The sequence below is a fragment of the Antennarius striatus genome, chromosome 23 (genome assembly GCF_040054535.1).
Source record: "Antennarius striatus isolate MH-2024 chromosome 23, ASM4005453v1, whole genome shotgun sequence".
NCBI lineage: Eukaryota > Metazoa > Chordata > Actinopteri > Lophiiformes > Antennariidae > Antennarius > Antennarius striatus.
In genome coordinates this window covers 9,987,163-10,054,929 of record NC_090798.1, presented here as the reverse complement: position 1 = coordinate 10,054,929, position 67,767 = coordinate 9,987,163, and the positions used below count along the sequence as shown (strand labels likewise).

Sequence of the window (67,767 nt, the reverse complement as noted above, 5' to 3'; positions counted from 1 at the left end):
CAAATCATCACTTTCATCATCATCATCAACAGCAGCCGGACCCAGAGGGATGGGAGGAAGAGGAGGTCGCCGCTGGATGAGGAGAAGGAGTGGCTGAAAGCATGCGGTGGATGTGTTTGCGACAGCAGGAGTGTCTTAGCAGTTAGCGTACCTGTCCGTTCTTCTGCTCGTCTCCAGGAATGGGAGGTAAAGGTTTCCTAGAAACTAGAAAACAGAAGACCAGTCATTTTCATCTACCTTCATTATCTGGTCACTGTGATCTTTGACCTTTCATTACGTTATATTGTTTAACAATTATGTGATGTCACTGATCAGAGTGCATAAATTAGCTAACAGCTAATGTTAGCATGGTGATTTCCTGTTTTTCCTTTCACAGTGAGGGTCTTAACACACATGTTATTTACAGTGCTGTGAAAAAGTATTTGCCCCGTCCCTGATTTCTGTGTTTTTTGCACATTCATCACTCGTTAAAGTTTCAGATCATCAAACCAATGTTGACATCACACAGAGACAACCCAAGGAAATACAAAATGCAGTTTCTAAATGATGATTCAATTTATTAAGGCACAAAAAAAAATCCAAACCTATTTGGTCTTATGTGAAAAACTAATTGCCCCCTGAACCTAATAGCGTGTTGTGCCAGCTTTTAGCCCCACAAATGTAATAAAAAATTGCAGCTTTAAATGTAATAATCCCACAAATGTAATAACTTTCCCACAAACATAATATGGTCGCCTATACCATGAACGTAATACCTAATTTCCCAAAAACTAATAAATATTACATTTGTGGGAGTTATTACATTTGTGGGGCTAACACCACCTGTGGAAACAATTACTGAAATCAAGCATTTCCGATAATTGGTGATGAGTCTTTCACACCGCTGTGGAGAATTTTTGGCTCACTCTTCGTTGCAGAATTGTTTCAACCCTGACATACTAGAGGGTTTTTGAGCATGAACTGCCCGTTTGAGGTCACACCACAGCATGTTAATTACATTGTAAATCCAGAATGTGACTTGGCCACTCCAAAACCTTAACTTTTTTTTTTTGTGAGCCATTCAGAAGTGGACCATCAATCACAGCAAGTTGTCCTGGTCCTGAAGCAGCCCTAGACCATTACACTGCCACCACCATGCTTTACTGTTGGCACGATGTTCTTTTTATCAAATGCTATGCCATTTTTACGACTTTAAAAATAACTCACTCAATGTTGATAATTAAATGGTGTATAAGCTACACTGCTGGTTCATATGTTTACAAATGTAATTATGATACAATCAGTCCCTCACCAGCCATGAACCCCACCGCACGTCACTGCTCAGTAGCATGTCTGATGCAAATTTACTACCTCCACACAGTAGAACCCCGAGACAAGTTATTTGAGCTGGTGGATGGATAAAACATCAGCTGAGACCGGATTTCATTCTTAAACGCAATGGTGGAAGGATACAACATCAGTTGAGACCGGATCTTGTTCTTTACCAAATGTTGTTGAATTGATACAAGTCTGCATGTCTATCGGTTGCTAAAATGTTGTTTTTTTCCCATAACTTTGGGGGTTTGGTGCTTTTTTACGAGGCTGGAATGAATTAAAATGATTTTAGTTATTTTAAATGGTTAAATGTTGTTTGACTTACAACCTGAGTCTCGACGTTCTACTATATGTCTTTTTTCATGCTAACTGGATCAGCACTAACTTTGGCTCATTTGTGTTGCTAACCTGATTGTGAGTTTCAGCAAAGCCCAATAAATGGGCTTCTGTTGATAAATAATACCAGAAGTTGATTTTAGTTGAATTTTTAACATCAGGAACATTTCTCTTTAGTTACTAGCGCATTTCGACGTTACAACGTCGACTGAAGCCAATTTCCGTTCAGTCAATCGGGTTTCTTACTGTCTCCAAATGGGTTGTACTCCTCGCAGCCTGGAGCCAGTTTTTCTGCCTGGCGACAGCAGAGCCACGCGCCATCCTGCCAGAACTGGGGGTGAAACTTGGCGAGGACAGACGGGTTGTCTTGGATCTCTGCGAACACACGTGTACCATGTTAGAACATGTGACATAACACCGACCGCCAATGGCGTTTTAACAGGTATCTGATAGAAGCTGCTCTCTGATTGGACAGCTTGTAGGCACAATGTCATTGGTGGGTTGGAGGTTCTGGCATTTCTTGTGGTGTTAGCTAACTTTACTAATTTTAAACCAGCTGAGCACAGTTACCGTGGACATGGTGCTGAGCTGCAGGAAGTTCAGTGTATGTGTGAAAACCCCATGCACACACATGGTTCAAAGTGTTAAAACATACATGCAGAGCATGCAGTCGTGTTCACGTTAGTGCCTGCAGGTGCTGGGAGAGAACAGAACTGGACTGACCCAGTTTGAGGCTCTGGACCCAGAGGCTCCTGCTGTCGTTGCTCGGCGCGAACACATAGAGGGTGTTGGTGTCGTACACCACCTGCAACACAAACACAGCCCGGTCCAGAGCAGAACAGAGATCTGGAACCGCCCCCTCCTGCTCACAACCGTACCTGGAACGGGTATTTGTTCTGGCAGGGGATGAGGCCCCCTCCGTTCTTGACTATCTCCACGCATCGGATCCGGCTCAGCTCGATGGAGCCTCGTCTGAACTTTTTCTGTGGGCAGAAATAACACGGCAACAGTCATACAGAAACCACTCAAAACCGGCAGACGGACCGTCTCAATGAAGAATAAAGGAAATTGTTGCAAACAGGAGCTGTCTGCAGCTAGCTTTCAATTTAGAGTGAGCAGAGAGCATCATGGGAAAGTTTACTCAGGGTCCACTGTTGGGAATGAATGGACAGCCTGCAGCCAATTGAATTACAGTATTCACCAAAGACCAGACATGACTGTTTATTTAAATGCTAATAAAATCAACAATAAAGGGAATAAAAAATGACCTCAGCTTTTCCATCGAAATACGTCAGTTTTGTTTTGGTGAGGACGAAAAGCCTCTCCTTGTAGTTCAGCGGAGATGTCCTCCTCTTCTGCTGCGAACGCTTGATGAGTGATTCCACCAATAGCAGCTCATTACTCATCCTGACTTCGCCCACACCCTCAGTCCATCGACAGATGTTCAGCAGGCTGAACCTTAGCTGAAGAGAAGTTTTTACACGTTAGACAATTTATCCATCGAGAAATACATTCATCCTCTTTCAGCATGTTGTTTTGGTTCAGCATCTCTGCTCTCATTGGTCGGTTGTAAATGTTTTATTTAGAAATTGGTAGAAAACAAAAGCAGACGCAATAGAAGCTAAACACATTAGCCTGTTTGCTCTCTACTGCCCACAAGTGGTCAAAGATCTGTTGGCACAGTTAGCGTGTAGGACTAGCGTAAATTTAGCTCCTCCCACAGCCGCTACATTAAAATGAAATAATCTGATTTTAGTAAAATGAAGAATAAAAGTAGTGAACTGCTCCAAAACTCTGAGGTCTGGATATTTTTTAAAGAAACGTTCATAAATGTGGATGTAAATTTTTTGACAAAGTTTTAAACCTAAAGGAAATGTTTGAAATAATTCTCGAACGTCAAGAAAAAATTTAAAACTGAGTTTGTTTGGATGGGAATGAAAATGTTTCAAATACCTTTCGAAAAGGTCCTTAAAACATAAAAATAAAACATAAAAAAGTACTTTACAAAGTCATCAACTTTGTTTTTACGTCACACAATTTGCGACTTTGCTTTTAGTCCGACGCCTGTTGTGTTTCTATTCATGTGAATGCTGCATTCTTTTCCTTCCTGTCTCTCTCTTACGTTCCTGTCCCAACTGAACGGGGTGACGTCATCCCGGTAAACAGCTCCCTTACCTTTCCAGGTGGGTTTCTGGCTCTGGCTGGTCAGCTGCTGTGGGCTCGTTATCAAACACCCTGAGAATGACAGAATGAGAGGAGTCAGGAAATGAAGGGACTAGCTTTCACACATACACACACACACACACACACACACACACACACACACAAACACAACTTCCTCTTTCTCCGCTCTACCGGTGAAGCAAAGAGAGAGAGAAATGGGGGAGGGGTGAGAAGAGGATGACATCGGCGGGAGGTAAAAAAATGTTGAAAATCTGCCTGAACAGAAAACACCTTCTGATCACGTTACCTCGTGTTGGTGCTCAGAATAAAAATGGACAAATTTAAACTAATTTAAACCGGGAATAACTTTAGAATTTTAAGTTTTGATTTTTTTTGACTGTTTCAGTATAAACATGCTTTGACACTCACACTTAGCGAGGTTCACAGTGAGACGCGCCTCGGCCAGGCGGCTGAACTGAGCCTGGATGCGCTCCAAGTGAGAGGCCCAGGTGTCAGAGCAAACCACCACGCTATCTAAATACACATTACAACCATCCAAGTCCCCAAGGACTTACGTCATCAGCCTCTGAAATGTTGCTGGGGCATTATGCAACCCGAAGGGCATGACTCTATAAGAATACAATCCATTTGGCATTACAAATGCCGAAAGCTCACGAGCTTGTTCTGACAGCGGGAACTGCCAATAGCCTTTTAACAAGTCAAACTTGCTGACATACTTAGAATGGTCAATCTGACTGACACAGTCTTCCATTCGTGGGAGTGGAAATGAGTCTGATTTCGTCACCGTGTTCACCTTACGAAAATCTGTACAGAACCTGGGGTGTACCATAACGCAAGGTGAAGCCCAACTAGAAAATGGCAGTTCAGCAATACCATTATCTAATATATACCTCACTTCAGCATCCAGATATTTCCGTTTTTCAAGATTCACACGATAAAATCTTTGCCGAACTGGCTGGGAATCTCCGAAATTGAGATTGTGCTCAATGAGTTGGGTTTGGGTGGGGTATCCCCAGACAGACAAGGAAAATGGATGAGCTCAGACAAGTCTGACTGCCTTGACTACAGCAGGGCCTGTAGTCTGCCCAGTGATTCAGCGGAACGCCAGCCCACACACACCTTCCTGCCACACCTCTCCCCAAAATAAGCTTGATGCCCTCAATTGACCAGAGTCACGCTAGCCACTCCCCAGCTCAGGTTAGCCGTCCTCCAGCAGCCCCCGAGCAGGAGCAGTGGGTGACTGTTCGTAGGAAACATAGTGGCAGGTGAAAGCCTCGGGTTCACCACCAATCCCCGCAACTCGAACAGCTTTTTCCCGCTCAGCGACACACCCACTGAGGAACCTACTCTGGTGATTGGCAGCTCTGTGGTGCGGCACGTTAAACCAAAGACACCAGTGACCATAGTCAAGTGTATCCCGGGTGCCAGAGCGGGCAACATCGAGTCATTTTTGAAACTGCTGGCTAAAGATAAACGTACATATAGTAAGATAGTAATTAATGTCGGCGGTAATGACGGTTACGCCAATCGGAGGTCACAAAAATTAATATCCAGTCGGTGTGCAGCTACGCAAAAACAATGTCGGACTCCATAGTGTTCTCTGGTCCCCTTCCAAACTGACCAGTGATGACATGTTTAGCCGCATGTCTTCACTCAACCGCTGGCTGTCTAGGTGGTGTCCTGCTACTGACATACAGTTTGTTGATAATTGGCGGACTTTTTGGGGAAAACCCGGTCTCATTAGGAGAGACGGCATACATCCCACTGGAATGGCGCTGCTCTCCTGTCAAAAAATCCTACCACTTTTATTTCTGCCCTAAAACCATGACCCAGAGTTGAGACCGGGATGCAGAGTCTTAAACAGGTCTCTGCACTCCTAGAATAGTCACCCACTGTACCTTCACCCACTGTAATGTTACCCACTCTAATGTTACCCACTACACTTTCACCTACTGTATTGTCACCCACTGTACACACCATTGAGACTGTGTCTGTCCCTCGACCGTTTAAAGTTAATTCATGCAAATTTAAGTCATTTCAAGTCCAGAGGAAAGCAACTGGACACCCAAATTTACTAAAAATCAAAACCAGGACTTCAACAGCTCCGGTGTACAAAACAAAATGTGGTCTCCTAAATATTAGATGTCTGTCTTCAAAAGCTATTTTAATCAATGACATTATATCAGATTATCATATAGATTTATTCTGTTTAACGGAAACCTGGCTAAGTGAGGATGAGTATTTTTCCCTAAATGAAGCTACTCCTCCTAGTCACCTAAATTATCAGATCCCCTCGAGTCTCAGGCAGAGGTGGAGGAGTTGCATCTATTTTTAATTCCTCGCTAGAATTGAGCCCTAAACCAAAAATTATCTTCAATTCATTTGAAAGTCTTAGTCTGAGCCTATCAAACCCAATCCAGAAACTACTTCAGCCCCTATTATTTGTCATCATTTATCCTCCTCCTGGTCCATACAATGACTTTCTATCTGAATTTGCCAATTTCTTAACTAGTTTAATTCTTAAAATTGATAAGGTCATTATTGTTGGTGATTTCAATATTCACGTGGACAACAGCAATGATAGCCTCAGTAGGTCATTTATGTCATTACTAGACTCCATAGGCTTTAGTCAGTGTGTACAGGAATCTACCCACCAGTTCAAGCATACTCTGGATTTAGTCCTGATTTATGGGATTGAAATTGAAGAGTTAATCATCTTTCCTCATAATCCTATCCTTTCTGACCACTGCCTGATAACTTTTGACATTCAGCTATTGTGTAATTCTCTTCCTGCAAAAAATGTTTGTACTCGAAATTTATCAGATCATACTATTTCTAAATTCAGGGAAGAAATCCCAAGTATGCTTAATCTAACCCCACTACTGAACTACACAGCGGGTCCTTTTCCGAACTCAGTTAATGTTTGTCCATCTCAAATTGATGAGTTTGTTGATGTTACTTCAGACTTTCTGCGAAAAACCTTAGATTTAATTGCTCCACCAAAAAATAAGACTATAAAACAGGGGATGCGATCTCCCTGGTTTAATTCTCATACCCACCAATTAAAGCAAGAATCTCGAAAACTTGAGAGGAAATGGCGGTCTACTAAACTAGGAGAACACCTCACTGCGTGGCAAGATGGTTTACATAAATACAGGAAGGCACTTCGTTCCACTAGAGCAGCCTATTATTCATCATTAATCGAGGACAATAGAAACAGTCACAGATTCTTGTTCAGTACTTTATCCAGACTGACAAAGAACCACAGTGCATTTGGGCCTAGTATTCCATCAAGTCTCCACAGCAATGATTTTATGAATTTCTTCTATAATAAGATCCTGCTCGTCAGGGACAAAATTAATGGCGTCCTGTCCTCAAACTCTGGTCCTTCTTTAGGTCCCTTCGATCAGTGAAACACACAGCAGACTCCTGAACCCTTTGGTTCTATGGATGTCTTTTCTCCAATACAGATCAGTCAGCTGATTAAAATAATCTCCTCAGCTAAACCATCCTCCTGTCTGTTAGATCCAAATCCAACTAAACTCATCAAGAGAAGCCCTACCTTTACTTGGCAACCACTTCCTTAATATAATTAACATGTCTTTATTTACTGGATATGTACCACGGTCCTTTAACTCCTCCTCCTCCTGATCTCACTCTCCAAGTCTCAAATCACACCCTATTAACTCAACTTCTTCCCTGGAGTCTCTGTGCTCTATGTCCTCACATGTTTTTCTCAGGTTCACCCCTCATCCACCCATCTGCTATGGACCTGCTCTTCCCATCCCACCAGTACCACCCCTAACCTAATCATCGGCTGGGGTCCGGCTTCCTTTTTCCTCCACGCCCCCATGCTGTTCCACCCCTCATCCGCCTATCCGCTGTGGACCTTCCTCTGTGGACCTGCACCTCCAAGCCCACCAGTATCACCCCCATCTCTCCATGTGCTGTGGACCTTCTCCTCCAAGCCCACCAGTACCACCCTTCATTTATCCATCGGCTGGGGTCCTGCTTCCTTTCTTCCTCCGTGCCGCCATACAGTCATCCACGCAGCTGTAATTGCACCTTGACTTTAGCAACCTTAACCATATTGATACTGTCTCTATCTGGCCTATCTGCCACTCTCTCTCTGTCTCTCTCTCTCTGACCCTGTTGTTATCTTCCTTCGATTTCTTTTCCACCCAACCGGTCGAGGCGGATGGCCGCCCAAAAGAGTCTGGGTCCTGCCGGGAGTTTGTTCCTCATCGAGGGAGTTTTTCCCCGCCACTGTCGCTTATGCTTGCTCTGGAGGGTTCAGTTGGGCTTTTCTGTCTGTTAAAGCGCTTTGAAATGTCTGTTGCCATGACTAAGCGCTATATAAATAAAACTTGATTGATTGATTGATTGATTGATTGATTGATTGATTGATTGATTGATTGATTGATTGATTGAATTGGCGGCGCCTGACGCACGCCAACAGTCACATAGCCTTCAAACAGGTTGGAATACAGCATAACATTATGCAACGGAACCTTCGGGACTTTCATGCTCATTCCCAAAACAGGAACAGAGCACCCTGTGTCACTTTTGTCCGAAAATGGCAGCACTGAATACTGGATGAAAGAGTCAAAAGCAGCAGTATCCCACAGTATCTTAACCGGCACCTTGACACCACTTCCCACCAGGGCAACAAACCCATCCGGCACAAAAGGCAGAAAAGAGTCAAGCTCACCAGCTTTTACCTGCATCTCTACACTTGCCACATCCACAGCAGACAATGTAGGCATCGACACAGCCAGACACACACCCTTCGCCTGTCCAGCACGACCACTTTGTTTAGATTTATTTTTAAAATCATAACAGTCTGCTTTCCAATGCCCTTTTTTATGACAAAAGTTACAGATCTTATCTGAACTACGCATGCCACGATCCTTCAACTCAGATCTACCTGGAGGAACAGAAGAGTATACACCAACTGCATCAGCACTCTCCCCAAATCCAGCACCGCGAGTGCGTAATCCCCCAAACTTACGCCTGTGCGTTAAAACAATATCATCTGCTAGAGCAGCCACTGCAGCAGCGGTTTTCACCTTGTGATCTCCGATATACGTGGTAATATTCTCAGGTACGGAATTCTTAAACTGCTCCAGAACACCAGCGTGTAAAATGCGCGGTCAGATCACGGGCAAATTCAAGGCAAACTCAATATCGTTAGACTGGTAATCAATAAAAAAAAAGAAAGTCAAACCTTCTGTGCTCCTCCGAGAGCTGGTGGGGGAGTTTGAGTGCCCGAATGATCCCAGGAGCTATGTTGCCAGGGGCTTTATGCTCCTGCTAGGGTCTCCCTTGGCAAACAGGTCCTGGGTGATGGGCCAGACAAAGAGCAGTTCAAAAACTCCTATGATGACAGAAAAATCAAGGACCGTGACATCGCCTGGTATGGCACAACAGAGGCCCCAGGGTTGGGGCTCATATGAGAGCGCCTGGTGACCGGGACTCTGCCCATGGGGCCCAGCCGGGATCAGCCCGAAAGGATGACGTGGGCCCACCCTCCGGTGGACTCACCACAAGCCAAGGACACCATAGGAAAACGGTGCAGTGTGGATTGGGTGGCAGTCGTCAGCATGGGGCTTGATGACCCAATCCCCAGACAAAGAGTCTAGCTTTAGAGACATGGAATGTCACCACGCTGGGGGGAAAGGAGCCAGAGCTTGTGAGGGAGGTTGAGAGGTACCAAGTACATATAGTCGGGCTCACCTCCACCCAAAGCTTGGACTCTGGAACCCAAACCTTTGAGAGGATCTGGACTCTCCACTTTTCTGGTGTTGCCCAAGGTGAGAGGCGGCAGGCTGGTGTGGGCTTGCTTGTGGCCCCATAGCTCAGCCGTCATATGTTGGAGTTGACCCCGGTGAACAAGAGGGTCACGTCCCTGCGCCTCCGGATTGGGGACAGGTGTCTCACTGTCATTTTGGCCTACCGGCCTAATGCAGTGTGGAATACCTGGCCTTCTTGGAGGAGTACTGAATAGTGCTCCGACTAGGGACTCCATTGTTCTCCTTGGGGACGTCAACGTTCACGTGGGCAATGACAGTGAGGCCTGGGTGGTGTTCTCTTATTGGACTTCTGTGCTAGTTTGTCCATAACAAACACCTTGTTCAACCACAGGGATGTCCATAAGTGCACATGGCAGCAGGACACCCTAGGCCGGAGGTCGATGATTGACTTTGTTGTCGTATCATCAGACCTCCGACCACGTGTTGGATACTCAGGTGAAGAGAGGGGCAAAGCTGTCAACCAATCACCGCCTGGTGGTGAGTTGGATCCACTGGCAGAGCAGGAGGCCAGACAGACTCGGCAGGCCCTAACATGTTTTGAGAGTCTGCTGGGAACGTCTGGCAGAACCCTCTGTCAGTGAAGTCTTCAACTCCCACCTCCGGGAGAGCTTCTCCCAGATCCTGCAGGAGGCTGGGGACATTGAGTCAGAGTGGACCATGTTCTCCGCCTCCATTGTCGAAGTGGCTGCTCGGAGCTGTGGTCGCAAGGTCTCTGGTGCCTGTCGCAGTGGTAACCCCCTAACCTGGTGGTGGACACCGGAAGTAAGGGATGCCGTCAAGCTCAAGAAGAAGTCCTATCAAATCTTGTTGAATTGTAGGACTCCGGAGGTGGCTGACAGGTACAGGCAGGCCAGGCGTACTTCAGCTCGAACAGTCGCGGAGGCAAAAACTCAGGTCTGGGAAGATTTCGGGGAGGCCATGGAAGAAGACTATCAGTCAGCCTCTAAGAAATTCTGGCAAACCATTCGGTGCCTCAGGAGGGGGAAGCAGTGCACAGCCAATACAGTTTACAGTAGAGGTCCTGCTGACTTTGACTGAGGATATTGTCGGGCGATGGAAAGAATACTTCCAGGATCTTCTCAATCCTGCTGCCATGTCTTACACATAGGAAGCAGAGGCTGAGGTCTCAGAGGTGGACTCGTCCGTCACCCAAGCTGAAGTCACTTGGGTGGTTTCCAAACTCCTTGGTGGCAAAGCACCGGGGGTGGATGAGATTCGCCCTGAGTACCTCAAGTCTCTGGGTGTGCAGGGACTGTCATGGTTGACACGTCTCTGTAACACTGCATGGCAGTCTGGGACAGTACCTCTGGATTGGCAGACCGAGGCACTGGTTCCTCTTTTCATAAAGGGGGGCAGGAATGTGTGTTCCAACTACAGGGGGATCACACTCCTCAGCCTCTCGGGGAAAGTCTATTCCAGGGTACTGGAGAGGACGATTAGACTGATAGTCGAACTGCAGATTCAGGAGGAACAATGCGGTTTTTGTCCCTGTCGTGGAACACTGGACCAGCTCTACACTCTCCATTGAGTGCTTGAGGGTTCCTGGGAGTTCCTGGGAGAAAAAAGTGGTGTGCCCTCTTTGGGTTGGTGGGGAGTTTCTGCTCCAAGTGGAGGAGTTTAAGTATCTTGGGGTCTTGTTCACGAGTGAGGGAAGGATGGAACGTGAGATTGACAGATGGATCAGTGCAGCTTCTGCAGTGATGCAGTCGCTGTGTAGGTCTGTCATGGTGAAGAAGGAGCTGGGTTGCAAGACAAAGCTCTCGATTTACCAGTCAATCTACGTTCCTACTTTCACCTATGGTCATGAGCTTTGGGTCATGACCGAAAGGACAAGATCCCAGATACAAGCAGCTGAAATGAGTTTCCTCCATAGAATGGCTGGGCGCACCCTTAGAGATAGGGTGAGGAGCTCAGTCACCAGTGAGGAGCTCGGAGTAGAGTTGCTCCTCCACTTCGAGCGCAGCCAGCTGAGGTGGCTCGGGCATCTGTTCCGGATGCCTCCTGGACTCCTCCCTGGGGAGGTGTTCCGGGCATGTCCTACCAGGAGGAGACCTCAGGGAAGACCTAGGACACGCTAGAGGGACTATGTCTCTCCACTGGCCTGGGAACGCCTCGGGCTCCCCCCGGAGGAGCTGGAGGAGGTGTCTGGGGAGAGGGAAGTATGGGCATCCCTGCTGAGACTGTTGCCCCCGCGACCCGGCCCCGGATAAGCAATAGATGATGGATGGATGGATGGTTCGATGGATGGATGGATGGATGGATGGATGGATGGATGGATGGATAGATGGCTGGAAACCTTCTGTGTTGCCTGGTAACTAATGTCCAGTGACCAAGTACCGGGTTGCTACCCAGTGGTTGGGGACCACTAACGTGGACGGATGTAACAGAATCAGGTAATTTTTCCAAAATAAAACATCTTTCAAACTCCAAAACAAATAAAACGGAAGTAATGTAAATTATTTTTTCTTTCTTTCTTTCTGCTGGTTTTGTTAGTACAGCGGGTCACATTGGAGCCACACACAAAGACAGACAATCACGCAAACGCACACTCACAATGGGTAATTTGGGGCCGACAAATTAACCTGAAGCACATGTTTTTGGAGATGGGAGGAAGCCGGAGAACCCGGAGAGAACCCGCGCAGACACGGGGAGAACATGTAAACTCTGCACAGAGCAGGACTCGAACCCGGACCCGCCGTGTTGTGTAGTGACAGTCTACCCACTGTGCCACCATACCGCCCACACCGCATTTTAAAAAAATCAATTAAACTGCTTCATTTATCTTGTTTTTTTTAGTTTAGAGGTTAACGAGTCTGTTCTCAATTCAAATTTTTATGGTGCGTGCTTTCTGTGTGTGTTTGTGGGTGCACGCCCACACGTTTGTCTTTCTCTCTGCTAATGCTGCATGCTGAAGGTACTCAAATCCTCCTCTTTCTACTCTACTCTACTTCCTCCACCCATGTCTCTCTCTCTCTCTGGCTCTCTTTCTCTTTCTCTCTCTCGGTCTCTTTCTCTCTCTCTCTCTCTCTTTGCTTCTCTTCCTCTGCCTGTCAATCAGACGTTATATAACATTGACCTGCAGATGTGTCGAACTGCTGGGTCACCCTTGCTGACCTTGAAGTGAAGAAAAACGACAGGAGCTAATAAGAGAAGAAGAGGAAAAGGAGGAAGGACAGAGAGAAAGACATCATGATTCACTCCAGTAAGTACCTGGACCTCCTCTGTGAACAGCAGGAACTCCTCAGCTCACCAAAGTGATTGTTTGTCTTCAAGAAACATGAAAAAATCTGAGTGGCTTTGATGTTTGGACCTTGATCTGATCGATCCAAATTGATTCTGACCGTGTGACGTGACTCAAATGGTGGGCTCATAGGTTGTGCCACTGTTAATGCAAACATAGAACAGACCAGCAGAAAGGAGAGACGACGTGTCACAGGAAGCGACTAACTTTTATTTCATTAATGCTTCAAGAAGAAAGTAAAATATTATGATTCAACTCATTTAGAATTCTCTACAATAAGAAAAAATAACCCCTTAGTTTTAACACACAACAAATTGGAGAAAGGATCCTTATTGGTTGGTTGATGCTCCTCGTGGCGTTGAGTCATGATGACGGGACGCTAACAGCTAAACTAAACTAAACTAAACTAAACTAAACTAAACTAAACTAAACTAAACTAAATTGAACTGAAGTACACTAAACTAAACTACACAAGAACAAAGGTAATCACAGACTGCAACATCCCGCGACCCTCCTGAATTAAAATTTTTACCCTGACCTACTTGCGTAGGTCAAAGATCAAAGCTAGTGCTCTGATCTCAGTCACTTATCAAAGCACTAGGTTTGATCTATGGTCTTACTCACACTGGCCTTCCCCCTCGTCTTTCTATCTTATCCAGTTCCTGAGAGTACAAAAGTTGAGATTTGACTTTGACCTAGTTTTCTCAAGGTCAAGGTCATCATCTCATTGTCATTCATTTTGCCACCCAAGTAATGTGTGTTTTCTTTCATCTTCCTATCAGCAACATTTGTGAAGATATTTGGTGGACTAACTAACGGACAAATGGAACGGACGAACAAACAACGAACAGACGAACACACAAACCCTGACAATTACAATACATCACAGCTTTGAAGCGGGATGCAACTAAACTAAACTGAACTAAACTAAACTAAACTGAACTGAACTGAACTGAACTGAACTAAACTAAACTAAACTAAACTAAACTAAACTAAACTAAACTAAACTAAACTAAACTGAACTGAACTGAACTGAACTGAACTGAACTGAACTAAACTAAACAACCAAACCAAACCAAACCAAACTAAACAAAACAACAAAACAAACTAAATTGAACTGAATTAAACTAAACTAAACCTGATTAAGTCATGACAGGATGTTGGTTGCTGTGCAGACGAGCATGCTTTAAACCCGTGCAGAGAAACAGGAAGTAGAAATTGAGTCCAACGCATTCCTTCGCCCACAGAACGTCTCTGACGGAGAGAAAGATGTAGATGTAGTTTTGTAAAAAGGAAACCCGGCTTCCTGCCAGATGTCCTGAGAACCACAGAACTAAGAGCAGCTTCTGATTAACAATCAATACAGCAGACGTATTTAACTCTTCCTCTACTCCCCCCCAGATCACTCCATCTGCTCCTTTTTCTGCTGCTGCTGTGTGGTCCAGACCAGGTACAGCCCCCTGTCCATGTGCCAGGATGTGTGCGAGGGGATGGAGTACCTGGAGGAGCAAAGTTTCATCCACAGAGACCTGGTTGAACCTGGTTGAATCAACCGGATTCAACCAGGTTCAACCAGTTCAACTGGTTCAACCAGTTCAACCTGACAGGAGCTTCCCAGCAGAATTCCAACTGTTAAAAACCAAACAAAAAAGAAACCATATCAACAGACTGCAAACAAACATTTAATCCAACCCCCTTCCAATTCGTTTCAGGGAGTTCAGCACCAGAATGGAGCTGGAGGGAAGCTCCTCCCTCTGCTTCCGGAGGAGGGGATACCCAGGCCACGCCTCCCAGGTGAGGATGTGTGTTTGTTTGTTTGCTTGTTTGTTTGTTTGTTTGTTCTGTTAATGTTTCTCTTTCTCAGGTCGTCAGGTCAAGAAGGAAGCTGCCCCTCCCCCCTCCAGAGGGTGAGGATGGGGAAGGGGTGGTGTCATCATTTGTCATCGCCATGTATGATTTCACTGCCAAAGAAGATACCGACCTCACACTGAAACAGGTGATCACACAAACACACACACATACGCACACAAACACACACGCACACACACACACACGTACACACACACACACGCGCACACACACGTGATGGTGTGGTGTTTTTTGTTCAGGGGGAGGAGTACACCATCCTCCACAAACAGGACCAGCTTTGGTGGCGGGCCCAGGACAAACACGGGTACGTCCAGCGATTGATCAACTCTATCGATTGATCAACTCTACTGATCGATCACCTCTACTGATCGTACAGGAGGTGACCTGTGTGTGTGTACACTGCTTTCCTTCAGGAACAAGGGGTTCATCCCCAGTAACTACGTGACAGAGAAGAACCGTATCGAGGCCAACCCGTGAGTCCGCTTCAACCTAGGCTAAAAGAACTAAGATCCAGCTAATGCTAAGCCAAGGAGACCTGAGACCTGATTGGTTGCTTTAATTTGCTTCATTTGTTCTTTAATCAAAAATTCTCAATAATTCTGTTTTCTTCCTTCCTGGAGGTGGTTCTGTAAGAACATCAGCAGACCAGAGGCAGAGCAGCTGCTGAGACAGGAGGTACCAACTGTCTGTCTGTTTATGTCTTTCCACCCATCTGTCTATCTGTCTGTCTACCTGTCCGTCTGTCTTTGTGTCCGTCTGTCTGTCTACATGCCTGTCTGCCTGTCTGTCTACCTTTCTGTCTGTCTGTCTACCCATCTGCCTGTCTGTCTGCCTGTCTCTCTGTCTTGTCTACCCGTCTGTCTGTTAGTCTGTTGTTTGTCCGTCTACCCGTCTATCGGTCTGTCTATCTGTCTACCCATCTGTCTGCCTGTCTGCCTTCCTGCCTGTCTGTCTGTCTGTCTGTCTGACCCGATCCAGCCTCCTGGTTCTTTGCGTGACTAGTTCTGGGTGGTGAACCCACGACCATCCCGTGTGCTTGCGGTCCAGGACAGGGAGGGCGGGTTTCTGGTGCGGGAGTCCAGTCAGAAGGGCATATACATCGTGTCGGTCTACAAAAAGACATTAAGGTGCGTCGCTGCCTAGAGACTCATTCACGCCCAAGTTCGTGCACTCACCGGCGTGTGTTTGGTTGCAGCCCCTATGGGGACGTCCGACACTACCAGATCAAGGTCAGCGATGGCGGACAGTTCTTCCTTGCTGAGAAGCACACGTTCGACTCCATCGCTGATGTCATCCGCTACCACGAACACAATGCTGCAGGTACAGTCTGCCACGCCCCTCGCGTGCGCCACAAACTCGCCTCATGTGTTCGCTGCCCACAGGTCTGATAACCAGGTTGCGGTATGCGTTGGGGCCGATGGGCCGCTGCATCCCCGCCACATCTGGATTCAGCTCAGGTGAGTGGCGCTAAAATGCTAATGTGGCGGGGTCAGTGAAGGGTTTCTGACTGGTTTCGACTCTGTCCCCTTACCCCCCAGAAAAGTGGGAGATCGACCCTAGCGAGCTGACCTTCATGAAGGAACTGGGCAGTGGTGAGTTTGGACTGGTGAGGCTGGGCAAGTGGAGGGCCGAGCAGAAGGTAGCCATCAAGGCAATCAGGGAGGGGGCCATGCACGAGGAGGACTTCATCGAGGAGGCCAAGGTCATGATGTAAGGAGGGAGGGGCCCAGAGGGGAAGTGGACAGAGGGGAGCAGAGGAAGTAATGCTGTGCCCACCTCCCCCCACCCCCCCGCCAGGAGGCTGTGCCACCCCAAACTGGTGCAGCTGTACGGGGTTTGCTTGCAGCAGCGCCCCCTGCTGATCGTGGCTGAGTTCATGGAGAATGGCTGCCTGCTCAACTTTCTGCGACAGAGGGGAGGGGCTTTAAAGGAGGAGTGGCTTCTGTCCATGTGCCAGGATGTGTGTGAGGGTATGGAGTACCTGGAGGAGCACAGTTTCATCCATAGAGACCTGGTGAGTAGTATCAGTAGTGACACTGGTACCTGTAGTAACACTAATACAGGTAGTCATACTTGTATCAGTAGTAATATTAGTGCCGGTAGTAACACTAGTACAAGTAGTAATACTAGTACCACTAGTAATACTAGTAATGGTAGTAAAACTAACACAGGTAGTAATACTAGAACCAGTAGTAACATCAGTACCAGTTGTAATACTAATACCGGTAGTAACACTAGTACAGGTAGTAATACTAGAACCAGTAGTAATACAGTGGTAACTCTACTTACAAAATTAATTTGTTCTGAAAGAAATTTTGTAAGTACAAAATTTCATAAGTAGAGATGCGTTTTCCATGCAAATGCCCTAATCCGTTCCAAGCCCCCCAAAATTCAGACATAAATGTTTTATAAAGCATAAAAATGCATCAAAATATGTTACAAATTCATGTTACAATTAGATTATTACAATAAATGTGAGTTGTGCACGATGTAGAAAACAAAGACTAGAGTAAAGAATAAAAATTACGGTCATTTACCTTTTAACTGCGGTCCTCATTGTTTTTTGCCCTCTTTGGTTCATGTGCTCTTGCCTCACGATGAACAACAGAGTGAATTCCAGTCCTCCTTTTGAACTTCTCCAACCACCCACGCAATGCCTTAAACTCTTTAAACTTACTTTTGTTTTAATAATGTGGCGATTGTAGCTGTGTTACGGCCATTTTCTTTGGTGAGATCAACCAAACACGTCACTTTTCATGTTTTACTATTATCTCCTGCTTTGTTTGTATGGACAAAAAAAACAAACTTTTCTTTTTCTTTTCTTTTCTTCTTTTCTCCATCATTTTCTTGGGGTCCATAGTGAATACTCTAAAAGTTAATATATTTACGTAAAACTATCAGAACACGTCATGAGCTGAATGACGAAGACGCTGCATCTAGCTCCACACAGAGGTCCCTCTTAGCCAATGGGATGCCAGGATGCTAGGTAATAGCCAATGGCGGAGCACCTATTTGAATGTTGCGTTCATGAACCTTTGGGAGCTGTGAGTAGCAACCCATACTGTATTTTTACCTTTCGTGACTCGAAATGCCTGGCAGTTCAAAACTCAGCATCCTTCTACCAATATATTCACTATCTCTCCTCTGGACATGTCCAAACCATCTCAGTCTGGCCTCTCTGACTTGATCTCCAAAACCTCTGACATGTGCTGTTCCTCTGATTTACTCATTCCTGATCCTATCCATCCTAGTCACTCTCAAAGATATCCTCAGCATCTTCATTTCTGCTACCTCCAGCTGTCTCCTGTCTTTTCCTCAGTGACACTGTCTCTAGACCAAACAACATCGCTGGTCTCACCATAGTTTTGTACACCTTTCCTTTCATTTTAGCTGAAACTCTTCTATCACACATCACACCTGACACTTTTCTCCACCCGTTCAATATACCTGTTCACACTCCTTAACCTCTTTTCCACACTCACCATTGCTCTGGATTGTTGACCCTAAGTACTTCAAATCCTCCACCTTCTTGATATCTTCTCCCTGTAACCTCAATTGGGTCCCTCTCATTCACAAACATACTCTTGTCTTACTGTGGCTAACCATCATTCCTTTCCTTTCCAGGACAAACCTCCACCTCTCTAGTTTCTCCTTCACCTGTTCCCTGCTCTCACTACCGATCACAATGTCATCTTCAAACATCATAGTCCATGGAGATTCCTGTCTAACTTCGTCTGTCAGCCTGTCCATCACCATAGCGAACAAGAAGGGGCTCAGAGCTGATCCCTGATGCAGTCCCACCTCCACCTTGAACTCCTCTGTCACACCTACAGCACACCTCACCACTGTCTTACAGTCATCATACATGTCCTGCGCCGCTCTGATATACTTTCTCTGCCACTCCAGATTTCCTCATACAATACCACAGTTCCTCTCTGAGCACCCTGTCATCAGCTTTCTCCAGATCTACAAAAACACAATGCAGCTCCCTCTGACCTTCTATGTACTTCTCAACATCTTCAAAGCAAATGCTGCATCTGTAGTGTTCCTTTTTGGCAAGAAGCCATACTGCTGCTCACAAATGCTCACTTCTGCCCTTAGTCTACCGTCAACTACTCTTTCCCATAACTTCATTGTATGGCTCATCAGCTTTATTCCTCTGTACTTGCCACAGTTCTACACATTTCCCTTCTCCTCCATTTCTCAGGCATCTTCTAAGATCCTGTTGAACAACCCAGTCAGAAAGTCTACTGCCACCTCTCCTAGAGACTTCCGTACCTCCACAGGTATATCATCAGGACCGGGTGCCTTTCCAGTCTTCATCCTCTTCAATGCCCACCTCACTTCATCCTGACTAGTCTTTGCTACTTCCTGGTCCACAACAGCCACTTCCTTTAGTCTTTGTTCTCTCTCATTTTCCTTGTTCATCAACTCTTCAAATTACTCTTTCCGTCTTCCCATCACACTACTGGCACCTGTCAATAGACTTCCATCCCTATCCTTAATCACCCTAACCTGCTGCACGTCCTTCCCATCTCGGTCTTTCTGTCTTGCCAACCTGTATAGATCAGTCTCTCCCTCATTACTGTCCAACCTAGCATACAAGTCATCATAAGTCCCTTGCTTGGCCTTTGCTACCTCTACTTTCACCTTACGCTGTATCTCCCTGTACTCCTGTCTACTCTCCTCAGTCCTCTCACTGTCCCACTTCTACTTAACTAACCTCTTTCCCTGTATACACTCCTGTACCTCCTCATTCCACCACCAAGTCTTCTTATCTACTTTCCTTCTAGATCACACACCAAGTATTCTCCTACCCGTCTCCCTGATCACAGTTGTCCAGTCATCTGGAAGCAACTCCTGACCACCCAGACCCCTGTCTTAACTCCTTCCTAAAAGTCATGCAACACTCTTCCCTTTTCAACTTCCACCATTTCATCCTCTGCTCTGTCTTTGTCCTCTTCATCTTCCTCACTAAGTCATCCTACACACCACTATCCTATGCTGTTTGACCACACTCTCACCTACCACTACTTTGCAGTCACTGATCTCCTTCAGATTACACCATCGACACAAGATGTAGTCTACCTGTGTTTTCCTACCTCCACTCTCATAGGTCACCCTATGCTTCTGCCTCTTCTGGAAGAAAGTATTCACTATAGTCATTTCCGTCGTTTTTGCAAAGTCAACCACCATCTGTCCTTCTGCATTCCTCTCCTGGATACCAAACGTGCCCATCACCTCGTCATCACCTGTGTTTCCTGCACCAACATGTCCATTGAAGTCTGCACCAATGACAACTCTCTCACTTTTAGGTATGCTCTGCATCACTTCATCAAAGTCCAACAAGAATTTTTCCTTCTCCTCCAGCTCATATCCTACCTGTGGCGCATACCCACTAACAACATTGAACATCACACCTTCATTTCTAGCTTCAGACTCATCACTCTAGCCTACAATGTTTTTACCTCTAGGACATTCGTAACATACTCCTCCTTCAAGATAACTCCTCCATTTCTCTTTCTATCTACACCATGATAGAACAACTTGAACTCTGCTCGTTAACTTTTAGCCTTGCTACATTTCCACCTGGTAACCTGGACACAGATGTCAACCAACTCTCTACCTTTTCCTGTTGTAGCTCCAACAATGAATGTCCCTAGTCTCAGTCCTTTACTCTTGGCGTTCCTCTTCTCTCTCTTCCTACGAACACACTGTCCTCCTTTCCTTCATCGACCAACAGTAGTCCAATTTTCATTGGCACCCTGTAGGTGAACAGCACCGATAGCGGTCGTTGTTAGCCCGGGCCTCGACCGATCCGGTATGAAAGTCATATATTTGATTTGGCAAAAGTTTTACGTTGGATGCCCTTCCAAACACAATCCTCTGTATTTATCTGGGCTTGGGACTGGCATAATAAGACACTGGCTCTTGCCCTCTTGTGCCATTCTAGTACCAGTGGTAAAGCTAGTACCGGTAGTAACAGTAGTACAAGTAGTAATACTAGTACTGGTAGTCCTTAACCTACAAACACAACTGATTTTTAGAGTTTGATTGTAAGTTGAATTTGTTTGTAAGTCGTTATTTATTAAATTCCGATCAATAATCTTCATGTGAGGTCATTTAATGTCATTACTGCTCTAAATACTGAAGTAGTATTCCCTAAGACTGTTGACAATCTATTGTAGGTACTGTAGCATCTAGCAGGTAGCATGTAACATGTAGCATGTAACATGTAGCTTACTTTTAGAGTCAGCTGTTGATGATCCACTGTACGTATTGTAGCATGTAGCTTAACTTTAGAGTGAAGTCATAGGTGAAGCTGCGAGAACACAGCAGTGCTGCTCCCACGGGGGGTTGTGGCAGAAAGCAGAACTGCAGGACAAACTGTCAGATATAGTGGCGCTCATTTGTTCATATCCCAGAATGTTCCTATGTCGAAGACTATGTTGAACCAGCCCTGCCTGATGTAGAACTTCTTGCATTATGGTCTCTCCTGGTCTTCTTGCCTCCAGGCTGCCAGGAACTGTCTGATTAATGAGCACAACGTCGTGAAGGTTAGCGACTTCGGGATGACCAGGTAAACATGGCGTTACTTCACGTTTCACAGGAGAGGTTCGTTCATTGTTCCTGTTTGGGTTCTGGGTGTGACTCGATCTGCTTCAGCCTCTGTGTTGCTGCTCTCAGGTATGTTTTAGACAACCAGTACAACAGCTCCAGCGGCGCCAAGTTCCCCGTGAAGTGGTCTCCTCCTGAAGTCCTACACTACACCAAGTACAGCAGCAAAGCTGACGTCTGGTCCTTTGGTAGGAAACCACTGGCTTCACCTTCCACTCATCTAGGAACCGTGACGGGTTGATCTTCAGAACTTCTCAGAAACTCCTTGTTCTCAGATGGAAAAGCATTGAGGGAGATATTTGTGTGCAGGTGTGGTGATGTGGGAGATTTATTCTGAGGGCCGGACGCCGTTTGAAAACTACACCAACCAGGATGTGGTAAAGGACATCACCAGGGGTGTCCGGCTGTACCGCCCACACCGCGCCTCGCAGCCGCTCTATGCCGTCATGTACCGCTGCTGGCATGAGGTAGGGCGAGTCACACCTGGTCACAAGGTGAATCACACCGGTCCTCTTCACCTCACCTCTACTCTTCTGTCTCCTGTTCCTTCCTTTTCTTCTGTGGTGGTGCAGAGGCCTCAGGGTCGGCCGTCGTTCTCAGAGGTTCTGAAGGAGATCAAACAGCTGGCAGAAAGTCTGGATTAACACAACTATCATGAATGTACAGAATGTACAGACTATCAATAATACATTTGAATAGTAGAAGTTTATATGCAAACATCAAGGAACATTTAAATCAGTTTTTAAAACCATTCAAAATAATTGCAATCTCAGAAACATGGATCAATACAGTTAAAGGAATGGATTTTGAACTGGATCAGTATGAACTTCACTGTGCAATCCGAAGGAACAAGAGCGGAGGAGGGGTCGCTGTGTATGCGAACAAAAACTTGAATTATAAAGTAGTAGAAGATATGACAACTGTGATTGATAACTTGTTAGAATGTATAACAATTGAAATGTATAATGAAAAAAGTAAAAAGGTAATCATCAGTTGCATTTACAGAGCACCAGGATCTAGTGTTGAAGCATTCAAGGAATGGATGGAAGAATTTTTTTAAAAAACTAACCAAAAGGTTGTTTTCATCTGTGGTGACTTTAACATTGACTTGTTAAATCCAAATAAGCACCAAATAATTGATGACTTCATCAATGCACAGCATGAGTTTATATCCAACAATCACCAGACCTAGCAGAATCACCACCGACTGTGCTACTCTAATTGACAACATATTCACTAATGATATTGAAAATAATACAGCAAGCGGATTATTAATCAATGATATCAGTGACCACCTACCAGTTTTTACAATTTATAATATATTTATAACCAATTTATAACAGCCAGCCGAGAAATCACCCAGAGGAGAGACTAAAATACAGGCGTCTGAGGACAGAGGAAACTATGAATACATTAAAGAATGACTTATTGGCACAAAATTGGGAGAATGTATATAATGAAAAAGACAGTGATAGTGCATATGAAACTTTTATAAAAATATTCACATCATGATATGATAAAAATTGTCCAATAAAACAATGTGACTGAAATCAAAAGTACAAAGATCGACCATTGTTCAGAAAGGGATTACAAAACGCCGGCAAAAAGAAAAATACACTATATAGAGAGTTCATTAAAAAAAACGAACAAAAGAGATAGAAAATAAATACAAAACATATAAAAATAAGTTATGTACAGTAATAACAAAATACAACATTAAAGGAAAGGGTTTTTTTGGTAAATGTTGGACCAAAACTGGCAGATGAAATCCCAGATCCATGTTTAGATAAGAAGTGGGGTGACAACTTTATAGAAAGGAATCCCAGTTTAATGTTCCTCACGGCAGTGGAACGACAGGAAATAATAGATATTGTAAATAAATGTAAAGGTAAAACATCTATGGATTTAAATGAAATTGATATGAAAGTTGTAAAAAAGGTAATTGAGGGGATTTCAGAACCACTAACATACATCTGCAACTTATCATTCCAGGCTGGTAAATTTCCTAACAGCATGAAAATAGCTAAAGTTGTACCGCTGTGTAAAAATTATAGGCCTGTTGCCTTGCTTCCACAATTCTCCAAAATCCTAGAAAAATTGTTCAATAACAGACTAGATAAATTCATAAATAAACATAAATTACTCTCTGATGGTCAGTATGGATTTAGAGCAAACAGTTCAACATCACTGGCATTGGTAGAAACAATTTGGAGATCACCAATGCCATAGATCATAAACTGCAACTCTGTTGGAATATTCATAGAACTCAAAAAAACATTTGACACGTTCAATCATGACATTTTAATCAATAAACTTGAGAGGTATGGGATCAGAGGGTTAGTACTGCACTGGGTCAAAAGCTATCTGAGCAACAGGAAACAATTTGTGAAGGTTGGTGAATATTCAGTCATGCTTGGACATTGCTCGTGGCGTCCCCCAGGGGTCAGTGTTGGGTCCTAAACTGTTTATTCTTTATATAAATGATATATGCAAAGTTTCAAAGGTATTAAAACTAGTATTATTCGCAGATGACACTAGCATTTTTTGTTCTGGGGGGAAATTGCGCAAACTACTGGGAAGGGTCACTGATGAAATACGCAAATTAAAAATGTGGTTTGACAGGAACAAATTATCATAAAATCTAAGTAAGACCAAATTCATGATATTCAGCAACTGCAATAAGAACATTCACGCACATGTACAGATAGATGGGGTGGATATTGAAAGGGTATATGAAAATAAGTTTCTGGGGGTGATAATAGATGACAGGATTAACTGGAAAGCTCATATCAAACACATACAAAGCAAATTATCAAGAAGCATTTCAGTTCTGACAAAGCCAAACACATTCTGGACCACAGATCACTCCACACTCTCTACTGTTCTCTAATTTTACCATATTTACATTACTGTGCAGAGGTCTGGGGCAACACATATTAATGTACAATAAATTCATTATCCATATTACAGAAAAGAGCCATAAGAATAATTCATAATGTTGGTTATAGAGATCACATAAACCCACTATCTTAAAATCCAGAATATTAAAACTCACTGACATTATTCATTTTCAAACAGCACAACTCATGTGCAAAGCAATACATAAGACACTTCCTGGTAATATTCAAAAAATGTTTTTCAATAGAGAAGGGAATTATCATCTGAGGGAGGGGAGCACAACTTAAAACATCAGAGGTCACGTACAACATTGAAAAGTTTTTGTGTTTCTATTTGTGGAGTGAGGGTGTGGAACAGGTTGGGTGTGGAGCTCAAGCAGTGTCCAAACATGATCCAGTTTAAAAGGCACTTAAAGCACATGGTTTTCTCTGGGTACAGGGAAGGGGAAGGGGTCTAACAATCGGGTGTTTTTTATTAATTCTATTTGTAACTTACTTTTCTGTTTATTCTCTTTTCTTGTATATATGTTTAGTACTCCATTTGTTTATTTACTTATTTAGTACTGTGCACTCTATTACTATAAGTAGGGAATTTATGTCAATGGAGAAGTGAAGAAGGGGAAGGATTTGTGTGTTATAAGTATTATTGTTGTCTTGATAATTGTTATTTTGCGCACATGTTTGAAATAAAAAGCATTCATTCATTCAGTCATTCATTTATTCAATGTGTATTGTAATAAAGCAGGCAAAGTGGTCAGTGCAATTATTGTGTAACTTTTATTTCAACTTTTGTGTCATTTCTGTGCTGTGTTAAAGTTTATTGTCATTTCCTGTCTGTTTTGTAGTTCTGCCGTGGTGGTGGTGGCAATTATAGATGCAACACTAAGCTGGCCATGCTAGATATTGAAGCCATCAATAAAGTTTAACACCATCTGTATAAAGAACCGGAGTACTCGCATGGATCAAATGGGAGCAGAGAATTTCTTCTTTGGTCTTTAAATGCCATGAATTTAACTGAGGGTCTCATCCAAATTAAAACAACATGGATGAAATTATAAATAAAAGATGGAATATATTTTAGAAACCCTTTGAAATACACTAACAAAATACAAACTTCATAGTTTAGTTTGATTTAATTTTATAAAATGTATAAACGGAATTCATGGTTTAATTTAATTTAATAATTTAATTCAATTTAATTTAACTTAAACTTAACTTAATTTAACTTACCTTGATTTAATTGTTTAGTTTAGCTTAGTATAGTTTTATTTATTTATTTAATTTTATTTAATTTGTTATTATGCGATCATTTAAATTAATAATTAAACATGGAGTTACAGAACTGATTAATATCTAATGACCTTTAAAGGTCACCTCATGAACTCCAACGGATTGCTGTCCCGTCCACGGGGACGTGACGTCACGTTGTTTACTTTCCAGCAGTCCCTGAAGCGTGGCGGGAGTCCGGTCACTACGGCAACAGTCCTGTTGTCCCCTGTGGCTGTGAGACCGACACGCGCTGAGCCTCGTGAATGTTGCTCCGGTGTTTCCGCTCTTAATGGACGAATCAAAGAGATAACGGTCGGTATGTGTGTCTGTGTGTTGCATTTGAACGGGCTCCGGCGGTACAAGACGCCACATGGGACCGCCCCCTTCACCGCCTCGCCTGCTTACTGTGCCCATGGACTGTAGTGTAGTTTTCCATAAAGCAGCCATTAAGAAACTTTCTGTAGCTGAATTATTGACATGTTTACTGTAAATACCTGTTGACAAATAGAATGACGATTATACTAATACAGCCTGCTAATGTCAGTAGAAGTAGTAGTAACATGTTTTATAAAGCTTAGCCTGAATCTGTTATTGTTAGCATCTGCCTGTTGTCAGCAGGGTAACATTTCTATTTGATAATGCTTAGCTTTTAGCTATCATTAGCTAACACTTCATCGGTAGAGTAACATATAAATTTGATAATGTTTAGCTTAGCTTAGCTTGTTGTTGTGATATAAGCATATATAAGCAATTTGCTTCAGCCCAGTCCTTTTTTGGTTATTAATACAATTGAAATATGTTTTGTTTTTTAAATGTGAAATATGAACAACCAAAATAAATTTCATTCATTCAACGAATGAATGAATGAATGAATGAAATGAATTAGCTAACACTGGTCACTAGCGGGGTAGCATTTCTGTTTGATAATGCTTAGGTCTTAGCTGTCATTAGCTAACACTGGTCACCAGTGGGGTAACATTTTCATTCTAATTCCTTGTTCAGTGTCATGGAACGTTACGAGTCTCTGGGTCTGGTCGGCGAGGGCAGCTACGGTACTGTGCTGAAGTGCCGCCATCGAGACTCTGGCCGACTCGTCGCCATCAAGAAGTTCTTGGACTCGGATGACGACAAGACGGTGAAGAAGATCGCCATGAGGGAGATCAAGCTGCTGAGGGTACCTGCCAATCGATCGAACCACGAGCTATCAAGTTTATTGAAGGAACTGTTAGACAAAGTTTTGATTCAGTTTCAAGAACCTTATTTCTCCCATCATACCTTGCAGCAGCTACGACACGACAACCTGGTGAACCTTCTGGAAGTGTGGAAGCGTCGTCGCCGATGGCATCTGGTGTTTGAGTTTGTGGAACAAACGCTTCTGGATTATTTGGAGCAAAACCCCAATGGTTTGGAGCTGAATACCAGTCGTCGGTACCTGTACCAGATTCTGAGGGCTGCAACCTTTTGCCACCAGCAGCAAGTGAGGACATGATTGCGTGTTTGGCTCTAGTTAAGGACTAAATGATCTAAAGCTCACAGTCCAGGTTCAATCAGTTGGAATCATTTTGATGACATGGAACAAGTGAAATAAAGGCTAACTTCTAAACCCCTCCTTCTGAAGATTATCCACCGTGACATCAAACCGGAGAACATACTCATATCTCATGGGGGCGTGGTCAAGATGTGTGACTTTGGCTTTGCCCGGACAATGGCGTTGTCCGCTGAGGGCAGCGTCTACACGGAGTACGTGGCAACTCGCTGGTACAGAGCTCCAGAACTGCTGGTGGGAGATACCAAGTATGGCAAGTAAGTGTTAGCCCACGTCTGGGAATATGTTAGCATGGGATATCATCTGTTAACGTGTGTGTGTGTGTGTGTGTGTGTGTGTGTGTGTGTGTGTGTGTGTGTGTGTAGACCAGTAGATGTGTGGGCCATTGGTTGTCTGTTGATAGAGATGCTAACAGGTCAGCCTTTGTTTCCCGGAGACTCCGACCTGGACCAGATCTACCATATCATCAGGTGCTTCGGTAAGCTTCTCTACTTCCTGTTTCTGAGCCAGTCCAGGGTCTTGGTAATCTTTTTGTAATAAGAGCGCCAATCGATGACTTTCATGTCTTTTAAATGCCAGCGTGGTGTCAATGAAACCACGCCTTCAGGTGGGGCACCGGGAAACGAGTCTTTGTTGGTGAATGCTTGACATAGGTCATCAACCAGAAATGTTCCAGTATGGCTGACCACGAGAGACGGTTATTACTGCTGGAACTCACAGCAAATTATGATGAACTGACTGATACGCTGAGTCCTGATGAGTTTGTGTGAACTCTGACCTTGTCTGGTTCTGCTGTGCGATTTCCCTGACAGGTGACCTAACCGCTCATCACCAGGACTTGTTCCACAAGAACGCTGTCTTCTCTGGAGTCAGACTTCCTCAGTGTTCTGGTAGAATCCCACTGGAGCGCCGCTTCCCTGCCATCACACCCACTGCCCTGGACGTCGCAGAGGTAACAGAGGGTTTGTGTATTCCCCTCATGTTCCTACCGCAGGCTGCCGTACTGATCAAGACCTGTCGTTGTGTTTGTCCTCTCTTTCAGAGGTGTCTTCAGATGGATCCTGAAAGACGAGCTCACTGCTCAGAACTGTTGCAGCATCCTCTCTTCACCCTGGATTCTTTCCACATCCGGTATTTCCATGTTTAAAGTCTTTCATTTTTACAAAGTAAACCCCAAGTCCTTCCTGAAAACGGATCACCTTGAGCAGTAGTGAGTGCTACTGGTGGTACTGAGTCTCTGAATTAATATCTCTGTGTTAAAACAGGGTTTTGGATGAGCTGAATGCTAAGATCCAGAAAGACCACAGAGAAAACTCAACCCTTCCAAAAATACCCAAAACCCCAAGACCCAAAAAGGAGGAAAAGGATAAGAATGAAAGAGGCAGAGACAAAAAAAACCCCAAAAACATAAATGAGAAGTTCAACAAGGAAAAGGAGAGGAGCGATAAGGAGGGCAAGGAAAAAAAGATGCCAAAAACAGAAGCTAAGACTCTTTCCAAGTCTCTGAGAACCACTTTGGACACCTCAGGACTACTGATGGCCACCAAGCAGTGCAAAACATCAGATGTCAAGATCATTGATGATGCGGTGAAAACAGGGATGAGAAGTAAACCAGGACAAAAACCAGGTACAAAACCAAAACAGGAAGCTGACATTTTGGAACCAACTACATCCCTTACATTTGATTTGTTGGTGGCATCCACCACATGTCCAAAGGACAACAACAAAGGTACGCCTAAATCTAAGACATTTAGTCCAGAGCCAAAAGAGGTGAAAGACTTTACTGGATCAGACAACTCAGAAATCTGGAGATTTTCAAAAACGGAGTCAGTTTCAGACTTTTGGAAAAGCTCAAACACAAAAGTTCCCAAATTATATAAAAGCCCAACCACAGGTTCAATCCAGCATTCATCTCCAAAATCTTTAGCAACTGAGCATTCAGACACCCGATTCATACAGGAAGTGGGCAAATGTTCCAAAACAGAATACCCTACCCATAAAATACCAGGTGACCCAGAAGGGCCAAGGTTGACACAGAAAACTTCTCAACCAACTAGTGATGACCAGACTGAGGTCAGTGCCTTAAGTACCACCTCTGTCTTCAGGTCTAAACCATCTAAGACCCCCTCAGCTTCAAGAACTAATCAACTTTTGTCCACCAGTCCATCAAACAGTCTCAGCTCAGATCCTTCGGTGCAGGCCAATCCTGGGGCCATCAACACCAGCTCCATACCAAACCAACCTGCCAGGGAACTTCCACAAGTATTCACCTCAACCAAAAACCACCAGAACAGCTGTTATTCTTTGAAGCACAACCAGGACAACTCTGGCTGCTTGAAGTTGACCAAACCGGTTGTAAACCACGTGGAGATGTCTAACAGGAAGCTCGACTCTTTTGAGCCCTGCGGCGCCGATCAAAGAAGCAACTCCAAGTCCACAATCCCCACAGAGTTGAGAAAACAATTAATCCCTCTTCCGTACACAATTCCTACAATCGACGTGTCGGTCAGAATCGCTACCCTGAAAACATTTCCCATCCTAACAAAAGAGAGGCGAGGCCATTTAGCACTTCCTGTCCCCATTGGTGCAACAACATCAACCCAAGTTTCGCAGGATTCTAGAAGCAGCAGCGAATCCGAGCCGGAGTCCCTGAAACCCCACTACTGCAAACCTTTAATTTTAGAAGCTAAACCTAAGCTGGAGGCTTTAAGCAATCACAACACCGCAGTGACTCACGAGTCTAGATCTACAGAAGACTTCCCACAACAAAGCAGCATTCCTCATACACCTACCGCCACACCTTCAGCCGCTCTGGACCGCCAAGCTTCAACAGGAAGCTCTGGATTTCCCAACACGGACGCCGCAGACATGATTGAGTTTCAGTCCTGTCCTCCACCTCCCTCCTTTACAGTCGCCAGCACCAACAGCCTAGCTGCCAATGCCCAGCTTCAACGAGGGGGCCGTGTCCATCCCGGGACCCAGGTCCCCTGGTGGCTTCTGACAGACAAAAGTCCGATCAGCGAGCACTCCTTCGTGTCTGACCTTTGTAACTGTGGTAACAGCAATGGCCAAGTGGCCAAGAAGAAGTCTGACCTCCATCTCCCCAATCTGAGAAGCTCCGCTCCACCAGGAGACGACGGTACACACACAATAAACAAATAAATATTTACTCAACCAGAACAATAAACACATATCCTCTCAGGTAAACACAACAGGGATCAGAGGAAAGACAAACAAGTGATGTCGTCCAATTGTTTGTCAGAACCACAGCAGCACTGATGAAGACGTGAAGAAGAGGAAGAAGCTGAAACATTCAATGGTTTTATTCTGTAGGATTTATTGACAAGCAGCTGACCGATCACCAACAACGTAAGGAAGGTCAGTTCAGTCCGCTTAGTAAAATGTGTGTTCATCATGTTAATGTAAAGCTGACCAAACATTTGAAAGCTGACCAAACTGTACCGCCGTTCTCCAGGTGTAATGTTTGCTCCATTGCTAATGGGTAAGCATTTTTTATGCTAATAGATTTTCAGATTAATGTTTGACACAAGTTTGTGTTTCTCTATAAATTAATCTAACATGAGTTTAAAGTTCCTCTGAAGACGAGTCCGGTCTCAGCCCCAGCCTGCTAGCGGTTGAAGCTAATTCATCGCTATCTGACCCGCTGGAACCCCTGATTGGCTGAGAGAGAACCCTGTTGAACCCTGGGAGCTGACCAGCCCCCTGTCTTCTGCTATTTGCCAGGAGGCGGTGGAGGAGGTAGTTCATGGAACGGCTGCCAGTGATTGGTCCTGCTGTAGTTATCCTTGGCCCAATTGGTCCTCTGGTGGTTGTGGTTTCTGATTTCCTGGCTTTTGATTGGCTGGTTGGCTGGAAGTCGTGGACAAGACATGAAATGACTTCCTGTCCAGGACCCGTGGTGAACAATCCGGATGAGGTTACAGTACCTTCCTGGTGATGGGCTGGGCTGTGGCTGTTGTTGTAGGTGTTGGTGAGGGTGTGGGTAGAGGGGAGCGTCTGCAGGTATCCACAGGTGAACCATCAATCTCTGGAAGATCAAAGGGCAGGGAGGCGGAGCCAGCTGTGGAGGAAACATGTTACTTTATCGCTTGTCGCTGTGAAAACTACATCAAAGACGGCTTCATGGAACCCGATTAGGTCCAGGGGTTTTGATAGTTGCTGGGTGACATCATCATTAGTGGTGACATCATCATTAGATAGATGGCATAATCAGGCCAGAGGTAGCCGGTTAGAGGTCTATAAATTTCTTCTTTAAATTCCTCCTCTTCTTAATATTGACATGAAAAACAGTCCAGTCTGTACTATCAATTCTAATCTGGAAGCTAACAGACATGGACTTCCTGTTTAGGTAAGAGCAACAGGACCTCCAGCCAATCAGATTTGAACCTGGAACTGATGGAGGAATGCAGAAAACAGCTGGAATGGTCACATCTTTAATTTCATCCAATCAGGTTCTAGATCTCCATCAGCAGCTTTTGAGGATGCTGACGCTTCTGGACCAGGACTATATAAAGCAGGGGTGTCAAAGTCAGATATGGAAGGACAAAAAAACAAATTTGCTACAAGGGCTGGACTGGTTTAATGTTTATTAAAACATATTGAAACGAACATAGCCTGTTGAACTAAGAGCTAACACGGTGTATATTATTTAATAATTAAATAAATAAGGCACTATTTTGTTATGGCTCTGTCAGTATCTTTAAGGGGAAACCTTTTCAATGGGCAAACAGCAAAAAAGTAAATGTCCTTCAAAAACAAAACATGTTCCTTAATATTAAGATAAATGCATAAATGAAATTGCATGCATTATAAAATGATAGTACATTATTGTGCATGCATTATTGCATGAACAATAATAATATTGTACATACATATTAATTATGCATTATTTTGCAAAAAAATTTAAAAAAAATTGTTGTGCTGCTCTATGATCCTACCAATCAGTGCTTTGAAATAGTAAAATTAAAAAAAATCAGTTGTGTCCTTTCTCGTGGCTCTTATCTGCAATTTTCTGAGTAATTTCAACTGAAATAAATACAGTATGAATAAATAAAATAAAATACAAAAATCTATGGCACACAAACAGAACAATACTTCCTTCAAAGAGACATCATGTCTTGTAGAAACAAATGTAAAACTTTAACTCAATTTAAACTGAAAATACGTCACTGCTGTGTGATGCTTACTTGTCTGATATTTGATGGTGTCTCATCTTTTGTACAAGTTCATGAATGTTCAGGTTCAGAGTGAAGGTGTTTATAAGGTGTTTATAAGTCAGACGGCTCCTGTGTGATGTTTTGTTCACCCACACACTTATTCCTACGGTCAATTTGGGACCAGTCAATTAACCTGAAGCGCATGTTTTTGGAGGTGGGAGGAAGCCGGAGAACCTGGAGAGAACCCACGCAGACACGGGGAAAACATGCAAACTCGGAGCGGGACGCAAACCCCGAACCGCCTTGCTGTGCGGCGACAGCGCTACCCACTGCTTCAATGTGCCACCCTGCTGATACACATTCAAACCCAAAGCCCGCTTACTGCACTGCAGTGACTTCTGCTACAGTTGCATTGTGGGCACTGTAGTTTGGGTGCATGCAAAACACCAGAGGGCCACATTGGCCCACTGGGCCATAACACCAGCGGGCCATAAATAATTCGCCATGGGCCAGATCTCGCCCGTGGGCCTTGACTTTGACATATGCGATCTACAGGTTCTAGATCAAGACCATCTACAGGTTCCGGACCAGGACCACCTACAGGTTCTGGTCCACGATGTGTGGTAGTGTTGGTCATGAACACATTGACTAATGAATAAATAAATGACCCGTGTTCTGTACATCGGTAACTGGATCCGACTGGAACAACAGGCGCTGCTACCTAATCCGTTAGTCTGTGCATTTTTCATGACGTGATCTAAAATGAGAACATGCTGAGGAATATGAACATTCGTGTCTGCATGTCTGAACAGAGCGGTTAAGGAATTAGATGCTCACCGGGATTGATGAGGAGGCTCTGAGGTCTGAGGAAGAGGAGGATGAAGATAGACGCTGCCAGCAAAGACAACATGGCTGAAGATGGAGGCAGGAGTAACACTGAGAAGGTAGGAGGTCAAGATGAAGGTCGACAGAAGAAAAAAGGACTGTAGACTGACTGAAGAAGACTGGAGGTGAAGGAGATTGAGGGAAGAGGAAGAGGAGGAGGGAGAAGGAGGTGGGAGTGGGGAGGAAAGACGATGTCTAGACAGTAGATTTGTCTAAATGGACGTGACATGATTTTGTTGGTCTGGGTTGCAACACAATTTATCCCACAATTCACCCACCCTCTAATGAATAATTACTGAATAACCACTACATAACTACTGAAAAGCTACTATATAACTACTGAATAACTACTACATAACTACTATATAACTACTACATAACAACTGAATAACTATTGAATAATTAGTACATAACGACTGAATACTGCATACTACATAAGTGAATAACTATTACGTAAGTACTATATAACTACTTTATAACTACAGCATAATTAATGAATACTGTGACACCTGTAATGTAGAAGTAAATGTTTGCTGCTAGCAGAAGTGTGACTACTGTGTATTAGTGTGTAATTACTATCTGATTACCAAAGCTAGCCTATAATTAATCACTAACTACTGTGTACTAGTGTGTCATAACGATTACTAGCCTATAACTAATGACAAATGACTGTACATGTGGCTCCATGCATCTCTACACATGCTGTAGCCGTGTTGGCTAGCAGGTAGAGTGTTTAACGGCCTGACAGCAGACTGTCAGTGGAGTGAACGACCTCCTGTCATATTTACTCATCTGGAACATCAGAAAAGACTTTATTATGGGAATGTGTCAAAAAATTTAATCTAATAAATTTAATATCATTAACTATCAGGTTTAGTGCTAAAGCTAGCAGTTAGCTGTTCTCCAGAGATCACACTCCTCCTCTTCATCAGGGAGTCTCCTACAGGTGAGATGATGCACGTCTCCCTGCCCACGTGACCTTTGAACCAAGTGTCACGTGTGAAGGAACGTAAGAGGAGTTTAATATCAACCAATCAGCAGCAGGACGTGGAGTACAGTTGCATAAAACCAGTGGTACACTAAAACTCCAGCCCTGTCCAGGTGGTTCTGGAGCACCTGTGAAAATCCCCTCCATTCCCGGAGCCCGTGGGGTGTTGATGATGAAAGTCTAGGTGAACTTCTTGAGGAGGCGGAGTTTAATGTAAGTGATGGTGAGGAAGAAGAAGATCATGATGCTCAGAGCCACGTGGTTCTGCCAGAAGCCCCAGTAGGAGTAGTCCATGCCCAAGTGCGCAAGGACGTCCTCCCCAGCACACCTGGAACACAACGGATCCCCATTAACTAACCAGTAACAAACCAGTCTCCTGACACCAACGCATGACTCTGCCCGTGACAATCTGACAGACCATCTGGTGTCTGCTGACATCTACACATTAAAATGCTTATGAACCTGCAGACCCTCCTCTTCCTTGCTCGGTGGCAGTCCCTCATGCTAACCTTTGACCTACCACTACAGGTCAATAAAAAAAAGCAGCTCCTGAAATAAACCAAACACGTCACGTGATGGAGTTTCCTGACCAGCAGGTGGTGCCACCTCCATGTCTAGAGATCTGGTTTAAGAGTCTCTTACAGCTGACCCGGTTCGTAGCGGCTCTGGTTGGACACCTGGCAGAAGTCCAGCCCAGACAACTCATTAACTAGCAGCGCCTGCAGAGACAAAGACCATCATCATGCTGGACCTGCAAAGCATTCTGGGTACCACCAAGGTTACAGTCTTTGTGTGTTTGGGTACGTACACTGTAGCCGTATCGGGGTATGCTGGTGTAACGTAACCAGGACAGCCAGTCTGCCAGGGAGCGAAGGTTGACGAGTAAACCGCTGAAGAGCTGCAGGAAGAGAGACAGGAAACCGATCGATCTGGACTTCCTGTCGCCTGGAAGGGTAGAAGTCTGGATTCTAGCATGTATATCTTAATGTGTTTACATGTAATGTGTAGATTCATCCAGGACAGCGCCCGTCATGGGCTGTCCTACCACAACACATTGTGATTTTAGCTTCGTCCCTAATCTAGCAAATTGGAATGTAAATTTAAAAAATCCAAATTAAATTTCGCAGATGTCCAATCATTTGACTTCTCGTTAGAGATTTATTTTCATGACTAAAAGAACAGTTTGTGAGTTAAATAGATAATTAGCTCAGCATCTGCTGTGGTAACGCAGAGCTACTACAGTTTGCTTGCTAAGCTACATGAGCTAGTGACATGCCTTTTGTTTACACAACCTTGTTTACACCATCCTGGTCGCTAAATCTACAGTAACTAAAGGGGCGGGTCTTAGTAAACATGTGTGATCCGATGTGTGTCACCATCATGAAGACGAAGGTGATGGTGATGAAGACGTTGGCGATGGCCACCACCGATTGGTCGGCTGAGATGGCGAGCGTCATGGAGGAGGCGGTGTAGGCCACCAGCGTCAGGGTGAACATGAAGGTGAAGAAGGTTGCGGGGTCGCGCTTCAGACCTGATGGGGGGTAGTTCCATCATGAGCAAACAGTCTGTCATGTTTCTGTACTAATAGATGACATTAGCGCTTCACGTTACCATAGAAACGGGGCTACGTACCGGTCAAGAAGTACAAAACGCAGCTGAAGATGACGACGGGGATCGCCCTCATGAAGACCACCTCGGTCAGGATCTTCGGCAGGAAGTACACCGACAGCCGGTAGTAGCCGCTGGTATACTCGTGGCTGATGACACACAGATAGTGGTCACGCAACATGCTAATGCTAACACAAAGTTGTCCGGATGTTACTCACAGGAAGAGCTTCCTCTCGGTGATGAAGACCTCTGCCGACGAGGTGCTGCTGAAACACTGGTTTACGATGATGAAGAAGAGGAGGCCGTTCCTGAACAACACAACGACAGACAGTCAACATGTGCAAGCTAGCAACGTCAGCAGCGTGCCTACGCCGGGCGCACGGCTAATGCCACGTCACCTGTTCTGGATGCCGCTTTGATCTAGCTGCATGTTGTAGAAGATGGCACCAATGATCAGAGAGAGGACCAGCGTTATTGCCGACTGTGGGCAAGGAAAAAGAAACAATGACGTGCTAACACTACGCCAACACTAGCTGCAGGGCCTGTCGGCTTCTACCTGAGCGAAGTAGACCTGAGGGTTGATGACGAGGTTTCGCAGTGCCCGCCTGAAGACCCATCTGAACTGGGTGGCAAAGCCAGTGTTGTAGGTGATGATCCTGGGGGGTGGGGCTGCCATTGCCTGCTTGCCCTGGACGATCCGATCTGAGGGAGACAAGGGCCACATTCCCATCGATTAATTGACTGACCCCTCCTGAATGATGTCATTTACCTCCGCCACCACCTACCCAACTCTGCTTTTGCCTGTTGGAAGAAGACAGAGTTCCTGTATTCCTCCACGAATTTCTCCTCTAGTTCACACCTGGCAATGGATATCGACTCCGCCCCTAGATCTGTGGGGGGCGGGGCAAAATATTCACACACCTTTATTTTCAAATTCTCAAGCAAACTGATCCTGTTTCTATTTTTGTTGAAGTCACTTCCTGGTTTGAAACACCTTTGATGTCCTTGTGGGTGGAGCTGGCAGCGTCTCCATTAATGAGGTCCAAGAAGAAGTCGGGGGGGTTGTTGTGCGGCTCACAGGTGTATCCTGGGAAATGAAACCATGGTGGCTTGGTTCAGCATCGGGGTGTGGCGTTGAGGTGGGCCCAAACATCACGTTCTTACCAATGCCTGAGAAGTAGTCTAGGGCCGCCTCCGTGGGACCGTGGTACACCTGGTCGGAGGTAACGACAGGGTTAATAGGAGGGTCTGCTCATCGATAAGGCAACAAATGGAGGAGATGGAGGGGGTGGGACCTGGCGGCCGCGATGCAGCAGGGTGAGGCTGTCGAAAAGACGGTAGATGGAGTAGCGGGGCTGGTGAATGGACAGGATGATGGTACGGCCCTGGCATGCCATTCTGAGGACGACAACACAGCGTGACCTGAGGTTACATTACCATGACAACAGAACAACACAGCTGTGACCCGAGGGTCATGTTACCATGGCAAAAGAACAACGACAGCCGTGACCTCAAGGTCATGTTACCATGGCAACAGATGCTGATTACTCAGCAGCAAGAGACAGAATAAAATTAGACGCAAAATTAGGAAGAAATTAAAAAAGTGTGTGTGTGTGTGTGTGTGTGTGTGTGTGTGTGTGTGTGTGTGTGTGTGTGTACTTCTTGAGCAGCAGCAGCACGTAGTTAGCCGTGCTAGCATCGAGGCCTGTTGTTGGCTCGTCCAGGAAAAGGACGGACGGGTCAATGATCATCTCCATGCCGATGCTCGTCCTCTTCCTCTCACCGCCAGAGATCCCACGAAACAGCTGGGTGCCCACCTGTCACACACACACACACACACACACACACACACACACACACACACACACACACACACACACACATTTGCCTCTTCCTCTGCTCCTCTCCCTCTTCATCTCTTCCTCCTCCTTCTCACCCTGCTGTCGGCCACGTGGTTCAGGCCTAGCTCCTGGATCAGTCTGTTCACTTTGTCCTCCTTCTCCTTGTGAGCAATGCATTCTGGGAGACGCAGCGCCGCCGAGAACGTTAGGTTCTCCCTGACTGTCAGTGAACCCATCACCACGTCATCCTGGAGACCAGAGGAACAGCCTCAGCAGCAGACAGGAAACCATAGGTGAGACTTCCTGTCTGCCTGTCGCACCTGAACCACGTATCCAGACAGACACTTGAAGTTCGGAGGCTGACAAGCGCCGTCGATCAGAACCTCACCCGACACGCCTGCCAGGTCCTTCCGGCCTGCCAAAACATCCAGGAACCTGAAGGGAAGCGAACCCATCAACACCTGGATCCACCGGCGCCATCCCGCCTACGGGAAACACTTACGAAGACTTTCCACTTCCTGTTGGTCCCATGATGGCGTTCAGACCGGGCCTCATGATCCCACTGAGAAAGAGAGAGAGAGAGAGAGGGAGAACATCACAGATCGTCCATGATGCAACAGGGCAACAGCTCGAACCCTGTGGAGAACGCGTCTCTGATCAACCTTGTTTTTAGAACCCTAAAGACAAGCAAGCAGATGAAAGGACAAGCTATTGTTAGCAGCATTAGCATCCAGCATTGCTACATGGCCCCGCCTTTGAAACCCATCCAAATCACAGAAGCATAAAAGCAGGAAAGATCTGAGACGACAACAAACACAGAAATGTTTGTTTTCAAGTCGGCACTGCATCCAGGTGGTCCGATCTGGTTCCAGATCCGCATCCTGCTGCCGAGTAAGCTTGTTGTTTCAGGTTCAGGTCATTGTTTCCACTGGTCTGACTCCACGTTTGATCTATGGGCGTTTGATCACGGCCACAAACATACCACCTGTGGCATCTACCAATTGGTCCACTTCCTGCGCTCCGACCTCAGTCCACCTGGACCTAACCGACAGCCGTAGCCCGTTAGCTTCCATCCCGTTAGCTTCCATCCTCTGCTAATGCTCAATATTCCCTCATTAACCACAAAGCTAACCCTGATAACAGCTTTCCAATATTGAGTTTTGCTAAGTATTGTAATTAATATGCCGCTGACATCAGCATGTCAATAAAGTTTTGTTCAACAGCTTCTTGGCAGATGACGGAATCTGACGCAGCAGTAATCTGAGTACTCGTGTTTGTTTGTGGCACTTGAGTAAATATGTTGGAGGCCTTTGGCGAACTGTCACGCCAGCGATTAGAACCTGCAGAACGTGAGGCTTCATAGGCACGGCGAGTTTCGATGACATCAAGCGTGTTGATGACATCAAGCTGAACATGCAACCATCATAGGAGGGAAATACGAGTGACCCACACGCACACGTCACCGTCAGCTCGACAGAAGGATCTCGGCGCCCCTTTTGGAGCGCTTCGTCTGGGAGTGATGAAGAACCACCAAAGGTGGACCAGAGCAGAAGAAGAACCACCAGCACCATCAGCTCCACCACCAGCTCCACCACCATTAGCTCCACCATCATCAGCTCCACCACCATTAGCTCCACCATCATCAGCTCCACCACCATCAGCTCCACCGTCATCAGCTCCAGCGTCATCAGCTCCACCACCAACAGCTCCACCACTATCAGCTCCGTCATCTCCACCACCATCAGCTCCACCACCATTAGCTCCACCACCATCAGCTCCACCGTCATCAGCTCCACCACCATTAGCTCCACCACCATCAGCTCCACCGTCATCAGCTCCAGCGTCATCAGCTCCACCACCAACAGCTCCACCACCATCAGCTCCACCGTCATCAGCTCCACCACCATTATCTCCACCACCATCAGCTCCACTGTCATCAGCTCCACCACCATCAGCTCCACCACTATCAGCTCCATCAGCTCCACCACCTTCAGCTCCATCAGCTTCACCACCATCAGCCAGACCACTATCAGCTACACCACCATCAGCTCCACCACAATCAGTTCCACCACCATCAGCTTGACCATCAGCTCCACCACCATCAGCTCCACCACCACCAGCTCCACCACCACCAGCTTCACCAAGACCAATTCCACCACCATGAGCTCCGCCAGCATGAGCTCCACCACCATCAGTTTGACCACCACCAGCTCCACCAAGATCAATTCCACGACTATCGGCTCCACCACCATCCACTCACTTCAGGTCGATGAGGATGTCTTTCTCTGCAGCTACCGTCCAGCTCGGACACCTCCCTCGCTGTTTCACCTTGAAGCAGATGTTGTGAAAGCTCACTGTGGCGCCTTGTTGGTCTCCCTCAGAACCTGTGGACTGTGGAACCACCGTCACGCCTAACAGTTAGCAAAACGTGTGGCATTAGCATCACGGATGGAAGGCAGAAGGCTACCTGCTGTTTCAGGGCTCCGTTCAGGTCTGGATCCATCATCACGTGGATTTCCGACATCCAGAACCGCCACCCACCTGAAGACAAAACACTAACAAAAATCACCGCGTTACTGTCTTCATTGTGTTTCCACTGCCCCCTTTGGTGTCCAGCGGTACTGCTCCGTATTATCCTGAGCCACAATTACTTCCACAACCCTCACAATTGGCTGGAATTAGCTTAGCGGCTAGCGTTATAAGTCTACAAATAAAAACCCGCCAGAATCCCGATAGTCAAAGTTTTAAAAAAGTAAACATTTGGTACCAAATAAATTATGAAAGTTTGCGTCTTAATTACCACTTTTGAATAACAGAGATACAAAGAAAAAATGTCTACATCTCTTGTAACATGTTGCTAACATTAGCATTAGTATACTATACCATAATATATCATATGTAAAAATATACAACATACATACACTCGTCATTAGTTTTTTTTGATTGGCAGGTTTGCTGAAAAGTCAAGTATCCATGCTGTTAGCTGAGGCTAACGTTAGCAACTCTGCTTTTCATTCTCATGTGTAGTTTATTCAAATTTGAACAAACTTTTATTTGAGAAGAAAAATAAAGTTTCACACATTTCAGCATTAGAGTTATTCTCACTGAATTATGTGAGAAGTTTAGTCAAATGACAAAAATATATAATAAATTAATACTTCACCATGAAATGATTTCAAGCCTGGATGTGACAACCAGCTTCAGGAGGAAGTCAACGGAGGGAAAGTGTGAGATACTGTGGAATCGTCTCGAAAGTCGTCCACACTCGCCAGGTGACCTCTGATGACCCTTCCCTGAATCTGACCTCGTTGGCTTCTCTGCCGACTCTGAATGCTCCGCTTGGATGAAGCCGACGGGGTAGAAGCTGCAGAGTGAAGCCGCGTCGCTACGCTAATGTTCACTATTCACCCAGAGCAGAAGCATTAGCTCCACACAGACAGGAAGTAGAGGCGGCGAATCAGTGACCTGATGAAAGGATGGACGCTAGCACAGCTGTGTGTGTGTGCGTGTGTGTGTGTGTGTGTGTGTGTGTGTGTGTGTGTGTGTGTGTGTGTGTGTGTGTGTGTGTGTGTGTGTGTGTGTGTGTGTGTGTGTGTGACGGCTGATTGTTCAGTGTATAGGTTTTAGTGGCTCGTCCTGTTTTGTAGCTGAAGGCATGATGAGACAAGCAGTAAGGAGGAGCGCCTCCCTCCCTCCTGCAGGGGAGGGGGGGGACGCTCCCTGGAATGGCATCACACCGAGTCAGAGGTCATCGTCTGAGCAACTCTGCTTCCTTCGAGCGCACCTGAGGAAGACGAGGGCCATAAACGGCTAGCTATGCTAATAAGGCTAATCACTGGTGAGGCGTGATTGCTGAGACCTGGTTGGTCGACTCACACAGGCGCAGGAGGGGGAGGGGAGGGGGTCAGAATATGGGCCGGATCACACTGAAACCTGACACCTGAGGGCGGAGTCCTGGACCAGATTCAGGGGTGGGGCCAGAATTTCTTTACGGCTACAAATATGGTATTAATAGATCAAACTTATAGATGCATTAATTAACCCTTTGAAGCCTGAACTATGAATTAATTGCCAGAAAAAACAAATTTTTGGAAAATAAGGTCTAATATTGTTATTTGTTTTTACATAAATTTGTATATTTGAGTTTTAATTTGTATAATTTAAGCCAAACCTGGATTTTTTTTATGCATGCGAAATGTAGATCATCAAGATTATCGGGAAAAGAGGGAAAGACCTGAATCAATGATCCTGTGGAAGTTTGTTTACAACAACACATCTTTAGTTATTTGTTCACTTATTCACTTCTTGTACAAATTAAAAGTAAATATTTACAACGAGGGTGGTGCAGTGGGTGACACCGTCGCCTCACGAGAAAGTTCTGGATTCATGTGTTCTTATTTGTTTGTTCGTCCGCAGTGACGGACGGTTCCACAGTGTTCCGTGTCTGAGGCGGATTCTGTCTCACGAATGTGTGGCACAGGCGTAGTGGGGGCGGAGCAAATCCCAGACGATCGGCTAGGAGGCAGAGCAAATCTTGCATAAAGTGATTTTATTATCCTTTTTCATTTAAATAGATAATGATTTTGAATAATAAAGGTTTTCTGCCGTAGGCTTCGCTAAATTTGTATTGGCTATTGGATTAAATTTTAATATATGCTAAATTCTCAGCGGCGGTTAGAGGTGATTCACGAACAAACGCTGAATAAACTCGTCTGTAACGCCATCGCTGTTGACGTGATATACTTCCAATGAAAAAAAAAGTCTGAGAAATTTAAAGAAATGTTTTTTTTTTAGTGAAAACAAATTTACAATATTCATGTCTTGTGTTGACGTCACCAGACCCGAAGTGCCAGGAGAACCCGGGGAACTGGTCCATCAGAACCACAAACGTTAATCACCATGTGACATCACACGACCTCCTATGACATAACAACACGACATAAATGAATGAGAATGAAGCAACAACTTTATTTTGAGACACGACCAGAGCTCAAGATGGGTTCTTCATTGATTTAGAAAAAAACTCAAAGTTAGTTGTCTGTTTATTTATTTACACAGCAGGCGTGGCCGAGTGGACACAAACAAAACAACAATCAACATTTCTGTTTACAGTGTTTGTTAGTGACGTTTGCTTTTGACGCTTCAGACGGTCTTCCAAAGAGATTCAGGGTTCATTATCAGAGGATGCGGGGAACCCGACGAGGCGTTTCCATGACGACAGACACAAGGAACATAAACCTTGTAACATAAAAAAAACTGTCTAGTAGCTGGTTCCCAAACAAAAACCTGTAATAGCTGGTTCCCTAACAGAACACTCCAATAGGCGGTTCCTTAGCAAAACCCTCTGGTAGATGGTTCCGTCCTGACGGTTCCGTTGCTGTTGCGTGGATGTTTTGTGTGACTCAGCCGTGACACGGCGCCCTGTCAGCCTGAGGGTCTGGACCTCAGACCGCTCCCGGTTCCTCTGGAGCAGTGGTTCTTAACCTGGGTTCGATCGAACCCTTGGGGTTCGGTGAGTCGGTCTCAGGGGTTCGGCAGAGATGGCGTTCAAGACAAAACACCTGACACACCGTGTCAGGTGTTTTTGCCGAACATACACAAATCACTGTGTACGTTTGACACATCGTGTCAATTGGTGATGACACGCCCCCCTTAGCCATCACTTGCTGCAGGTGATCACGTGACGCTACATCGATTAGCCTACCTGTGCTACAGGGGATTTTGTGCCCTCAGTAGTCGATTGATGCCTGTCATGATGGTACGTCATCTGATTGCTTTCTTAATATTTTAATTCATAGTAACTATGACGAGCAAAAAAAGGACGTGGTCGGACGAATATGTGCAAAGTCAATTTACATGTACTGTGTAACGGAACGTGATGGGAATCAGTGTTCTGCATGATTTGCAATATCAAGTTGAGCAACTCTTGTCTCACACTGGCAAAAATAAAGGAACACTTCCTTAAGCTGCATGGAAAACAACAGAAACAGACTTTGCTGTGAAAATGACATAAGAGTAACACTTGCCAAGGTGAAGCCACGCATATCTGAAGTGGTCTCTCAATCACAACAGCAGAAGTTACACTGAATTTCCAGGTAAGTAATTTCATGTGAGTTCATGCACTGTCTTGGTTTTGTTCTTTGAAAAAAGTGACGTTAATGCACAATTCATTAAATAAACCAGTAAAACATATACTTATGTCTTATTTAAATTTATTTATTTATTTATTTATTACTGAAGAAGGCTTCGGTGAGTGAGCATGTGAAAAAGGTTAAGAACCACCGCTTTAGAGCCAGTGGACTTTGTGGACCAGTTCTTGGTTGCACGGCGTTCGATTCGTCACGCCCATCTCCCGCTCGACGCGAAGTTCCTACTCATGCTGTAGACGGGGGCGGGGCTCTGCTGCTGCCCCCAGGCGCCCAGAGGAACCACCATGATGGTGGCGTTGTCCTCGGAGCCGTACTGCAGCGCCTGGAACACACTTCAGGTTGTCAACAGCAACTCCCCCCATTATGCCTTTACTTAGTCCTAAAGGGGGCGGGTCAGGGTTACCTGCTCCGCGATGACATCAGCAGCCTCTGTGGGGTCTTGGCACTGACCGATGACATCACATATCTCTTGGTCACTCAGCAGGAAGTTGATGCCATCAGTGGTCAGAGTCAGGAAAGAGTCGCTGTCATGCTGCACCTGAGGTGACGAGTCTGTATGAAACGCAGGTTGAACCCAAAGGTCAAAGGTCTAGGGTCAGGACTCACAGTGATTCGTCGCGTGTCCGGCTCAGCGGTGACGCCGCTGCTTTTCATGTGAAAGTCTCCGATGCTGCGAGTCATGGCAAGCCGCCCGTTGACGTTAGCCTGACCGACACTGTTCCAGGTGATGAAGCCGCCGCACCTCAGGATCCTGAACACACAGAACCGGGTTCTGGTTGGCCCTTCATGTGTGTGTGGGTGGAACGAACACGCCAAGGAGCTGTGACATCAGAGGGAACATAGTGGCCATGGCAAGTCGGGAGTACCTGAGTCTCTCGTCCTCGCGGTCGGGCGTGTGATCCGACGTGAGTTTGGTGGCCCGCCCCTTCCTGCACAGCATCGCACGGCTGTCACCGACGCTCGCCACCACCAGCTCCACCCTGTCACGCAGCATAGCAACGGTTGCCGTGGTGCCGGCTGTCAGGAAAGACGCTGGGGTGGATGAGAGGGATGTAAACAACTGTGTGTGTGTGTGTGTGTGTGTGTGTGTGTGTGTGTGTGTGTGTGTGTGTGTGTGTGTGTGTGTGTGTGTTTGTGAGTGCGTGTCTGTGAGTGTGTGTATGTCTCACCCTTGTTGAAGTAGCTGAGGTGTGTGTGTAGAGCCTGGTCAGCTTTTAAAAAAGCTTTCTTTAAAACTTTTTCCAGATCATCATCGTCCTCCAGGGCGTCCCTGTGAACGCGTTAAACACATTAAACATGTTAAACACGTTAAACATGTTAAACACGTTAAACATGTTAAACACGTTAAAAATCCCTCGATTGATCCGTCCAATCCCAGAAGCCGCCCCGCCCCCTGGTTCAGACCTAATGAACTTCTCCATGAAGGTGCAGCAGTAGTCGGCGGCGTGGGGACCACCATGGCCGTCAAACACGGCAAAGTACAGCAGGTTGTCATGGATACGGGAGAAACGGAGGCGGTCCTCGTTCTGCTGCCTGAGACCCAAAACAGAGGCACACCCAACACGGGATAGGCTGACCTGAAGAGATAGAAGGTCGCACCTTATCTATCCATCATCATCCATCCATCCATCATCCATCCATCCATCAACCATTCATCATCCATCTGTCATCCATCACCCATCCATCATCTATCCATCATCATCCATCCATCATCCATCCATCATCCATCCATCATCCATACATCCATCCAACCAACCATCCATCCATCCGTCCATCCATCCATCCATCCATCCATCCATTATCCATCCATCCTCCACCTGAGGGCGGGGATTCCTGTACTTGATGCTGGAGGGCAGTATTACTGGTTCTTCTGCCCTACTGCCCCAGATACCCAATGCATCCCAGGTCACAGGTTGGTCACCGCCGTTACCGTTGATGTGGACCAATCCACTGGCCTGTCGCCTGCCCACCACCCCGAACAAGGCCCCACCCACCTGCAGGCCAATGATTAGCACCATTGTTAGGCTAATACTAAGGCATCTGGTTTGGTTGTGTGTATTTTGTGTGCTCAAACACACACACACACACACACACACCTGTCCCACGGCCAGGTGGGCGTCCAGGGGGAAGCGCGGCCTGAGAAGGGTTCGCCTGGCGATGAGGGAGGGGCCACTGAGGAGCAGACTGAGCAGCGCTGTAGACGTCATGTCAGGTACCTGCAATGATGGACGGATTCATTCAGAACCAGGACCAGAACCAGGATCACACTAGAACACTGGTCCACAACACAAAGGTGTGATACACAACTCAACTTCGAACCAACTGTTAGCATTTTAGCTTCAATTCACAGGAGCTAGAACGTCTCGGTGTCCCACTGCTTCCTGTAGATGACAGGTCCAAATCCAGTCGGGTCCTGGTTCAGATTCTGGCTTGGGACATCTTAGGGTCATGATCAGATGTGACAGATAGTGTCAGCTGCCCCCCCTCGCCCCTCCAACTGATCATCATGAAGAAGGATTATCTTCCTCATCCTGTGCTATGGACTTCCCCCAGTTACCAGCTGGGCTAACGCTCCAGAACCCAGTTCTAAAAATACCGTCCAGAAACGTTCTACTCCAAAAGGACTTGTTTCAAAGGTCCCATAATGTCATTTAGCTGCCAGACGTCCAACTACACTGTATTTGAAATGATTTGCCCCAAACTGATCCATGGTCCTTAATATCTTAGATTGAATATTGATCGAATCACTTCCGGTCCAGACCCTTCGTTTACATGGACACCCTCTTGTTTACATGCGCCATTTGAATGCTCACGCTATGGTCCGCTAGCACTTAGCGCTAGTCAAGGACTTTTAGTAACTTCATTACTATGTATTTTGCTCTTATTTTTGTCATGTTTTTCACTCTTGTTTTCAATGATATAACTGTTTGTGTGTGTGTGTGTGTGTGTGTGTGTGTGTGTGTGTGTGTGTGTGTGTGTGTGTGTGTGTGTGTGTGTGTGTGTGTGTGTGTGTGTGTGTGTGTGTGTGTGTGTGTGTGTGTGTGTGTGTGTGTGTGTGTGAACATATCCACCCCTTGTCTCTCACGAGACTGGGAATGAGTGACAAATCCACCTCCTGATTTCTACCTGGATTATTTCACATGCAGGGTTTAGGTCAGTCGAACATAACCCTTGACTGGTGACAATGAATATCTGTTAGGCTGTAAATAAAGGCTGAGGCTGTTTGCTAATGAGCAGTGTCGTTGGTATGGACACACGCAGTTTTCAGATCACTGAGAAGAGCTAAAGCTGCTTTGATTCATCAAAAACCAGACAACAGTTCTGATTTAGTAGTGCCTTCATCTGCTATGAAACTAGTTATGTTTTCACTATGATGCTGAGGATATACCTTACACGGACACACACACACCTCACTGAAGCAGAGCTGACTAGTTAGCCAAGTGCTAGCTGACATCAACAGCTTGTGAGGAACTTTCAGTGTGTAGCTCTGAGCCTGGTCGTTACCACACACTACTACCTAATGATGTCCACTTTTTCCGACGCTCCAATACGCGCCCCGGACTCAGTGGGCGTTCCCATGTGAACCACTGCTCTGAAGCCTACTGATGACTGATGACGTCTGGTACACTTAAGTCCTCCAAAACACTAAGAGCTCCACTCACCATGGTGACACTGGTGCTTCATTCACCAGGTGACACAGTTTAGTGGTCCAAATCAATGGGTGATCCGAAACACCGAAAAGCCCCAGATTTGTTAAAATGGATGAAACAATGTGGTGCCCTGTTTATCGTGTCAACATCCCCTGGATTGATGAGATAAGCGTGCAGATTGCTGACAGACAGTTTACATTGATTTACAATTGATCCAACCAGAAAGAGATCCCAAGTCTGGGAACATTTTGAACTAATGCCGCCAAAAAAAGTAGATTTTAATTTCTAAGAAACTTATTTTCAGGCTCTGTTGCTCACACAGTAGAGAAGAACAAACCACAAATTTCATTCTCAATTTGCAGGTGAAGTGTTCTTTGTTCCCAGCACCTAAAGACAGTAACAGCATGGCATCAATGATGAGACATTACCGAGCCAGACGGGAGAATGAAGCCGGTGGTGCTGCTGCACATCTCGGAATCCCGACTTTTATCTCACAACATAGACCTTGTTTATTTCCAGTGACACTCAGGCACACGAATACATCTACCCAATCTATATATTTGAATAAGCTCACTTGAAAAAGTCTCACGCTGTCACTCTATCACCAACTCCACCCACTACCTGTCAATCAAGCGCCCAACCAATCATGGCGCATCTGCCCAAAGGAATCACGTGAACAATATGGCGTAAGGCATTTGCCATGTTTGGGGAAGAAATAATTATACATGGACTTCCCAGTTAACATAATTGTAGGGTGTCATAACTGTTCCAACAATTTTCATATTTTTGAGCAGAGAGTCCAAACAGCAGCTGATATTATTGTTTAATTGTGGAATTTCCACGGGTTCCTGCTGGTATGTCTATATATTATTAAATATACATGCATGAACATGCAATCTGTATCTCTTGTTGCTTTATTGAACCCTGCAAGGACCAGTGATCATAAAAAAAAATCCTATAATATATGGCTACAATATAGCAAGCAAGTATTAACACAATGAATTAGATTATATTCGCTTTTATTCAGAAAATAAATGCAATACAGGAAACATCAAAGTGTTGCTTTCTTGGGTTATCAACCGTTGCATGGTTGCAGTGCACACACCCTGCCAAAGAGGGTGTCCACGTTCCCAACGAATGGGGTGGCGAGTAGTGAAACAGTTTTCGGCACACTTGTCACAAATGGTTCGAAGCCCCATGAGGTGCCATTCAGAAATCACTACAGTAGCCTGAATGAACTCCACCTCGGGGATGACCATGCCCTTGTCCGGGTGGACAATCAATATGATTCAGGATAGGACAATCACTCTGTTGTTACGTCAACACGGGAGCTGTGACCAAACGGATCGTTTTTGATTCTGTCCAGCCATGAATTCCAACGGATTCCAAATATCTATTGATGCAGGAAGCGTTTGCTTTCCAGATTCTTGGAGTTGGTAGGATTAGGGAGGACTACTATATGTACAGACCTGAAAAAATGTGTTTTTTATAATATGACCCATCTAAAAAGATTTGCAGGAGTCCAGAGCTTTTATTGTGAAGGGGTTCCAGTGAAGACACTAGAACTGGATCACGGGTCGGTATTAATAACTTCACCAGCTGCTGGTGGGTCCAAACTTGAACTGAGTGTCCCGCCAGAGAGACGGGCCGACCTTTGACACACGACTCCAGAACAGAATGTCCAACCATGTGACTCTGAAGCAGTTCTCATAGACACGCCCACTTTGACCCACTACATTTTAACAAACAATGAAAACACGCACACACATGAACACACACACACACACACACACACACACACACACACACACACACACACACACACACACACACACACACACACACACACACACACACACCAGATGACTTAATGGAGCACTAGAATCCAAACTGACCAGTTCTGCTGTCTTTAATGATGCTGACCCACTGGAGAGGATTCCCAGGCAACGAGTCCAGCAGCTGCCTCTAGGTGTTGCCCGTCAGCAGTCGGGCTGGAGCTTGGCTCAACCGTATTTAAACCACAGCTGTCCAATCAGAACGCAGGGGGTCTGACATCATAACCAAACACGACAGAGGGGGCCAAAGTTTTGACTGATGAGCCAGACGACACACACACACATACACACACACACACACACACACACACACACACACACACACACACACACACACACACACACACACACACACATGAAGATGTTCTCTGACCCTTGAACCAAAACATCTGACAGTCAGCCAATCAAAGGCCTGACAGCGGACCCATGTAAATCAGTGATCGGGGGTTGAGATGAGGATTCAGAAAGATGAAGCCCCCACCAGCGAGTGGACTCCTCTGTGAGTATCTAACGTTATATTTATATAATATAGTTAACCTGGTTATATTTATATTCTTATAGTTAAACTGGTTATATTTATTTTCTTATAGTTAAGAAATAAATATAAGCTATATTTATATTCTTATAATTAACTGGCTTATATTTATACAGTGCACCCTCGCGCATTCGCGCATCAACCCTCGTGACTTCATCTCATCAAAGATTTTTGTCGGCAGTCACATGATACTGTACGCACATTCTATTGGCTAACGGCATCCGGAAGTGCACTCGATTCCGTGAGTCTCTGACTTACGTGAGACACAAAAGTGCTTTAAACAGTCAATAACATTGTGGGAAAAGGTAATACAGATGGAAGGTGGTTTAATATCAGTATGGGGAGGGTCATAAACGTTTAAATTACTGTAAATAACAAAATATATTGTTCGTTGATCAATCGCAAAATTCGTTAATTGCGTGTGGCTCCTAGAACGCATTAACTGCGAGGAACAAGGGCGCACTGTATTATATTTTTATTATTATAGTTGACAGCTGGTTATATTTATATTCTTATAATTAAACTGGTTATGGTATCAACAGTCTGCATCTTCGCTGCCGTCGGTCTCTTCTATTCGGTGATCCCCAGGTCACCAATTCATGGTGAGTATATTTCTTGAGCATCACAGTGGTTCAGATTTGCTCCGCCTCCAAGAGGTTCATCACTAAAATGCTAAATGAATTCACCATTTAAAACAGTTTAACACTAAAAGGAGACATTCGAATTTAAAACACGACATTTATCTGGTTCTGCGTCTACAGTCTTTTGTGTATTTTGCCTAATCACAGAATTTCCCTCGGGATCAATAACATATCAGTCAATCAATCAATCAATCAATCAATCAATCAATCAATCAATCAATCAATCAATCAATCAATCAATCAATCAAATTTCTACCTATCTATCTATCCATCTATCTAATGATTTAAGTGTGAATGGCATCCCGTGGGAACAGAGGGGTTTTTCAGCCAACAGGGACAAGCTGATTTAAAATAGACCCAAAGATAAATAGTTGATATAATGTTGACTTGGGAAGATCAAAGGGTCCAAGTCCAAAGCAGACAGATTAAAAAGGAAAGGTAAACCTACTTCTGAATGACCAGCAGGGGCTAGAAGGACTTACGTTGTCTACTGACCAGGGATTATGTTCACCCGATGTCCAGATGGACCCCAGATCCTCTGGAGACCCTGACAGAACAGTGATTCTCCTCCTGTCCTCAGATGTTCAGCGCCGGCAGATCAACTCGAGCCAGAAGTACTCTGGTGGCATCGGGACAAAGATGACAGTCTTGCCATCCTGGTACATCAGCGAGAACGACACTGTGGAGATCAACTGCTTTATGCACACCGACACAAGTAACAAAAGTGACAAGATGGACCTGCAGCTGGTCTGGACTAGTTTGCACACCAAGACCAAGAAGGTTTAGGGTCACATGCTCCTTGGATGTCCCATTACAGACAGGGTGCAGCTGTTCTTGACTGATTGTATGTCCTCTGTGTTCAGGTACTGATGAGTCAGCGAGCATCTATAGGCATCTTTTATGTCCTGAACCCCGTTACCCATGAGCACCAGGGGGTTTACACCTGCCGGGGTGATGGAAGTCTCCCGGATATTTATGTTCATACGTGGCACTATTTCATCTGGGTGGATGGTCAGCAGCCAGCACTGGTTTAAATGATGGAGACATATGAAAAGATTTATGTTCCTGATGACCTGATAGATCTATTGATCACCTCCATCTCCTCCAGCAGACTCGTCTCCACCTGCCTCCATAGACGTGATCAGCCACAACAGGAGCCAGTTCGCTAACAGGGAGGAGTTCACCATCGGCTGCCAACTGCCTGATGACAACAACCAGTGGAAGATGATGAGGTCAGCCTCGCCCCCAGTTTAATGTTACATCATTATCAAAAAAACAACCAGGTCATCATTTTAGGGTAATCAGCAATAGTAATTGTAGTACTAGTAGTAGCACAACTTGTAGTACGAGTAGTAGTAGGACTAATACTAATAGTGCCTGTTTTAGTACTAGTATCAATAGTAGTAGTAGTAGTGTAACTAGTAATAATAGTAATATAGTTACACTACTAGTAGTAGCACTAGTTGTACTGTACTAGTAGCAGCAGTAGTACCACCAGCAGTACTACTAGTAGCAATAGTACTAGAAGTAGTGCTAGTAGCAGTTGTGGTGGTGGTAGTAGCAATAGTACCAGCAGTAGTAGTAGTAACAGGATTACCAGTAATAATAGTTGCAGTAGTACCGATATTATTATTCGCAGTTGTACCAGTTGTACCAGTAGTAGTAGTAGAAGTAGCAGTTGTTGTTCTAGTAGTAGTACCAGTAGTCGTAGTAGTAGTTGTAGAAATGATAGTGGTAATAATACCAGCAGTAGTAGTAGTAGTAATAATAGTAGTAGCAGTAGTAGTAGGAGAGGTTACAGCATGTGTTTCTGTTCTCAGGTTTGACAGTTGGGTGGGGACCATTGCGGAGTGTCCCAATCAGGTCACCTCAGATCGCCATCTGTCCTGCACCTCCCGCTCTGCGTTACCCTGGGCGGATGACCTTTACTGGTGTGAGAGTGCAGCGGGGGATCGCACCAACGCCCTCAACGTTACCACCACTGGTAGATATTGCTGAGTCATGCTTTGCTAGCGTACACGACCACAGCTAGCTGTTGTTGTTTTACCTGTCTTAGTCATCTTTAGCATGCTAGCTTACAGGTAAATTTTATTTATATTTTGTGCCAATGAATCTTCTTTCTCTGTGTAGTTGTGATGGTGGTCCTGGAGACTCCAACACTTCCTGTTTGGGAGGGGAATAATGTGACCCTGCGCTGTTTATACCGCAACAGAACCACCAAGGAATTCACCACCAAATTCAGAACGGTCTTCTACAAGGACGACCGCCTGAAGTAAAAGATTCAATAAGTTTATAAATATTCACTTGGAATGTTTATATGTTAAGTTTGAAACTGAGACATTCATCCACTTTCATTTGTTTATCCGGAGTTGGGTCATAGGGGCAGCAGCTCAACAGGGAACCCCAAAATTCTCTTTCCTCGGCCACATCAACAAGCTCTGACTGGGGGATCCTAAGGTGTTCCCAAGCCAGTGTCAGCCACCTGTTCCTGGGTCAGCCCCATGGTCTCCAGCTGGATGTACCAGGAACACCTCCCTAGGGAGGCACCCTGGTGGCATCCGCACCAGATGCCCAAACCACCTCAACTGACTCCTTATTACACAAAGGAGCAGCGACTTTACTCTGAGTCTCTCACGAACAGCAGTGTTTTTCACCCTATCTCTAAGGGAGACATCAACAACTCGCCTGAGAAAGCCCATTTCCGCCACTTGTATCCATAATCTTGTTCTTTCGGTCAGGACCCATCGCTCATCACCATAGGTGAGAGTAGGAACGAAGATTGAACAGTACATGGAGAGCTTTGCCTGTCTGCTTTGCTCCCCCTTTGTTGCAACAGTGTGGTAAAGCGGCTGCAATACCGCTCCTGCTGCCCCAATTCCCCGTCCAATCTCACGCTACATTGTTCCCTCACTTGTGAACAAGATTCCAAGATATTCAAACTCCTTCACTTGGGGAAGGACCTCATTCCCCACTCGGAGGAGGCAGTCCACCAGCTTCCTGCTAGGGACCATGGCCTCAGATTTGGAGGTGCTGATCCTTATCCCCACTGCTTCACACTCGGCTGAAAGCCGAACCAGTGAGTGCTGCAGGTCACAGGCTGATAATGCAAATAGGATCACATCATCTGCAAAAAACAGCGATGCAATCCTCAGCCCACCAGACTGAAAGCCCTCCTCACCACAACTACGCCTCGATATCCTGTTCATGAAAATCAGGAACAGAATTGGTGACAAAGCGCGGCCCTGGCGAAGGTAAACAGCCACATGGAACAAGTCCGACCTAATGCCAAGAACTCAATCAATCAATCAATCAACTTTTATTTATATATCGCTAAATCATATCTGGAGACATTTCAAAGCGCTTTACAGATGGAAAGCCAACAATGCCCTCCAGAGCAAGCATAAGCGACGGTGCCTGTGAAAAACTCCCTCATTGAGGAAGAAACTCTGGGCAGGACCCAGGTTCTGGAGGGCGGTCATCCGCCTTGACCTGTTGGTTGGGAAATAGAAATACATTGGGGAAAGAGATAGGTCAAGTAAAAGGGACGGAGAGGGAGAGAGAGTGAGAGAGTGGCAGATAGGCCAGTTTGAGTTTCATGTCCATAGTGCACTGTCGCTGAATTGGGGGCAGGATTTCCGGGCCTTTGGGTATCCTGTCTTCCATCCGCGTTCTCCACCTGTGGAACAGAGGGACAAAAACTCGAACACAACGGTTGGTTTAGGCATACAGGGAATGGATACCCCTGAGGAGGGAGGAGAGCCCCCCCCCCCGCCGCCCCTATACTCCTGCAGTACCTCCCACAGTAAGTCCCTGGGGACCCGATTGTATGCCTTTTCCCAGTCCACAAAACACATGTAGACTGGATGGACATACTCTCAATTCCACTCGAGGATCACTGCAAGTGTAAAGAGCTGGTCCATTGTTCCATGGACAGGATGGAACCCACATTGTTCCTCCTCAGTCTAAGGGTCGACAATCGGTCAAATTGGATATAGGAGTTAGTCAGTGTTCCACCAACCATCAACCTCCTCAGTAGAGGTCAACAGTGTTCCATTCTGGCTGTACACAGCTTGGATGGTCCCTCGTTTTGCCCTCCAGAGGTGTTGGACCGTCTTCCACAACAACTTTGGTGCCGTCTGAACGTCCTTCTCCATGGTCTCTCCAAACCACTCACACATCCTCTGTTTTGCCTCCATCACAGCCAAGGCCGCAGTCCTTCTGGCCTGTCGGTACCCTGCCACTGCCACAGGACCCCAGGGACAACACACCCCTGAAAGCCTCCTTCTTCAGTCGGACAGCTTGCCTGACCATAGGGGCCCACCACAGTGTTTGAGGGTTACTGCCCCTTGAGGCATCCAAGACCTTGTACTACTCGTTTAGGCTTACCAGATCTAAGCAGGGGCTTCCTCTGCCAATGGACCCAACTCACCACCAAACGGTGACCAGTGATTATTTGGTACATACGCAAAAATAACAGTCAGATTTTTCTACCCCACAGCCTCAAGGCATAGGGAGGCGACCCTCTCATCTACAGGGGTAAACTCCAACACAGTGGCACTCAGTCGGGGGCTTGCGAGTATCCCCACACCCACCCTTTGCCTCAGACGATGCAACTCTGGAAAAGAACAATATTCAACCCCTGTCCAGGAGTTTGGATCCCAAACCGAGGATGCACGTGGAGGTAAGCCACGCAGGTTCCTGCCCCACCAATGAGCTGACATTCCACGTCCCCAAAGCCAGCTTCTGCTGTATGGGTCTGGTCTGTTGTGATCTCTGTCTTGACTGCCAACCATTTGGCAGCGCACCCGACCCCTTTGGTCTGCTATGTGTGTGGCTGGCTTCTCCAGGCTAAGCCTGGCTGGGCACGGTGGTAGACACGGCCACCAGGTGCTTGCTGATGGGCCCTCCATCCAGGCCTGGCTCCAGACATTGGCCCCAGGCTTACTCCAGGCAGAGTCACTTAAGTCGCTCCTTTGTTTTTCATAGAGGCCTCTGACCCTTTCTTTGTCTGGCCCTTTATCTGAGACCTTTTTGCTTCGGGTGACCCTACCAGGAGCACAAGACTGCTGGCAACAAAGCTCTCGGGATTTTTAGGGCACACAAATCTCTCCACCACGATAAAGTGATGTTTCCTCAAAGAGGTGACTGTTCCTCGGAGAGGTGATGGTTTCTCTGGGAAGAAACCAACACCTTGTCTGAAATGATGACAAACAAAGCCCCCTACCCAAAACACTGACATGTCTGTCCCCCAGATGTCAGCATTTGTTTCCTGTGTAGGTTTGTAACCAACGGTGCCAGCGTGACTCTGCCCTCGGTGACCAAAGCTGACGAGGGACTCTACAAATGTCGCCATCCAGAAGAGGGACTGTCTCCTATCAGATGGATTGGTGTAAAAGGTATGAGGTCACCTGAAAGAAACAGTCCAAAGATGTCCAACAGAAAGTTAACAGAGTCAAATATTTCCGAGAACATTAAATGTGCTATCGTACATTTTGTAGTCGTCTATCGACACGCATTTAATTTGATTGGATTATTTCTACATAACTGTGTCCACATCCTTTATTCTATGAAAGTAAATAAAGAACCTTTGACATTACCTCTTGTCAGCTCGTCCCGACGTAGCCCAGAAGAGTGATGTCCTGCACCAGTCCTCGACTCGCACTCTCTGATTGGTCCATTAAACCCCACCCACCAGACGTGCAAGACCACACAAAACATGTAAACATGAACATTTTAAGTCAGCATATATAAACTATTCCTCACGGTGGACTGAACCTGTTTCAAGAACCAAATAAAATGAGCTTAAAATAATTGTCAAAGCTTCTTCATTTTTCTGACATAAACGAATCTGAATCTGAATCAGTTAAGTCGACCAACTGGTCTAGAACAATCACCCAACCACCATATTGTACCTGATGACCCAACTCAAGGCAGAAATCAGTTTTGCTTTTGGGCAGGATCAGGTAACAGTCGGAGAAGACCTGCTTTTTTCCCCATATGAGGTTCTTCGGGGTCGAGGTAGATCCAGAACTGTGGAGGGTTTATACATCTCATCAATACCAGGAACTCAGGATCCTCCAGGAAGCGTTAGCGGGGCAAGGATTTCCTTGAAGCACCTGAATGGTCATCTGCTGCCAGGAAACGACTTGAATCAGAGGAAGACGAAGGACTTGAACTGTTTTCTGCCTGTAGAACAAGGGGAGGGAACAGGCCTTGTCCGTCAGATGGGGGGAAGAACCGATTGGCTGCATAGTTAAACGTCTAGCTTGCAGATGTGCTGGAATGGTAGCCTTGCAGAGACAATCCGCAAGGTCAAACTTCCTGTTCGAGACCCGGTTGAGCTAATCGGACAAGAGGTGGGAGCTCTTGTTTGCAGCGCCACCCTTTGTGCCAATGAAGCTGGTTGCTGTGGTCGGTTCAGGTTGCTGCATCCCTCACCGTCATGGTTCTTGATGGATGAGTGGAAGCTGGAGGAAGAGGAAGAAGCAGTGATGAAGGGGAGGAAGAGGAACTCTCAAGATTTGTTTGTTTCTCTCCCCCTTCTTGCTCTCAGCAGTCATCACGCTTGTTGACAGTGTGCTCTGAGACTGGGATTCCGCTGGTACTCCTGCAGCGGGTACTTTGGTCGTCTGCGATTTTTCAGCCTTGTGATTGTCAGCTGTCTTTGCTGATGTATTGATGACAAGCAACGGGCCCAGCAGCTGCTTCGAAGTGTCGCCCGTTGGCTGTCAAGCCTGGAGCTCAGCTCCACAGTATTTAAACCACAACTGTCCAATCAGAATGCACAAACATCGTCACTACAGGTATGACATCATCACCGAACATGATGGAACACACACACAAACACACACAAGAAGATGTTCCCTGATCCTCGAACTAAAACATCTGACAGTCAGCTAATCGGAGGGCTGCCAGCGGACCCATGTGACTCCCTGAACGGGGGTTGAGATGAGGATTCAGGTCAGAAAGATGAAGCCCCCACCAGCGAGTGGACTCCTCTGTGAGTATTTAACGTGACATTTATATTATATAGTTAACATTTTTATATTGCTATAGTTAACCTGTTTATATTACTATAGTTAACCTGTTTATATTTACATTGTTATAGTTAACTAATTTATATTATTATAGTTAACCTGTTTATATTTCTATAATTAACCTGTTTATATTTATATTGTTGTATTTAATCTGTTTATATTTATATTGTTATAGCTAACTTGTTTATATTACTATTGTTAACTTGTTTATATGAATATTATTATAATTAACCTGTTTATATTTATATTATTATAGATAACCTGGTTACATTTATATTGTTATAGTTAAGCTGGTTATATTTATGTTCTTATAGTTAAGCTGGTTATATTCATATTCTTATAGTTAAGCTGGTTATATTTATATTTTTATAGTTAAACTGGTTATGGTATCAATGGTCTGCATCTTTTCTGCCATCTGTCTCTGCTACTCTGTGATCCCGGGGTCACCAACTCATGGTGAGTATACTGTATTTCTTAAGCATCACACTGACGAAGCCTCCAACGGCTTCATCACTAAAAAGCTAAATGAATTCATCATTTATAACAGTTTAACACTAAAATAAGACATTCTCATTGAAAACAAAACATTTATCTGGTTGCGCTTCTACAGTCTTTCGTGTATTTTGTCTAATTACAGAATTTCTATCTATCCATCTATCTTACCGTCTACCTACCTACCTACCTATCCATCTATCCATTTATCTATCTATCTAGTGATCTAAGTGTGGATGGCATTCTGTGGAAACAGAGGGTTTTTTCAGCCAACAGGGACAAGCTGATTTAAAACTGACTCAAAGATAAATAGTTGATATAATGTTGACTTGGGAAGATCGAAGGGTCCAAGTCCAAAGCAGACAGATTAAAAATTAAAGGTAAACCTACTTCTGAATGACCAGCTGGCGCTAGAAGGACTGATGGGCCCTACTGGACGGTATTCATGTCCACCCAATGTCTAGAAGGACCGAAGGTCCTCTGGAGACCCTGGCAGAGCATCAGCTCTCTCTTCCTGTCCTCAGATGTTGAGCGCCGGCAGATCAACCCAACCCGGACCTACTCCGTTGCCATCGGGACACAGATGAAGGTCTTGCCATCCTGGTACATCAGGGAGGGCGACACTGTGGAGATCAACTGCTTTACAAACCACGACCTGGGTAACAACCGTGGCAAGATGGACCTGCAGCTGGTCTGGACTAGTTTGGACACCAAGACCAAGAAGGTTTAGGGTCACATGCTCCTTGGATGTCCCATTCCAGATGGGGTATTGCTGTCCTTGTCTCATTGATTGTGTCTCCTCTGTGTTCAGGTCCTGATGAGTCAGCGAGCCTCTATAGGCATCTTCTATGTCCTGGGCCCTGTTACCCATGAGCACCAAGGACTTTACACCTGCCGCGGCGATGGAAGCCTTCCGGATGTTTATGTTCTCACGTGGCACTATTTCATCTGGGTGGCTGGTCAGCATCCAAAACTGGTTTTAAATGATGTAGACGTATGAAAAGATTCATGTTCCTGATGACCTGATAGATCTATTGATCACCTCCATCTCCTCCAGCAGACCCGTCTCCAACTGCCTCCATAGACGTGATCAGCCACAACAGGAGCCAGTTCGCCAACAGGGAGGAGTTCACCATTGGCTGCCAACTGCCCAATGACAACAACCAGTGGAAGATGATGAGGTCAGCCCCGCCCCCAGTTTAATGATACATCATTATCATGAACGATGAGATCATCACTTTGACCTGCCACCTTATTGTGGTGTGGGAGTTCAAGTGTCCGAGTAATCCTAGGATCTATGTTATCTGGGGCTAATATAACCCAGTAGAGTCTCACATGGCAAACAGGCCCTAGGAGACAGGAAGACCAAGAGCAATTGAAAAACCCCAATGAAGAAAAAAATCAAGGACCGTGACGTCGCCAACCACGGTCCCTCCTTTGACTGAAGCCTGGGGTTGGGGCTTCTATGCTCGTATGTTGGGGCTCGTATGCCCGGCCGGGACTCAGCCCTTCAGGTGGGGTGCAATGTGGGTTGGGTGGCAGTCGACAGCTTCTGGCGCAGTCCTACAGTCCCTGTGCCTTTGCATCAGGAGCAGGTGTTTCACTGTTGTTTAGGCCTGTGAGCAAAATGACAATGCGGAATACCCGACCTTCCTGGAGATCCTTGGAGCGGTACTGAATGGTGCTCCGACTGGGGACTCCGTTGCTCTATTTGGGGACTTCAATGTTCACATGGGCAATGACAGTGAGATTTGGAAAGGGGTGATTGGGATGAACGACCTCCCCGATCTGAGCACGAATGTTCTTCTGTTATTGGGCTTCTGAGCTAGTCATAGTCTATTCATAAATACCTTGTTTGAGCAGAGGAATGTTCATCAGTGCATGTGGCACCAGTACACCCTAGGCCAAAGTCTTCGATCGACTTTGTTGTGGTATCATCAGACCTCCGAAGAGAGGGGCCGAGCTGTCACCGATCACCACCTGGTGGTGAGCTGGATACGCCAGCAGAGCAGGGGCCCGGATAGACTCGGCAGGTCCAAATGTGTCTTGAGGGCCTTCTGGGAATGTCTGGTGGAACCCTCTGTCAGTGAGGTCTTCAACTCCGACCTCCAGGAGAGCTTATGTCAGATCTCACAGGACGTCAGAGACTTTGAGTAAGAGTGGACCATGTTCTCAATCTCCATTGCCAAAGTGACTGCTCTGAGCTGTGGTCGCAAGGCGTCCAATGCTTATCGTGGTGACAACCCCCAAACCTGGTAGTGGACACCAGAAGTAAGGGATGCACTCAAACTGAAGGAGTCTTGGTGAATCGTGGAACTCTGGGGGCAGCTGACAAGTACAGGCAGGCCAGGCAAACCATGGTCCATGTGGTCATGGAAGCCAAAACCCAGGTCTGGGAGGAGTTTGGGGAGGCCATGGAGAAGGACTATTCCTCGGACTCAAAGAAATTTTGGCAAAAGTCCGGTGCCTTAGGAGGGGAAAGTGGTGCACAGCCAAAACTGTTTACAGTGGAGGCAGGGAACTGCAGATCTTACTAGTGGTGGAAGGAATACTACCACTACCATATCTTACACAGAGGAAGCAGAGGCTGAGGTCAGAGGTGAACTGATCCATTACCCATGCTGAAGTCACCGAGGTGGTTGAATGCCTCAAGTGTGTGAATCTGCAGTGATTGTCTTGGTTGATGAATCTTGGTAACATTACATGGCGGTCGGGGACAGTACCTTTAGATTGGCAAACCGGATGGTGGTCCCCCTTTTCAAGAAAGGGGACTGGAGGGTGTGCTCCAACTACAAGGAAATCTCATTTCTCGGCCTCCCTCGGAAAGTCTGTTCCAGGGTACTGGAGAGGAGGATTAGGTCAATAGTTGAACCTCGGATTCAAGAGGAACTGTGTGTTTTTTCCCCAGTCATAAAAACACTGGAGCAGCTATATACTCCCCTTCGAGTGCTTGCGTATTCGTAGGAGTTTGCCCAAACAGTCCATATGTGCTTTGTGGATCTTGAGAAGGTATTCAACCACGCCTTTCGCGGTATTTTGTGATTTTGAAGTGTTCAGGGGTTCTTGCTTAGGGCTATCCAATCCCTGTATGACCGAAGCTGGAGCTTGGTTTGCATTGCCGGCAGTAAGTCAGACCTGTTCCAGGTGTATTTTGAACTTCAGCAGGGCTGCCCTCTATCACCCTTTTAGTTCATTATCTTTATGGACAGAATATCTAGGCACAGCCAGGATCTGGAGGGAGTCTGGTTTGGTGACCAAAGGATTTCATGTCTGCTTTTTGCGGGTGTTGTTGACTGTTGGCCTCAAAAAACCTGGACCTTCAGCGTGCACTGGGACTGTTTGCATTTGATTTGATTTGACAGCAGTAATAGCAGTATAGTAGCGCAACTGGTAGTAGTCCCAGTTGTAGTATTAGCAGTAGTCGGAGTAGGGGTAGTACAGCTAGTGGTAGTAGCAGTAGTAGTACCACTGATACCAGTAATAGGACTAGTTGTTGTACCACTTGTGGTACTAGTAGTAGGAGTAGTAGTGCTACTGGTAGTAGTAGCAGTTGCACAACTAGTAGTACTAGTAGTACCAGTAGGACTACTAGTAGTAGCTGTAGTACCAGTCATACCAGTAGTAGTAGAGGTTACAGCATATGTTTCTGTTCTCAGGTTTGACAGTTGGGTGGGGACAATCACGGAGTGTCCCAATCAGGTGACCTCAGACCGCAGTCTGTCCTGCACCTCCCGATCTGCATCACCCTGGTCAGACAACCTATACTGGTGTGAGAGTCCAGCGGGGCATCGGACCAACGCCCTCAACGTAACCCCCACTGGTAGAAACTGCTGACTCATGCTAGCTGTTGTTGTTTTACTTTTCTTGGTCATCTTTAGCATTCTAACTGTAAGGGCCTGCTAGCAGTAAGACTTTACCCCAAAGTTATTGTTCACTTCTTAAGACTCACGTTTGGTAAATTTGATGGTCAATTTTATTTGTTTCTTGTGCCAATGAAATTTCTTCCTCTGTGTAGATATGTTAGTGGTCCTGGAGACTCCAACGGTACCTGTTTGGGAGGGGGATAATGTGACGCTCCGCTGTTTATACCGTAACAGAACCACCAAAAAATTCACCACCAAATTCAGAATGGTCTTCTACAAGGACGACCGCCAAAAGTAAAAGATTCAATAAGTTCATTAATATTCACTTGGAATGTTTTTGTAAAGTTTCAAAGTAGCACCTAGTGTCAAAAAATGACCAACAAAGTCCCCCCACCCAAAACACAGACGTATCTGTCCAAACAGGGTGAACCAGTCATCCAGCTGGTGAGACCATTTGTTTCCTGTGTAGGTTTGTAACCAACGGCGCCAGCGTGACTCTGCCCACTGTGACCAAAGCTGACGAGGGACTCTACAAATGTCGCCATCCAAAGGAGGGACTGTCTCCTACCAGTTGGATTGGCGTAAAAGGTATGATGACACCTGAAGGAAACAGAGTTGAACGATGTCCAACAGTATGTTAACAGAGAATACAAATGTTTACATACAAATATTTTAGTGTTTTTATTAGGAGAGGAGGAAAGTGTGTTCGTAGGAAGAGAGAGAAGAGGAACACCAAGAGTATAGGACTAAGAGTAGGGACGTTGAATGTTGGAACTATGACAGGAAAAGGTAGAGAGTTGGTTGACATGGTGCAGACAAGGAAAGTAGACATACTGTGTGTCCAGGGGACACAGTATGTCTACTGGAAAGTACAGGTACTTTCCAGTAGAAGTGTAGGAGCAGGGTTCAAGTTGTTCTATCATGGTGTAGATAGGAAGAGATGGAGTAGGAATTATCTTGAAGGAGGAGTTTGTTAGGAATGTCATGTAGGTAAAAAGAGTGTCAAATAGAGTGATGAGTCTGAAGCTAGAAATCAAAGCTGCATTGTTCAATGTTGTTAGTGGGTATGCTCCACAGGTAGGATGTGAGCTGGAGGAGAAGGAGAAATTCTGGTTGGACTTTGATGAAGTGAGGCAGAGCATACCTAGAAGTGAGAGAGTTATCATTGGTGCAGACTTCAATGGACATGTTGGTGCAGGAAACAGAGGTGATGAGGAGTTGATGGGCATGTTTGGTATCCAGGAGACGAATGCAGAAGGACAGATGGTGATTGACTTTGCAAAAAGGATGGAAATGGCTATAGTGACTACTTTCTTCCAGAAGAGGCAGGACCATAGGGTAAACTATAAGAGTGGAGGTAAGAGCAGACAGGTACACTACATCTTGAGTAGACAGTGTAATCTGAAGGACATCAGCGACTGCAAAGTAGTGGTAGGCGAGAGTGTAGCCAAACAGCATAGGATGGTGGTGGGTAGGATGACTCTGGTGGTGGGAAAGATGAAGAGGGCAAAGGCAGAGTAGAGTACAAAATGATAGAAGTTGAAAAAGGAAGAGTGTTTTGTGACATTTAGGAAGGAGTTAAGACAGGCTCTGGGTGGTCAGGAGGTGCTTCCAGATGACTGGACAACTACAGCTAATGTGATCAGGGAGACAGGTAGGAGAGTACTTGGTGTGTCATCAGGAAGGAAAGTAAATAAGGAGACTTGGTGGTGGAATGAGGAGGTACAGGAGTATATACAGAGAAAGAGGTTAGCTAAGAAGTGGGACGGTGAGAGGAATGACGAGAGTAGACAGAAGTACAGGTAGGTGGAGCATAGGGTGAAAGTAGAGGTAGCAAAAACCAAGCATGAGACTTATGATGACTTGTATGCTAGGTTGGACAGTAAGGAGGGAGAGACTGATCTGTACAGGTTGACACGACAGAGAAACAGAGATGGGAAGGACGTGCAGCAGAAAATTAACGAAGAAAATGAGAGAGAACAAAGACTAGAAAAAGTGGCTGTTTTGAACCAGGAAGTAGCAAAGATTAGTCAGGATGAGGTGAGGAGGGCATTGAAGAGGATGAAGAGTGGAAAGGCACCCGGACCTCATAATATACCTGTGGAGGTATGGAAGTGTCTAGGAGAGGTGGCAGTAGAGTTTCTGACTGGGTTGTTCAACAGGATCTTAGATAGTGAGAAGATGCCTGAGGAATGGAGGAGAAGTGTGCTGGTGCCCATTTTTAAGAACAAGGGAAATGTAGATAATTGTGGCAAGTACAGAGGAATGAAGCTAATGAGCCATACAATGAAGTTATGAGAAAGAGTAGCTGAAGCTAGACTAAGGGCAGAAGTGAGCATTTGTGAGCAGCAGTATGGTTTCATGCCAAAAAAGTACTACAGATGGAGTATTTGCTTTGAAGATGTTGATAGAGAAGTACAGAGAAGGCCAGAGGGAGCTGCATTGTGTTTTTGTAGATCTGGAGAAAGCTTATGACAGGGTGCCCAAAGAGTAACTGTGGTATTGTATGAGGAAGTCTGGAGTTGGCAGAGAAGTATGTTAGAGCGGTGCAGGACATGTATGAGGACTGTAAGACAGTGGTGAGGTGTGCTGTAGGTGTGACAGAGGAGTTCAAGGTGGAGGTGGGACTGCATCAGGGATCAGCTCTGAGCCCCTTCTTGTTGCTATGGTGATGGACAGGCTGACAGACAAGGTTAGACAGGAATCTCCATGGACTATGATGTTTGCAGATGACATTGTGATCTGCAGCGGGAGCAGGGAAGAGGTGGAGGAGAAGCTAGAGAGGTGGAGGTTTGTCCTGGAAAGGAGAGGAATGAAGGTTAGCCGCAGTAAGACAGAGTACATGTGTGTGAATGAGAGGGACCCAAGTGGAAGAGTGAGGTTACAGGGAGAAGAGATCAAGAAGGTGGAGGATTTTAAGTACTTAGGGTCAACAGTCCAGAGCAATGGAGAGTGAGGAAAAGAGGTGAAGAAGCGTGTACAGGCAGGATGGAACGGGTGGAGAAAAGTGTCAGGTGTGATGTGTGATAGAAGAGTTTCAGCTAAAATGAAAGGAAAGGCGTAAAATACTGTGGTGAGACCAGCGATGTTGTTTGGTCTAGAGACAGTGTCACTGAGGAAAAGAGAGGAGACAGAGCTGGAGGTAGCAGAGATGAAGATGCTGAGGTTCTCTTTGGGAGTGACCAGGAAGGGTAGGATCAGGAATGAGTACATCAGAGGGACAGCATATGTTAGAGGTTTTGGAGATAAAGTCAGAGAGACCAGACTGAGATGGTTTGGACATGCCCAGAGGAGAGATAGTGAATATATTGGTAGAAGGATGCTGAGTTTTGAGCTGCCAGGCAGGAGGCTTAGAGGCAGATCAAAGAGGAGGATTATGGATGTAGCGAAAGAGGACATGAAGGTAGTTGGTGTGAGAGAAGAGGATGCAGAAGACAGGGTTAGAAGAAAGATAGAAGAAAGATCTTTATTTGTCATTAGACAGATACTTTATTAATCCCGGAGGAAATTGTATATATCCACTGCTCAGGCATTACATAACGAATAACACTGGATAAACACCAGGAGAAAAAGAAACACTGACATCACAGGACATACCGCAAGACATACACTACACTAACAGACACATGCAGCACTAACAGGATTTATATACTAAACTATAACTAAAATATAAACACTATAAAATTAAAATATAAACAGTATAAAATTAAAAAAAATATAAACAGTATAAAATTAAATTAAATCCATTCAACCCCGTGCTGACCTCACCACGCCCCCCCCCGCTCCTCCTGAGAGAGTCATTGTACCCCTGATGGCACGGGGCACGAAGGAGGACCTCAGCCTCTCTGTGGAGGCGCTGTGTGACAGCAGTCTGCCGCTGAAGGTGCTTCTCTGCTGGGAGAAGGTGGTGTGTAGATGCACAGATGGTACAACAAAATTGCAAGGCCAGATGGAGAGTTGGTCCAGAGCCAACATACCTGGGTGCGCCGCCACTACGGTCCAACATGACCTAATATTCCTTAGATGCATGTTTTTCCTAATAATGGGGGGAAACCGGAGAACCCGGAGAAAACCCATTCAGACACGGAGAGAACATGCAAACTCTTCACAGAAAGACCATGTTGGAAATGGAACCCATGACCTTCTTGCTGTGAGACAGCAGTGCTAACCACTACGCCATTGTGCTGCCTTGATGGAGGCAACTGACTCGCTGTGGCGACCCATGATGGGAAAAATAGAATGTAGAATATTAAATGTGTTATTGTACAATTTTTAGTTGTCTATCGTCACATACTTAATCTCATTGGATTATTTCTACGTAACTTGTGTCCACATCCTTTATTCTATGAAAGTAAATGCATAACCTTTGACATTACCTCTTGTCAGCACATCCCGACGTAGACCAGAAGAGCGATGTCTTGCACCAAACCCCAGCTCCCACTCTCTGATTGGTTCATTAAACCCCACCCACCAGACGCACAAGACTACACAAAGTGTGTAAACATGGACATCTAACTCTGCATATATAAACTATTCGTCATGGTGGTCTGAACCTGTTTCGAGAACCAAATAAAGTGAGATTTTAAAAATTTCAAAGGTTCTTCATTTTTTCCAACATAAAAGAATCAGAATCTGAACCAGTTAAATCAACCAATCAACGATACAGAGGAGGGTTTCCTTGGACAGTGATGACTTGCTGTCATCTGTATGCATGGTTCAGGACTGGTCTGAGGTGTCTTTGTGCTCAGGTGTGTCAGTTTTGGACGTCCAGGAGGCATCTCAGAACTGTGAGTCCTTGAGTCATTTCTAGAATTCTCATTTGACTTCTGCTTGCTTGGTTTGGTTTTAAGATTGGGCTGTCACGGCTGGGGTTAGATAGTACAGTTTTAGACCAATAACCTTTGAACCTTTATCCTGATTGTTGGCTGTTTTGGCTGTCTCAAGGTTAATTCCTTTTCCACCATATTCTTTCCTGTTTATTTGCACTTTTAGGGTGACTGTCTTGTTTGTCCGTGACCCCCCTACTTCTGTCCCCGTACTTCTGTCAGTTGTTACGGCTGTTAGCAATTGCTGTCGGTTCCAGCTGGTGGAGTCTGGAGAGAAGTGGATAAAAAACCACGCTTAGACCCAACTGGGGCTGCGTCCATGGTTCATGAATTTTGTTTGTGGAGTTTTTCAGCATCTGAAACAAGTACAGTAATCAAGAATGAACGACTTCATCTTAATGAGGAAAAATTAACTAAATCTTCCGTTTGTTCCACAGATTGTGGTAAAATGACGACAAAGATGCTGCTCGACACTTTTGATCGTTTACATTTATTGTATCAATGCTAACAATTAGGTGTACTGTATGGCACAGCATCATCGACATGTTGAGCGACAGCTCAAATCCGCTTCAACCACAATTCAGTAAAAACTAAATAACAGACCAATCTAAATAAAGATTGCAGAAATGTTTCAAATGTTGCTGCAGTCTGACAACTGTCCTGTGTCTAACATTTTCCATATTTTTTACACAAAAAATAAGCTCATGTTTAATTTTATCGAGTTTTACGAAGCATGACGGCTAGCACCGAGCCAAAAAGCCAAAAACACATTCCAACAAGACCCATCCATCCAAACATCCGTCCATCCATCCATACCTGCTCAGGGTACACGCAAACCGCTGTAAATGGAGGCCTTTGGTGGATCTCCCATCATGTTGGCCTTCAGCTGCATCTCCTCACTTCTCCTCCTCTATCGGATGGATTTACAAAAAATTCAACGAGAAGCGAGAGAGAACACAAAGTCAGTAATTATGCACAATGACAAGTTTTAATAGGTTGTGGTGAACCATCCTGGAAGATAAGAAAGGAGGAATACGAGTCTAACATTTGGTTTTCTGTCAGGTATTTTTTGAATCCGCAGTCTTTGTTCAGTCATAAACTAAATACAGTAACCAACTCCCAAGTATGTGAGCATATTTTTAGGTGAATAGCT

General features: G+C 45.4%; 7 protein-coding genes across 18 annotated transcripts in view; 4 read left to right on the top strand and 3 right to left on the bottom strand.

Moving 5' to 3' along the window:
• The window catches only part of tec (tec protein tyrosine kinase), an 8,526-nt gene extending 4,569 nt beyond the window's left edge, over positions 1–3,957 (bottom strand). The window contains exons 1-7 of the mRNA XM_068307826.1: positions 3,826–3,957; positions 2,919–3,113; positions 2,529–2,633; positions 2,374–2,455; positions 1,897–2,025; positions 152–204; positions 1–72 (exon numbers count right to left, since the gene is read on the bottom strand). The exon at positions 1–72 is cut by the window's left edge and continues 125 nt beyond it. Of these exons, the coding sequence (XP_068163927.1) occupies positions 1–72; positions 152–204; positions 1,897–2,025; positions 2,374–2,455; positions 2,529–2,633; positions 2,919–3,056 (579 nt within the window). The 5' untranslated portion in view covers positions 3,057–3,113; positions 3,826–3,957. The remainder of the gene's footprint in view (positions 73–151; positions 205–1,896; positions 2,026–2,373; positions 2,456–2,528; positions 2,634–2,918; positions 3,114–3,825) is intronic.
• Positions 3,958–12,699: 8,742 nt separating this feature from the next.
• On the top strand, positions 12,700–24,980 carry txk (TXK tyrosine kinase). 3 transcript variants are annotated; one of them, XM_068308314.1, is made up of 16 exons: positions 12,700–12,849; positions 14,290–14,338; positions 14,601–14,682; positions 14,753–14,884; positions 14,997–15,061; positions 15,171–15,230; positions 15,378–15,432; positions 15,805–15,884; positions 15,953–16,077; positions 16,140–16,214; positions 16,296–16,467; positions 16,555–16,771; positions 21,273–21,337; positions 21,445–21,563; positions 21,685–21,842; positions 21,948–24,980. In XM_068308314.1, the coding sequence occupies exons 1-16, from the start codon at positions 12,837–12,839 to the stop codon at positions 22,017–22,019; spliced, it is 1,539 nt and encodes a 512-aa protein (XP_068164415.1). In that variant the 5' UTR covers positions 12,700–12,836; the 3' UTR covers positions 22,020–24,980. The 3 variants fall into 3 exon arrangements, with proteins under 3 accessions (XP_068164415.1, XP_068164414.1, XP_068164416.1); XM_068308313.1 differs by having other exon boundaries at positions 15,760–15,884; XM_068308315.1 differs by lacking the exons at positions 21,685–21,842; positions 21,948–24,980 and adding an exon at positions 19,874–20,072 and having other exon boundaries at positions 15,760–15,884.
• Positions 24,981–25,744: 764 nt separating this feature from the next.
• On the top strand, positions 25,745–31,245 carry LOC137590988 (cyclin-dependent kinase-like 4). The gene is made up of 10 exons (XM_068308843.1): positions 25,745–25,853; positions 26,544–26,715; positions 26,824–27,018; positions 27,160–27,344; positions 27,453–27,565; positions 27,900–28,039; positions 28,130–28,218; positions 28,353–28,816; positions 29,999–30,226; positions 31,073–31,245. The coding sequence occupies exons 2-10, from the start codon at positions 26,548–26,550 to the stop codon at positions 31,243–31,245; spliced, it is 1,755 nt and encodes a 584-aa protein (XP_068164944.1). The 5' UTR covers positions 25,745–25,853; positions 26,544–26,547.
• Positions 29,101–41,165, bottom strand: LOC137590793 (broad substrate specificity ATP-binding cassette transporter ABCG2-like). Of its 4 annotated transcripts, none has more exons than XR_011034489.1 (21): positions 40,750–41,165; positions 40,054–40,141; positions 39,847–39,977; positions 38,089–38,148; positions 37,907–38,021; positions 37,682–37,834; positions 37,405–37,562; positions 37,041–37,143; positions 36,910–36,958; positions 36,740–36,832; positions 36,531–36,635; positions 36,302–36,447; positions 36,144–36,226; positions 35,964–36,053; positions 35,770–35,894; positions 35,514–35,668; positions 34,946–35,035; positions 34,780–34,856; positions 33,102–34,465; positions 31,035–31,168; positions 29,101–30,957 (listed from the first exon to the last, which is right to left on the bottom strand). XR_011034489.1 is itself a non-coding variant. In XM_068308580.1 (18 exons), the coding sequence occupies exons 1-18, from the start codon at positions 40,108–40,110 to the stop codon at positions 34,318–34,320; spliced, it is 1,938 nt and encodes a 645-aa protein (XP_068164681.1). In that variant the 5' UTR covers positions 40,111–40,694; the 3' UTR covers positions 31,189–34,317. The 4 variants fall into 4 exon arrangements, 1 of the variants encoding a protein (XP_068164681.1); XR_011034491.1 differs by having other exon boundaries at positions 40,054–40,127; XR_011034490.1 differs by lacking the exon at positions 40,750–41,165 and having other exon boundaries at positions 29,106–30,957; positions 34,266–34,465; positions 40,054–40,695.
• Positions 41,166–42,534: 1,369 nt separating this feature from the next.
• On the bottom strand, positions 42,535–49,361 carry ppm1ka (protein phosphatase, Mg2+/Mn2+ dependent 1Ka). Of its 2 annotated transcripts, none has more exons than XM_068307763.1 (9): positions 49,281–49,361; positions 45,832–45,951; positions 45,553–45,729; positions 45,140–45,312; positions 44,905–45,005; positions 44,602–44,767; positions 44,342–44,486; positions 44,139–44,273; positions 42,535–44,057 (listed from the first exon to the last, which is right to left on the bottom strand). In XM_068307763.1, exons 2-9 carry the CDS (start codon positions 45,940–45,942, stop codon positions 43,926–43,928), a joined length of 1,140 nt encoding a protein of 379 aa, XP_068163864.1. In that variant the 5' UTR covers positions 45,943–45,951; positions 49,281–49,361; the 3' UTR covers positions 42,535–43,925. The 2 variants fall into 2 exon arrangements, with proteins under 2 accessions (XP_068163864.1, XP_068163865.1); XM_068307764.1 differs by having other exon boundaries at positions 44,602–44,752.
• A 247-nt stretch (positions 49,362–49,608) lies between these two features.
• Positions 49,609–56,198, top strand: LOC137590520 (uncharacterized). 4 transcript variants are annotated; one of them, XR_011034416.1, is made up of 10 exons: positions 49,619–49,719; positions 50,298–50,357; positions 50,977–51,176; positions 51,260–51,407; positions 51,505–51,628; positions 52,217–52,380; positions 52,527–52,668; positions 54,895–55,077; positions 55,674–55,792; positions 56,004–56,023. XR_011034416.1 is itself a non-coding variant. In XM_068308167.1 (9 exons), the coding sequence occupies exons 1-9, from the start codon at positions 49,689–49,691 to the stop codon at positions 56,063–56,065; spliced, it is 1,047 nt and encodes a 348-aa protein (XP_068164268.1). In that variant the 5' UTR covers positions 49,626–49,688; the 3' UTR covers positions 56,066–56,198. The 4 variants fall into 4 exon arrangements, 3 of the variants coding, with proteins under 3 accessions (XP_068164269.1, XP_068164268.1, XP_068164267.1); XM_068308167.1 differs by lacking the exon at positions 54,895–55,077 and having other exon boundaries at positions 49,626–49,719; positions 51,508–51,628; positions 56,004–56,198; XM_068308166.1 differs by lacking the exon at positions 54,895–55,077 and having other exon boundaries at positions 49,626–49,719; positions 56,004–56,198.
• A 1,081-nt stretch (positions 56,199–57,279) lies between these two features.
• Positions 57,280–66,384, top strand: LOC137590591 (uncharacterized). Of its 3 annotated transcripts, none has more exons than XM_068308257.1 (9): positions 57,293–57,396; positions 57,806–57,889; positions 58,450–58,649; positions 58,737–58,884; positions 58,983–59,106; positions 61,582–61,745; positions 61,941–62,082; positions 62,258–62,376; positions 66,175–66,384. In XM_068308257.1, exons 1-9 carry the CDS (start codon positions 57,345–57,347, stop codon positions 66,234–66,236), a joined length of 1,095 nt encoding a protein of 364 aa, XP_068164358.1. In that variant the 5' UTR covers positions 57,293–57,344; the 3' UTR covers positions 66,237–66,384. The 3 variants fall into 3 exon arrangements, with proteins under 3 accessions (XP_068164360.1, XP_068164358.1, XP_068164359.1); XM_068308258.1 differs by having other exon boundaries at positions 57,295–57,396; positions 58,986–59,106; XM_068308259.1 differs by lacking the exons at positions 61,582–61,745; positions 61,941–62,082 and having other exon boundaries at positions 57,280–57,396.
• Positions 66,385–67,767: the final 1,383 nt, after the last annotated feature.

What these genes read in the sequence shown, in the direction of transcription:
- txk (XM_068308313.1), top strand. An exon ending in CGGGCCCAGGACAAACACGG is followed by an intron (nt 15,062 to 15,170) that starts GTACGTCCAGCG and finishes GCTTTCCTTCAG; the next exon opens with GAACAAGGGGTTCATCCCCA. An exon ending in TGTACCGCTGCTGGCATGAG is followed by an intron (nt 21,843 to 21,947) that starts GTAGGGCGAGTC and finishes GTGGTGGTGCAG; the next exon opens with AGGCCTCAGGGTCGGCCGTC.
- LOC137590988 (XM_068308843.1), top strand. Translation starts at nt 26,548, where the DNA reads ATGGAACGTTACGAGTCTCTGGGTCTGGTCGGCGAGGGCAGCTACGGT. An exon ending in GGGAGATCAAGCTGCTGAGG is followed by an intron (nt 26,716 to 26,823) that starts GTACCTGCCAAT and finishes CATACCTTGCAG; the next exon opens with CAGCTACGACACGACAACCT. An exon ending in GGAGATACCAAGTATGGCAA is followed by an intron (nt 27,345 to 27,452) that starts GTAAGTGTTAGC and finishes GTGTGTGTGTAG; the next exon opens with ACCAGTAGATGTGTGGGCCA.
- LOC137590793 (XM_068308580.1), bottom strand. Translation starts at nt 40,110, where the DNA reads ATGTCGGAAATCCACGTGATGATGGATCCAGACCTGAACGGAGCCCTG. An exon ending in AGACTACTTCTCAGGCATTG is followed by an intron (nt 36,833 to 36,909) that starts GTAAGAACGTGA and finishes TTCATTTCCCAG; the next exon opens with GATACACCTGTGAGCCGCAC. An exon ending in CTCAGGTCTACTTCGCTCAG is followed by an intron (nt 36,227 to 36,301) that starts GTAGAAGCCGAC and finishes CCTTGCCCACAG; the next exon opens with TCGGCAATAACGCTGGTCCT.
- ppm1ka (XM_068307763.1), bottom strand. Translation starts at nt 45,942, where the DNA reads ATGACGTCTACAGCGCTGCTCAGTCTGCTCCTCAGTGGCCCCTCCCTC. An exon ending in CGGACACGCGACGAATCACT is followed by an intron (nt 44,274 to 44,341) that starts GTGAGTCCTGAC and finishes TCGTCACCTCAG; the next exon opens with GTGCAGCATGACAGCGACTC. An exon ending in CTGATGTCATCGCGGAGCAG is followed by an intron (nt 44,058 to 44,138) that starts GTAACCCTGACC and finishes AGTGTGTTCCAG; the next exon opens with GCGCTGCAGTACGGCTCCGA.
- LOC137590520 (XM_068308166.1), top strand. Translation starts at nt 49,689, where the DNA reads ATGAAGCCCCCACCAGCGAGTGGACTCCTCT. An exon ending in CCTCAACGTTACCACCACTG is followed by an intron (nt 52,381 to 52,526) that starts GTAGATATTGCT and finishes TTCTCTGTGTAG; the next exon opens with TTGTGATGGTGGTCCTGGAG. An exon ending in TACAAGGACGACCGCCTGAA is followed by an intron (nt 52,669 to 55,673) that starts GTAAAAGATTCA and finishes TTTCCTGTGTAG; the next exon opens with GTTTGTAACCAACGGTGCCA.
- LOC137590591 (XM_068308257.1), top strand. Translation starts at nt 57,345, where the DNA reads ATGAGGATTCAGGTCAGAAAGATGAAGCCCCCACCAGCGAGTGGACTC. An exon ending in AACCAGTGGAAGATGATGAG is followed by an intron (nt 59,107 to 61,581) that starts GTCAGCCCCGCC and finishes TTCTGTTCTCAG; the next exon opens with GTTTGACAGTTGGGTGGGGA. An exon ending in TACAAGGACGACCGCCAAAA is followed by an intron (nt 62,083 to 62,257) that starts GTAAAAGATTCA and finishes TTTCCTGTGTAG; the next exon opens with GTTTGTAACCAACGGCGCCA.